Genomic DNA, 66,789 nt, shown 5'->3' with positions numbered 1-66,789 from the left:
CCACAGCTTTCTCTGGCCAGTTCCCAGGCATTGTTATCCTCGGCGAGCCTGTCTGCCGCTCCATGTGCCTGCCTGCCCATTTCCCTCCCTCCTGGTAATCCCGCCTCTACGCTGTGCCCGAGCTCAGGCCGCCCCTGCTCCTGTATCTCGGCTTTCGGCACGCCCCCGGCGCTTTCGGCACGCCCCCGGCGCTTTCGGCACGCCCCCGGCGCTTTCGGCACGCCCCCGGCGCTTTCGGCACGCCCCCGGCGCTTTCGGCACGCCCCCGGCGCTTTCGGCACGCCCCCGGCGCTTTCGGCACGCCCCCGGCGCTTTCGGCACGCCCCCGACGCTTTCGGCACGCCCCCGGCGCTTTCGGCACGCCCCCGGCGCTTTCGGCACGCCCCCGGCGCTTTCGGCACGCCCCCGGCGCTTTCGGCACGCCCCCGACGCTTTCGGCACGCCCCCGGCGCTTTAGGCACGCCCCCGGCGCTTTCGGCACGCCCCCGACGCTTTCGGCACGCCCCCGGCGCTTTCGGCACGCCCCCGACGCTTTCGGCACGCCCCCGACGCTTTCGGCACGCCCCCGACGCTTTCGGCACGCCCCCGACGCTTTCGGCACGCCCCCGACGCTTTCGGCACGCCCCCGACGCTTTCGGCACGCCCCCGACGCTTTCGGCACGCCCCCGACGCTTTCGGCACGCCCCCGACGCTTTCGGCACGCCCCCGACGCTTTCGGCACGCCCCCGACGCTTTCGGCACGCCCCCGACGCTTTCGGCACGCCCCCGACGCTTTCGGCACGCCCCCGACGCTTTCGGCACGCCCCCGACGCTTTCGGCACGCCCCCGACGCTTTCGGCACGCCCCCGACGCTTTCGGCACGCCCCCGACGCTTTCGGCACGCCCCCGACGCTTTCGGCACGCCCCCGACGCTTTCGGCACGCCCCCGACGCTTTCGGCACGCCCCCGACGCTTTCGGCACGCCCCCGACGCTTTCGGCACGCCCCCGACGCTTTCGGCACGCCCCCGACGCTTTCGGCACGCCCCCGACGCTTTCGGCACGCCCCCGACGCTTTCGGCACGCCCCCGACGCTTTCGGCACGCCCCCGACGCTTTCGGCACGCCCCCGACGCTTTCGGCACGCCCCCGACGCTTTCGGCACGCCCCCGACGCTTTCGGCACGCCCCCGACGCTTTCGGCACGCCCCCGACGCTTTCGGCACGCCCCCGACGCTTTCGGCGCGCGCCGACGTGAGGGGCGGAGCTTTCGCCTGAGGCGAAGGGCGGGAACGGCGCGCGCAGCAGTGAGGCGCCGCGCGGCCGCCTGAGAGGAGCGGGAGCGGCGCCCCCGGAAAAGGCTGCTCGGCGATCGGCGCCGCCTCGGCGGGGACCTCATCGGCTCGGCTCGGCTCGGGGCGGGCGGGGGTGGACCCGAGTCGCCTGTGGGGGGGCGAGCGCCATTGTCTGAGGGGCTCAGGAGAGTCCTGGACCCGCCAGGCGCGGCAAGGTGCCTGGAGCAGACGAGTGCCCGGCGCGGTCGTCCCTGCAGGAAGTGCTGGAGCACCGGCTCTGGTGAGAAAAGCGGATCTGTGAGTTTTTTTCAGGGGGGAAGGGGGGGTTGGAGGGCGGCCGGGGTTCGGGTGGTGCTGTGGGCACTTCTCGCCGGGGACAGGCGTCCTTCTCAGACCTGACGGCACACTACTGCCCTTGCAGCAGCTGGTGGCGGAGAAGGGAGAGATGTCCACTGCGTGTGGAAGGACCTGCGAGGCAAGAGCGAGCGGGAGGAGCAGCGGAGGAAGTCTGGGCAGCAAGAGGAAAGAGAAGGGCGCTCTGAACAAAGCGCCGCTGTGAGGGGCGGAGCGGTCGCCTGAGGGGGACCTGCCCGGGGAAGGGGCGAGCAGGAGTCGAACCTGCCTGGGGAAGTACCGGATCGACTTGGGAACGGGGGGGGGGGGGACGGGACGGGAGCCGCCTTGGAGAGGGGGTCGGTGTCGTCGCCTCGGCGGGGGAGGGGGGGGGAGCAGTGTCGTCGCCTCGGCGGGGGAGGGGGGGTGGAGCAGTGTCGTCGCCTCGGCGGGGGGGGGGGGTGGAGCAGTGTCGTCGCCTCGGCGCGGGGGAGGGGGGGGAGCAGTGTCGTCGCCTCGGCGGGGGAGGGGGGGGAGCAGTGTCGTCGCCTCGGCGGGGGAGGGGGGGGAGCAGTGTCGTCGCCTCTGTGTCTGTGTGTGGGGGGGGAGCAGTGTCGTCGCCTGGTGGGGGGAAGTGGGGTGGTGTCATCACCTGGGGGGGGGAGTGTCGTCAACGGCGGGGGGTGGGGGAGCGGAGCTTCCTCAGGACCGGTGAGAGGGGCCTGGAGCTGCCTGAGGAGGGACGGCCATCGCCTCAGGGGCGGTGGAGGGTCCAAGCCTCGCTGAACGCGGCCAGGAGCCCGGAGGAGAAAAGCGCCCGTCGTAGACATCCCTGCAGGAAGTGCTGGAGCATGGACTGGGTGAGGAAAGCCAATCTGTGAGTTTTTTTCGCAAGGAGGGGGGATGGTGGTGGTGGTGGTGGGAGGGCGGCCGGGGTTCGGGTGGTGCTGTGGCCAGCTCTCGCCGGGGACCAGCATCGCTCTCGGACCTGACGGCATCCTCCTGCCCTTGCAGCAGGCGGCGGAGCGGCGTGGAGGTCTCCGTCCTGTACCGCTGCAGGCCAAGAGGGAGTGGGACAAGGCGCGGAGGAAGTCTGGGCAGCAAGAGGAGGAAGGAGAAGGGCGCTCTGGGCAAAGGGACCTCCCCGTCACCGGGGCTGTGGTCGCACCAGCGTGTCGCCAGGACGTTTGGTGCCCTGACCGGCTTTGTGCCGGGTGACCCCCCTGTAAGCAGGGCTCGGGTCTTTGGGTTTTTGCTGGCCTTTTGCCACGTCACCCCGTGGTCAGGCTGCCGGGCAGGTGGCAACCCTTCAAGGGGGGTGAGCGGCGCCGTCTCTGCGGCCGGGGCGGGAAGCGGAGCTCCTGAAGCGCGCCGTGGTGGGGAGCCGCAGCCAGGCCGGCCGGCCTGTAACTTGGGTGCGGGGGGGGCCTGGCAGCGGGGCCGGGGCCTCTGCTCTGTCCTCCGGGTGGGGGAGCTGGCGCCTGGCTGCGCCTTCCTTCCGAGCACCAGCTCCTCGAGAAGCAAGACAAGGCATCGTGAAGGAGCTGCGAGGCCAGAGCGAGGGAGAGGAGGAGCGGCGGGCTGAAGAGAGGGCTGGGGGGAGAGGCGGGAGCTCAGGGCAAAGGGGCCTCCCCACGGCACCGTTGCCGGCACCTTTGGTGTCCTGGCCGGCGCTGCGCCAGGTGACCTCCCTGTAAGCAGGGCTCGGGTCTCTGGCCTTTTGCCCCCTTGCCCCGACGGTTTGGCTGCCCGGAGAGAGGGGCGACCCTGTAAGGAGAGAGCGGCACCGTCCCCGCACCGAGGGGCAAATGGGGCTCTCTGGCCCCCAAGCCCGCCCTGTAGGCAGGGGAGGGCTGTTTCCCCGGCCCTGGCGGCCTTCTGCCTGCTGGCGGCCTGGCCAGCGTGACCCCCTGGAGTCGGGGCGCGTCGCGGCACTTGTCCCTCGGTCCCCCGCGAAGGCCCGTGGCACGTTGAGTCCCTCTGGGCTCCGTGCGTCCGGGGGGACAGGTCCGAGGCTCTGCTCTCTTGCTCGCGGGAGGGGACGGCTCCCCAGACATTGGCTGCACAGAGCTCGCTCTCTCTCCTGGGAAGTTTTCTTTCCCCCTGTCCGTGTCCGTGTGCCTGCCTGTGTCCGCGTCGGTGCGAGTGAGCGAGTGAAGGAGCTTCTTGTTTAGGCCCCTGTTGAAATCGCTGCAGCGTACTTAGCTTAAACTTCCCGGGAGGGAAAGAGGGGCTCTGTGCAGCAACAGGGGGTCGGTCCCCGCTGAGCCCGCGAGCGGAGGGCGAGTCCCGGCTGGCCCCTCCTTTCCAAGGACGGAGCCAAGCCGCGCGGTCGTAGCACGGCCGACGCGTGACCCGCCCGCTCTCTGGGCCTGGGTGGCTGCCTGTCCTGCTGGCGACCTGCCAGCGTGCCGGCCCCGTACTCGGGGCGAGTGCCACGAGCCGTGGAGCCCTCTGACCCGACGGCCCTGTAAGCGGGGTTGTGCCCGTCCCCCGCCCTCGGCAGGAGGAGCGGGTAGCGAGCGGGCGTCTGCGGCCCCCGGCCTTCGAGGGCAAAGGCTCGGCAGTTGTGTCCCCTTCACCGAGAACCGCGGTAGCCTTAGAAACGCAGGGAACGGCCCTGAGCCAAGTACCTGCCCCAGAGTCCTCGAGACCCTCCCAAAAGCGCCCAGGATGCTCTTGTCCCACAGCAGCCGTGGTGACAGGGAGGGCCCTTTGCCCGCAGCCCCTTTCTCTTTCCCCGGTTTCAGCGTGCCGCTCCTCCTCTCGCTTGCCCTCGCCTCGTAGTTTCTTCCGCAGGCCACGGATGCCTCTTCCTTCTTCCTTCTCCGGGAGCTGGTGCCTGGAAGGACGGCGCGGTCGGGCGCCAGCTCCTCTGCCTGGACGACGGGGAAGCCGGCCGCCTGAGGGACCTTCCCTCAGCGTGCTCTGGCCCCCGGCCCTCCCTCCTCCCTCCTGCCCCCTGCCCCGGCCTGAGCCGCCTCAGACCCCATTTTCTCACCTGGTGGTGCCCGGCGGCCTGGGGGCTTAAAGCATAGAGGGAGAGGGGACAGGGGTACGGCAGGGCAGGGGGAGATTTAGGGGGACAGGCAGCACGGGTGGGCCTCAGCCGCCAGCCCCTTGCAACCAGCTGCTCCGCAGTGACGCGGCAGCTTCTCCCAAGCGATGAGGAACCCCCCTCGGGAAGTTCTGCTTCCCCAGCCCCCAGAACCTCTTGGGAAAGGGCCGCTGCTGCCGATTCACCTGCCTTCAGGGCAGACAGCGCCCAGCACTCTCGATAGTGCTTGGCTGGCGCCTTGCGTGGGGCGGCGGCCCTGTTAGCGGGGTGCGGGTCAGGGTGCCCCTGTAGCGGAGAGGAGGGGCCTCGTGGGCCTTTGGGACCGGGGCTGCCCTGTAAGTCGGGGCCTGGCCCGTGCCCTGCAGTCCCGGGCACTTTGCAGTCCCGGCCACTTTGCAGTCCCGGCAGCGGCTCGAGCCCCCTGTAAGCAGGGGCGCAGCCTCGGTGGCCGCCGCTTTGCATGCCCAGCTCCGTTTGCCCAGAGTGCCCGACTCCGAGCCCAGCTCCAGCGCCGGCCGCGACTCCACGTGCGGCAGCACCGGAGCACCGATTGGGTAAGAAAAGCCGATCTGTGAGGTTTCTTCGGGGGGGCGGGGGTATTGGGCTGTGTGAGGGCGGCCAGTGTTCAGGTGGTGCTGTGGCCAGCTCTCACCCAGGACCGTCGTCGCTCTCAGACCTGATGGCATTCTCCTGCTCTTGCAGCAGTTGGTCGTGGAGAAGAAGGGAGAGACATCCACCGCGTGCAGAAGGACCTGCGAGGCAAGAGCGAGCGGGAGGAGTAGCGGCAGCGGTCCGGCAAAGAGGCGAGAGAAAGCCCTCCTGGGCAGGGGATCTCCCTGTCACCTGGGCTGTGGTCGCCTCCAGCGTCCCTGCCCCTTTGGGGATGTTTTCTTTGCCTCGTGAGCAAGTACTCAATCAGATGCTTTCTCCAACTGCGTGTTCCCCATTTAGCTCCTTTTCTGCCCAACTCGGCTTTAACCGCTGCCTGCCACATGGCAGCGCGTGGGATTTTAACCTTTGGCAGCCGCTGGAATGTTTGCGGCGTGTGTTGGTCCTGGCTGCTTGCAAGGGGACTCTCGGGGTGAAGCGCTAAGGCTTGGACAATAGGGCCAAGCCAGAGTTGACTTGTAGACGAGTCCTGTGTATTTTGTAACTGTTAACCATTGTGCTAACAGGTATTTTACTAAGTGATAACCAACCACCTATTCCGCTGTAAAAAGTGGAAGTATCGAAGCCTGAACAACAGGCCCTGAGCCGAAGCTGCTCACTCAGTATGTCATCGTTAGTGAAAGAGGTGTGGAAGACGTGGCTCTCTTGAATGTACATTTATCTTTCTTTGTGTGGGGATAAAATAACCGGGTCGTGGAGACCGTAGTCTGGCCCTGTGGCCTGACGTGAGCCCTTGCACCTAGTCTGCCTGGGTAAGCAGAGGAGCTCCCTTAGCTTCTCCCCTGAGCCCTGGCCAGGCTCCGGGGGAATCTAATGTGAGATTGAAACCAGATATTTCCGCTCCAAACCAAGGTGCCAGCTCTTCTGGCTTGCCGATTTTGGGGTATAGAAGGGTGGACCCGCTCACAGCGACTTTGGAGGCCTCACCTACGGGTGGACGCACCGCGTAGGGTTTCCCACTTGCCGGGAAAGGCTCTGCAAACCCTCGCTGTAACCGGGGCTGCCTGCGGGTCTGGGTGATGGCAACGGGTGCAGGTGCTGAGGGATCTTTTTTAATCGCTGTTCCCTCTCTCTCAGGCAGTCAGGATTTGATGCATTACCCTGTATTTTCCTGTCTGTGTGAGTGCACTATTCCGTCTTTTCTTACTGTGTGTTTTCCGTATTCTTCTGTTATTATTTAGCTATTTCTAATAAAATACGCCTGCTCCTTTCACTCCGGTGTCTGAGTTGAATTGATATCCCTAATCAGCATAACAGGGGGATATGAGGTGGCGCTTTCCAGAGCCGAGGTCGGTGTCGGTTTGGCTTTGGGCTGAGCTGTAGCCGCCGCGGCGCTAGTTCCTGGCAAGGGGACGGACGGGGGAGCTGTCGGGGCCAGAGCTGCCGTAAATACAATCAGACAGCTTGCTCGGGTTCTCCAGCTCCTAGCGTACGCTCCAGAAGAGCGGCTGAATGCGGGCAGAAATGTTCCTGGATTTATCTGGGTTTTTTTTTTTAAAAAAAACTATTTCTGCTATCACCAGGATTTGAAAAACTAAATTGGATAAATGTGAGTTTAGGAAAAATATCTAACAATACGTGTGCTTTTAATAGTTACTGTACTGGTCTCCCAGGGACCGAAGTTACGCTGTTTCGTCCTTAAAACAACTCTGCGCTCCCGTGTCGCGTTGTCACAGGCTTTCCTCCCCCTTCCACCCGTCCAAAGAGCCCTGAGGCTGCTCTGACCGACACTTCGGTCACCCCGCTGAGTTCTGGGTCACAAGGCGAGACTGCGCTGCCCTGCGCTGCGGCCGTGCCGGAGCTCCTCCCTCTCCGGGGGGTTATAAGATTTGGCAGCGTTGGTCCCGTCGGCCCGCGCACCGGAGCGGTCTCGCCCAGCGGCTGCTCCCGCTGCCCGGGGAAGGTTCCCCCGGCGGGGAGAGGCGACCTGCGGCGTGCGGCTGCGCCGGGCGGCCCCCGGAGTGCGCGTGCGCGGCGGCGGCCCCGCGACCGGAGGACCGGCGGCCCATAGAGCGCGAGCTCGGAGGAGCGACGGGCATCTCCGGCGTTTATTAACGGTGCTGGTCGCTATAGTTACCGGGGGGGGGGGGGGGGGGAGCGTGGGCCGGGCCGGAGGAGCCGCAGGGGCGGGCAGGGAGGCTGCAGGCAGCGACCCCTCCCTGTCCGGGGCCGGTGCTGGAGGAGGAGCCGGTGCGAGCCGAGGCAGGAGCGGGGCCGGGCGGCTGCGGGGAAAGGTGCGGCGGGACCGGGGGCGGAGGCCGCTCCGCGTCGGGGCCGGGCGGCGGCGGCGCTGCCCGGAGCCGCGCGGGGCTGCGCTCGGCCGGGCTTCCGGGTGCGCGGGCGGCGCGGCGGGAGCCGTAGTCACGTGCAGGGGGCTTCCGGTCGGCCATGTTGGCTCCCCGGGGCACGCCGGGAGCTGCAGTTTCTGCGCTCTCGGTTCCCCGCAGCTGCGGCGCTGGCGGGCGCGCGCGGCACGGCACAGCCCTCGGTACCGGCGCGGCCCCGCGGCGCGGCCCGAGGGGCGGTTTTGTGGCGGTTTCCCGCGGGCTGCCCGCGGCTCCCCGAGACGCGGTGTGCCCCCCGGCCCGGGGGTGCGCATGCGCGGCCGCGGCGTCTCCCGGGAGTGCGCGTGCGCGGCGGAGGTGAGTGTTGGGGCTGCGGCCGGGCCGGTCCGCGGCAATAAGGGTCCCTGCCGCCTCCGTGCCCCCTCCCGAGGCCGCGCTGGGGCCGCGCGTGTCCGTTCCTGCCCCGGGGATGCCGCCGGCTGCGCCCAGCTCGGGCTGGCGTGGGGTGTCTCTGCCCGGCCTGGCGCTCCTCACGGCTCGGGGGCCAGAAGGGACGGGCGGAGCCGAGCCTTCCCGGCCGTGGGCAGCGGGGCGGGAGCCGCCGCGGCTGGAGCTGGAGGGGCCGGAGAAAGGGAAGGAAGGAGAACGTCAAGGGCATGTGGGCAGCAGCCGCCTCGCCCTGCAGGAGGAAAGCGCCTGCCTCTCCGGGTGAGCGAGGAGCCCTCTGCACAGTCCGCAGCGGGCCGGACCCAGGCGCGGAACGGCCGCGGAGCGAGCGAGCGAGCGAGGCTGCGTGTGTCGGAAGCCACGTCTTGTAAGAGCCGAGAGACACCCGCGTATTCTTTTAGGGGGAGGTCAGCCGGGCGAGTGGAGTTTCAGAAGAAGAGGAGGGGCAGGAGGAAGGAAGGAGAAAGAAGCATCTGACCTGTCCAGTTCTCCCGGCAGTGCCGGGACGAGAGCCGCGGTGAGTCCCGGGCCCTCGGGGCCCTGTCGCCCCCCTTGTATGTCCCAGTCCCTTCCCGCCCTTCTCTTTCCCATGCTGTGATTTTTTTTTTCTTCTTCTCTATATCTTTTCTTTCTTTTCTTCTGCCTTGCTCCCCCTTCCTCTCTCACTTTCTCTCTCTTGTCTTGCTGCTCCCTTTTCTTTTTCTGTCTGCACTTCTGACTGCTTGTTCTGTACCTTTTGCATCACTCCTCAGTCCATTTCTCTCTCGATCCTTCCGTTCTGCTCCTCACTTCTCGGTTTCTCTCTCTTTGCTCTGTCCTACTCCTGCACGTAGTGTGTGATTGAATGAGGTTCTGTGTCTAGCAGGCCTCATCTCGTAAGAGCTGTGAGACACCTACATCTTCTCATAAGTGGAGGACAGCCAGGCACCTGGAGCTGTAGAAGAGGAAGGGAGAAGGCAAACAGAAGGAGGAGTCTGACCTGTCAAATTCTCCTGGCAGCGCGGAGAACTGCAGTAAGTCCCGAGCTCTTGGGCCCCTCTCATCCCTCTTGTGTGGCCTGGTCCCTCCCTGTCTTTCTCCTAGACTCCTCTCTTTCTGGTGCTGCTCAACCTTTTTTGCTCACCTGTATCTTCCGTCTTGCTTGGAGCATCTCCCTGTCCCCATCTTGTAGGTCTTCCCTTTCTCTGCCCTGTACCCTGCCGCTCTTGTTGCCTTTCTCCATCCCTCTCTGTCCAGCTCCCTGTTCCTATTGATGCCCCTTTCTTCTTCCTGCACCCGCTGCTATTCCCTGCGATCTCCATCTCTCTCTTTCCTGCTCCCTGTCCCCCGTTTTTCATTCCTACCTCCGTCCCTCATAGACTGTCTGGCCTTTTTCCTCGGTGTCTTTCTCTCTGGCTGACTCCCTTCTGCTGTTTTTCGTTTCCTCCCTATCCATCTTGTTGCCCATCGCTCTTTTGTCTTCTCTCTCTCCATGTGTCGCTGTCTGTCTTCCAGTCACTGTTCTTTAATTCCTCCCTCTTCCCTGTAGCTTGCTGCTATTTTTTTTTTCCCTGTTCTCCATCATGCTCTGTCGGGTGCCCTGTCCCTGTTTATCAATTCCTCCCTCTGCCCTGCAGTCTGTCTCTTTTCACCATTTAATTTTTGCCTCGCTCTCTCTCTGTCTGGCTCCTTGTGCCGGGTTTGCGAATTCCTTCCTCTGTGCCCCGTACCCCCTGTGATCTTTGCTGCTTTGTGGCCTGTTTCTGGCTGGCGCTCTGTTACTATTCAGTAATTCCTCTCTCGATGCCTTGTAGTCTGTTGCTTTTGTCTTTTCTCCATCTCTGTGTCTCTGTTTCCCCTGTTTTAGAATACACCCCCCCACCCCCACCCCCCTTCTTTCTGTATGCATCAGGATTAGTTTTTGGCTCCAGGTCTCTTTTTTTCTGTGTCTCTGTCCCTGTTTCCTAATTCTTCCTTCTCTGCCCTGTCACATGTAGCGATGTGATTTGTTTTGTGTTCCTTCCCATGGTTTGCTGTCCTGACTCCTCATCGCTGTTACTTTTTCCTCCCTCTGTGCCCTGTTCTCTGGAGCTTTTTGGTCTTTCTTCCATCTTGCTTGGTCTAGCTCCCTGCTCCCCCCCTTTTTTTTTTTCCCCTCCATGTCTGTTGTGCCACCCATCCCAGCTTTTTTTTTTCTGCATCTCTATGCTGCTCCTCGTCCTTCTTTGTTGGTTTCTGTCCTGCTCCTCCTCCTTCTTTCTGCTGCCTGTTTTCTTCTCTCCCTGCTGCTTTTTTTTCTGCATATCCACGCTGGGTTCCCTGTCCCCATCCTCTCACCGCCCCATCGCTCATCTCTTGTTTTCTCTCTACCCCTGTACTAGTCAGCTAGCTGCCACCTTTCTTCTGTCTTCTTGTGTCCTGCATCTTTCTCCTCATGTTTGGCAGTTTCCAGCTCTGCCCTGCAGCTTGTTGCTCCAGGAACCGACTGACTGTTCCCGGCTGGACTGAGGAGCGTGGCTCCGGGAACAAGCGCCAAGGTGCGCCAGGGGCAGGGGCAGCATTAGGGGCCCTGAGCCCCGGAGCAGACTCACTCCCTTCTGGGACTTGTTCTGTGTGTGACTGAATAAACACTTGCTGGCTGCCGGCTGCCTTTTGTGCTTCCTTTGCCCCAGGTGAGGGGCTGGGAGGGGTGATGATGCTCTGTGGGGGTGGGTGATGGCCTCCAGCTGTGGGCTGGGGCTGGAGGGGCCCCAGGTGTGGGCAGTGAGGCTGATGGCAGCGGCCCCTCCCTGTAAAGGGCTTGCTCCGGGTGGAGGGGCGGGTGCTGCTGTTAAGAGCAAGGCAGCCGTCGGAGGGGTCGGTGTCAAGCAAGGGAGGAGCAGAGCAGTCGCTGAGCATTGCTGGGCCCCGGCTGCACCGAGGGAGAAGGTGAGTGGAGCCGTGCCATCAGCTGGCAGCTCCTGGGGAGGATGGCGGTGCCTGCAGGGTGGCAGTGTTGGAGGTGGTGGCAGGGGCTGCCCCGAGCCGGTGGTGAGGCTTCTGGGTGCACTGGTGGGGGTTCGGAGGGGTGAGCAACGGTGTTGCTGCAGGGTCAGAAAGCAGAGAAAACTGCCTCTCGCAACCCAGCGGGAGCTGTGGTCCTGGCGTGTGGGGTTTCTGGCCAGCCGCGTTGGTTCCCTGGGTCACGCTGGGATGCGGGGTCTTACAGCGCTTGGCGTGCAGGCGGCCGTGCCGCGTTGGCCAGCGTGTGCCAGGAGCTGTAGGTTCTGCAGACTCGGCTGCCAGGCAGCTGCACCGCTCGTGGGCGCCCGTAGCGCAGCGCAGTCCTCGCTACCGCCGCGGCCCCTGTGGCGCAGCACGAGGGATAGTTTTGTTGCCGCTTTCACGTGGATTCCTGGGGGCTTCCAGCTGCTCCCCACCAAGCGTCGTGCCCGTTCCTCGAGAGCGTGTGCGCAGTGACGTGCCGCTCGGCCGCCGCTCGCGCGGGGGGTGGCGCTCGCCCGCGCTCACCGCCGCTGCCTGTCAAATGCCACACGGTACTGTCGGTGGGCGACACAGAGGTGGCCCCGTGCCCCATGCTGCCACCCGCCAGCAACGTCAGTGCGATGCTCCGATGCCCGTGGGGGGGTGCGGCCACGCTCGGTGCCCCCTCCTGGTAAGGAAATGCTGCCGCCGCCCCACGTCACGCTGCCGGCGGGCGCTCGGTGCGCGAAGGGCAGGACTGCAGCGCCGGCCCTGCACAGGTGTGCGGCACCGCCAGAGCCGCCTTCCTGCTGCCGCAGCGTCCTGGGGGTGGGCGAGGGCCGAGGCCGCCGGTGAGGCCGGCCCGCCCCTTTGGCAGGTGTGGGGGGCCCCTCCTGCCCGCTGGCCACACGGCAGCGGTGGGGCAGGAAGCTTCACACCGCCTGCTGTGTCAGGCCTCGGCTCTCCTGGAGGTGATCCGGGCCGGGGGAGCCCCAGGGAGTTACCCGAGAGCTGGGACAAAGGCAGAGGGGAAGAAGATGGGTGTCCCCCGGGGGTTGGTGCCGGGTGCCTCCCCAGCTTGCCAGAGCTCCCCTTGAGCTGGCACTGGCCTCGCCCGCACCGTGTCCTGGCCCCAGGTCTCGCACCTCACCCTGAAGCCCGTCCCGTAGCCCCGGGTCACCCCCGAGCCCCGCGGGGATGGCGGCAAGCCGGCCCTTGGCGCCTCCGCAGGAGCCCCTCTGGAAGGGGGGCTCCGGCCAGGGGCGATCTACGGTAATAACGGCAGTCGCTTCACCTTCTCCCAGAGGCCTCACCGGGGCCGCGCTTGCCTGTTCCTTCCCTGGGGATGCTGTCGACTGGACCCACTTCAGAACTGTGTGGGGTTCTCTGCCTGCCCTTGTGCTCCTCGCAGCAGAGAGGTGAGAAGGGACAGGCCCCTGGGACGTTTTCTGGCTGTGGACAGGAGCTGTCACAGCTGAAGCTGGAGAGGCCTGAGAAAGGGAAAGAAGAAAATCAAGGGCATGTGGGCAGCAGCTGCCTTCCACTGCAGGAAGAGAGAGCCTGCCTCTCTGGGCGAGGCAGGAGCCCTCTGTACAGTCCGCAGCGGGCCGGACCGCCAGCGTGCGATCAGGGTCCGTGCGCGTCACCCAGAGCGCGGTACGGCCGCGCAGCGTGCGAGCGAGGCCACACGTGCAGGAAGCTGCGTTTTGTAAGAGCCGAGAGACACCCGCGTGTTCTTTGAGGTGGAGGGCAGCTGAGCGACTGCAGCTCCAGAAAAGGAAGGGAGGAGAGAAGGAGAAAGAAGGGTCTGAATTGGCAAATTTTTCCTGGCAGCGCTGAGAGCGACAGCTGCGGTGAGTTGCGGACCCTCGGGCCCTGTTGCCCCTCTTGGACGTTTTGGGCTGTCCCCTGGCCCCCTCTCTATCCCATGCTGCTATGATTTTTGTTGGTTTTTTCTTCCCTGTACTTCTGCTCTCGTTCGTTCCTGCTCCCACTCCCTCTTGTGTCTTCTTCTAGCTCTCCCTTTTTCTTTCTTCCAGATGCTTGGTCCTGCTCTCTCTCCTTCCTTTGTTTCATCCTCCCTTTCTCTCCTGTAACCTAGCGCTGTTATTTTCCTTGTTCAGTTCTTGTTTCAGATCGGCTTTGGGGTCTCTTTTTGCCCACAGCTTTCTCTGGCCAGTTCCCAGGCATTGTTATCCTCGGCGAGCCTGTCTGCCGCTCCATGTGCCTGCCTGCCCATTTCCCTCCCTCCTGGTAATCCCGCCTCTACGCTGTGCCCGAGCTCAGGCCGCCCCTGCTCCTGTATCTCGGCTTTCGGCACGCCCCCGGCGCTTTCGGCACGCCCCCGGCGCTTTCGGCACGCCCCCGGCGCTTTCGGCACGCCCCCGGCGCTTTCGGCACGCCCCCGGCGCTTTCGGCACGCCCCCGGCGCTTTCGGCACGCCCCCGGCGCTTTCGGCACGCCCCCGGCGCTTTCGGCACGCCCCCGGCGCTTTCGGCACGCCCCCGGCGCTTTCGGCACGCCCCCGGCGCTTTCGGCACGCCCCCGGCGCTTTCGGCACGCCCCCGGCGCTTTCGGCACGCCCCCGGCGCTTTCGGCACGCCCCCGGCGCTTTCGGCACGCCCCCGGCGCTTTCGGCACGCCCCCGGCGCTTTCGGCACGCCCCCGGCGCTTTCGGCACGCCCCCGGCGCTTTCGGCACGCCCCCGGCGCTTTCGGCACGCCCCCGGCGCTTTCGGCACGCCCCCGGCGCTTTCGGCACGCCCCCGGCGCTTTCGGCACGCCCCCGGCGCTTTCGGCACGCCCCCGGCGCTTTCGGCACGCCCCCGGCGCTTTCGGCACGCCCCCGGCGCTTTCGGCACGCCCCCGGCGCTTTCGGCACGCCCCCGGCGCTTTCGGCACGCCCCCGGCGCTTTCGGCACGCCCCCGGCGCTTTCGGCACGCCCCCGGCGCTTTCGGCACGCCCCCGGCGCTTTCGGCACGCCCCCGGCGCTTTCGGCACGCCCCCGGCGCTTTCGGCACGCCCCCGGCGCTTTCGGCACGCCCCCGGCGCTTTCGGCACGCCCCCGGCGCTTTCGGCACGCCCCCGGCGCTTTCGGCACGCCCCCGGCGCTTTCGGCACGCCCCCGGCGCTTTCGGCACGCCCCCGGCGCTTTCGGCACGCCCCCGGCGCTTTCGGCACGCCCCCGGCGCTTTCGGCACGCCCCCGGCGCTTTCGGCACGCCCCCGGCGCTTTCGGCACGCCCCCGGCGCTTTCGGCACGCCCCCGGCGCTTTCGGCACGCCCCCGGCGCTTTCGGCACGCCCCCGGCGCTTTCGGCACGCCCCCGGCGCTTTCGGCACGCCCCCGGCGCTTTCGGCACGCCCCCGACGCTTTCGGCACGCCCCCGACGCTTTCGGCACGCCCCCGACGCTTTCGGCACGCCCCCGACGCTTTCGGCACGCCCCCGACGCTTTCGGCACGCCCCCGACGCTTTCGGCACGCCCCCGACGCTTTCGGCACGCCCCCGACGCTTTCGGCACGCCCCCGACGCTTTCGGCACGCCCCCGACGCTTTCGGCACGCCCCCGACGCTTTCGGCACGCCCCCGACGCTTTCGGCACGCCCCCGACGCTTTCGGCACGCCCCCGACGCTTTCGGCACGCCCCCGACGCTTTCGGCACGCCCCCGACGCTTTCGGCACGCCCCCGACGCTTTCGGCACGCCCCCGACGCTTTCGGCACGCCCCCGACGCTTTCGGCACGCCCCCGACGCTTTCGGCACGCCCCCGACGCTTTCGGCACGCCCCCGACGCTTTCGGCGGGCGGGAACGGCGCGCGCCGACGTGAGGGGCGGAGCTTTCGCCTGAGGCGAAGGGCGGGAACGGCGCGCGCAGCAGTGAGGCGCCGCGCGGCCGCCTGAGAGGAGCGGGAGCGGCGCCCCCGGAAAAGGCTGCTCGGCGATCGGCGCCGCCTCGGCGGGGACCTCATCGGCTCGGCTCGGCTCGGGGCGGGCGGGGGTGGACCCGAGTCGCCTGTGGGGGGGCGAGCGCCATTGTCTGAGGGGCTCAGGAGAGTCCTGGACCCGCCAGGCGCGGCAAGGTGCCTGGAGCAGACGAGTGCCCGGCGCGGTCGTCCCTGCAGGAATTGCTGGAGCATCGACTCTGGTGAGAAAAGCGGATCTGTGAGTTTTTTTCAGGGGGGAAGGGGGGGTTGGAGGGCGGCCGGGGTTCGGGTGGTGCTGTGGGCACTTCTCGCCGGGGACCGGCGTCCTTCTCAGACCTGACGGCACACTACTGCCCTTGCAGCAGCTGGTGGCGGAGAAGGGAGAGATGTCCACTGCGTGTGGAAGGACCTGCGAGGCAAGAGCGAGCGGGAGGAGCAGCGGAGGAAGTCTGGGCAGCAAGAGGAAAGAGAAGGGCGCTCTGAACAAAGCGCCGCTGTGAGGGGCGGAGCGGTCGCCTGAGGGGGACCTGCCCGGGGAAGGGGCGAGCAGGAGTCGAACCTGCCTGGGGAAGTACCGGATCGACTTGGGAACGGGGGGGGGGGGGACGGGACGGGAGCCGCCTTGGAGAGGGGGTCGGTGTCGTCGCCTCGGCGGGGGAGGGGGGGGGAGCAGTGTCGTCGCCTCGGCGGGGGAGGGGGGGTGGAGCAGTGTCGTCGCCTCGGCGGGGGGGGGGGGTGGAGCAGTGTCGTCGCCTCGGCGCGGGGGAGGGGGGGGAGCAGTGTCGTCGCCTCGGCGGGGGAGGGGGGGGAGCAGTGTCGTCGCCTCGGCGGGGGAGGGGGGGGAGCAGTGTCGTCGCCTCTGTGTCTGTGTGTGGGGGGGGAGCAGTGTCGTCGCCTGGTGGGGGGAAGTGGGGTGGTGTCATCACCTGGGGGGGGGAGTGTCGTCAACGGCGGGGGGTGGGGGAGCGGAGCTTCCTCAGGACCGGTGAGAGGGGACTGGAGCTGCCTGAGGAGGGACGGCCATCGCCTCAGGGGCGGTGGAGGGTCCAAGCCTCGCTGAACGCGGCCAGGAGCCCGGAGGAGAAAAGCGCCCGTCGTAGACATCCCTGCAGGAAGTGCTGGAGCATGGACTGGGTGAGGAAAGCCAATCTGTGAGTTTTTTTCGCAAGGAGGGGGGATGGTGGTGGTGGTGGTGGGAGGGCGGCCGGGGTTCGGGTGGTGCTGTGGCCAGCTCTCGCCGGGGACCAGCATCGCTCTCGGACCTGACGGCATCCTCCTGCCCTTGCAGCAGGCGGCGGAGCGGCGTGGAGGTCTCCGTCCTGTACCGCTGCAGGCCAAGAGGGAGTGGGACAAGGCGCGGAGGAAGTCTGGGCAGCAAGAGGAGGAAGGAGAAGGGCGCTCTGGGCAAAGGGACCTCCCCGTCACCGGGGCTGTGGTCGCACCAGCGTGTCGCCAGGACCTTCGGTGCCCTGACCGGCTTTGTGCCGGGTGACCCCCCTGTAAGCAGGGCTCGGGTCTTTGGGTTTTTGCTGGCCTTTTGCCACGTCACCCCGTGGTCAGGCTGCCGGGCAGGTGGCAACCCTTCAAGGGGGGTGAGCGGCGCCGTCTCTGCGGCCGGGGCGGGAAGCGGAGCTCCTGAAGCGCGCCGTGGTGGGGAGCCGCAGCCAGGCCGGCCGGCCTGTAACTTGGGTGCGGGGGGGGCCTGGCAGCGGGGCCGGGGCCTCTGCTCTGTCCTCCGGGTGGGGGAGCTGGCGCCTGGCTGCGCCTTCCTTCCGAGCACCAGCTCCTCGAGAAGCAAGACAAGGCATCGTGAAGGAGCTGCGAGGCCAGAGCGAGGGAGAGGAGGAGCGGCGGGCTGAAGAGAGGGCTGGGGGGAGAGGCGGGAGCTCAGGGCAAAGGGGCCTCCCCACGGCACCGTTGCCGGCACCTTTGGTGTCCTGGCCGGCGCTGCGCCAGGTGACCTCCCTGTAAGCAGGGCTCGGGTCTCTGGCCTTTTGCCCCCTTGCCCCGACGGTTTGGCTGCCCGGAGAGAGGGGCGACCCTGTAAGGAGAGAGCGGCACCGTCCCCGCACCGAGGGGCAAATGGGGCTCTCTGGCCCCCAAGCCCGCCCTGTAGGCAGGGGAGGGCTGTTTCCCCGGCCCTGGCGGCCTTCTGCCTGCTGGCGGCCTGGCCAGCGTGACCCCCTGGAGTCGGGGCGCGTCGCGGCACTTGTCCCTCGGTCCCCCGCGAAGGCCCGTGGCACGTTGAGTCCCTCTGGGCTCCGTGCGTCCGGGGGGACAGGTCCGAGGCTCTGCTCTCTTGCTCGCGGGAGGGGACGGCTCCCCAGACATTGGCTGCACAGAGCTCGCTCTCTCTCCTGGGAAGTTTTCTTTCCCCCTGTCCGTGTCCGTGTGCCTGCCTGTGTCCGCGTCGGTGCGAGTGAGCGAGTGAAGGAGCTTCTTGTTTAGGCCCCTGTTGAAATCGCTGCAGCGTACTTAGCTTAAACTTCCCGGGAGGGAAAGAGGGGCTCTGTGCAGCAACAGGGGGTCGGTCCCCGCTGAGCCCGCGAGCGGAGGGCGAGTCCCGGCTGGCCCCTCCTTTCCAAGGACAGAGCCAAGCCGCGTGACCCTCCCGCTCTCTGGGCCTGGGTGGCTGCCTGTCCTGCTGGCGACCTGCCAGCGTGCCGGCCCCGTACTCGGGGCGAGTGCCACGAGCCGTGGAGCCCTCTGACCCGACGGCCCTGTAAGCGGGGTTGTGCCCGTCCCCCGCCCTCGGCAGGAGGAGCGGGTAGCGAGCGGGCGTCTGCGGCCCCCGGCCTTCGAGGGCAAAGGCTCGGCAGTTGTGTCCCCTTCACCGAGAACCGCGGTAGCCTCTAGAAACGCAGGGAACGGCCCTGAGCCAAGTACCTGCCCCAGAGTCCTCGAGACCCTCCCAGAGTTGCCCAGGACGCTCTTGTCCCACAGCAGCCCTGGGACAGGGAGGGCACTTTGCCCGCAGCCCCTTTCTCTTTCCCCGGTTTCAGCGTGCCGCTCCTCCTCTCGCTTGCCCTCGCCTCATAGTTTCTTCCGCAGGCCACGGATGCCTCTTCCTTCTTCCTTCTCCGGGAGCTGGTGCCTGGAAGGACGGCGCGGTCGGGCGCCAGCTCCTCTGCCTGGACGACGGGGAAGCCGGCCGCCTGAGGGACCTTCCCTCAGCGTGCTCTGGCCCCCGGCCCTCCTTCCTCCCTCCTGCCCCCTGCCCCGGCCTGAGCCGCCTCAGACCCCATTTTCTCACCTGGTGGTGCCCGGCGGCCTGGGGGCTTAAAGCATAGAGGGAGAGGGGACAGGGGTACGGCAGGGCAGGGGGAGATTTAGGGGGACAGGCAGCACGGGTGGGCCTCAGCCGCCAGCCCCTTGCAACCAGCTGCTCCGCAGTGACGCGGCAGCTTCTCCCAAGCGATGAGGAACCCCCCTCGGGAAGTTCTGCTTCCCCAGCCCCCAGAACCTCTTGGGAAAGGGCCGCTGCTGCCGATTCACCTGCCTTCAGGGCAGACAGCGCCCAGCACTCTCGATAGTGCTTGGCTGGCGCCTTGTGTGGGGCGGCGGCCCTGTTAGCGGGGTGCGGGTCAGGGTGCCCCTGTAGCGGAGAGGAGGGGCCTCGTGGGCCTTTGGGACCGGGGCTGCCCTGTAAGTCGGGGCCTGGCCCGTGCCCTGCAGTCCCGGGCACTTTGCAGTCCCGGCAGCGGCTCGAGCCCCCTGTAAGCAGGGGCGCAGCCTCGGTGGCCGCCGTTTTGCATGCCCAGCTCCATTTGCCCAGAGTACCCGACTCCGAGCCCAGCTCCAGCGCCGGCCGCGACTCCACGTGTGGCAGCACCGGAGCACCGATTGGGTAAGAAAAGCCGATCTGTGAGGTTTTTTTTTGGGGGGGGGTATAGAGGAATAGTGGTGTGGGAGGGCGGCCGGGGTTCGGGTGGTGCCGTGTCAGGCTCTCGCCGGGGACCGTCGTCCCTCTCAGGCCTGACGGCACCCTCCTGCTCTTGCAGCACTTGGTGGTGGAGAAGGGAGAGACATCCACCGCATGCGGAAGGCCGTGCAAGGCAAGGGTTAGCAGGAGGAGCAGCGAAGGAAGTCTGGGCAGCAAGCGGAAGAAAGAGAAGCGCGCTCTGGGCAAAGCGCCGCTGTGAGGGGCGGAGCGGCCGCCTGAGGGAAAGGGGAGCGCAAGTCGGCGCTGCCTCAGCAAGAAATGGATCGACTCGGGGCCGAGGGATTGGAGCCACCTTGGCAGGGGATCAAAGCTGCTGCAGGGTGGGGGGCCAGTGCCGTCGCCTAGGAGGGGCAGCAGACCTGCGTCAGGGCGCATGGGGGGGGACTGGAGCTGCATGAGGAGGGACCGCCATCACCTCAGGGGCTGAGGAGGGTCCAGGCCCTGACGGACGCTGCCAGGAGCCGCCGGACGCTGCCAGGAGCCCATTGCAGATGAGAGCCGGTCACGGTCCCTGCACGAAGCACTGGAGCACCGACTGGGTGAGGAAAGCCGATCTGCGAGGTTTTTTCGCGGGGTGGGTGGTGGGAGGGCGGCCGGGGTTCGGGTGGTGCTGTGGCCAGCTCTCGCCGGGGACCAGCATCGCTCTCGGACCTGACGGCATCCTCCTGCCCTTGCAGCAGGCGGCGGAGCGGCGTGGAGGTCTCCGTCCTGTACCGCTGCAGGTCAAGAGCGGAGGAAGTCTGGGCAGCAAGAGGAGGCAGGAGAAGGGCGCTCTGGGCAAAGGGACCTCCCCGTCACCGGGGCTGTGGTCGCACCAGCGTGTCGCCAGGACCTTCGGTGCCCTGACCGGCTTTGTGCCGGGTGACCCCCCTGTAAGCAGGGCTCGGGTCTTTGGGTTTTTGCCGGCCTTTTGCCACGTCACCCCGTGGTCAGGCTGCCGGGCAGGTGGCAACCCTCTAAGGGGGGTGAGCGGCGCCGTCTCTGCGGCCGGGGCGGGAAGCGGAGCTCCTGAAGCGCGCCGTGGTGGGGAGCCGCAGCCAGGCCGGCCGGCCTGTAACTTGGGCGCGGGGGGGGGCCTGGCAGCGGGGCCGGGGCCTCTGCTCTGTCCTCCGGGTGGGGGAGCTGGCGCCTGGCTGCACCTTCCTTCCGAGCACCAGCTCCTCGAGAAGCAAGACAAGGCATCGTGAAGGAGCTGCGAGGCCAGAGCGAGGGAGAGGAGGAGCGGCGGGCTGAAGAGAGGGCTGGGGGGAGAGGCGGGAGCTCAGGGCAAAGGGGCCTCCCCACGGCACCGTTGCCGGCACCTTTGGTGTCCTGGCCGGCGCTGCGCCGGGTGACCTCCCTGTAAGCAGGGCTCGGGTCTCTGGCCTTTTGCCCCCTTGCCCCGACGGTTTGGCTGCCCGGAGAGAGGGGCGACCCTGTAAGGAGAGAGCGGCACCGTCCCCGCACCGAGGGGCAAATGGGGCTCTCTGGCCCCCAAGCCCGCCCTGTAGGCAGGGGAGGGCTGTTTCCCCGGCCCTGGCGGCCTTCTGCCTGCTGGCGGCCTGGCCAGCGTGACCCCCTGGAGTCGGGGCGCGTCGCGGCACTTGTCCCTCGGTCCCCCGCGAAGGCCCGTGGCACGTTGAGTCCCTCTGGGCTCCGTGCGTCCGGGGGGACAGGTCCGAGGCTCTGCTCTCTTGCTCGCGGGAGGGGACGGCTCCCCAGACATTGGCTGCACAGAGCTCGCTCTCTCTCCTGGGAAGTTTTCTTTCCCCCTGTCCGTGTCCGTGTGCCTGCCTGTGTCCGCGTCGGTGCGAGTGAGCGAGTGAAGGAGCTTCTTGTTTAGGCCCCTGTTGAAATCGCTGCAGCGTACTTAGCTTAAACTTCCCGGGAGGGAAAGAGGGGCTCTGTGCAGCAACAGGGGGTCGGTCCCCGCTGAGCCCGCGAGCGGAGGGCGAGTCCCGGCTGGCCCCTCCTTTCCAAGGACGGAGCCAAGCCGCGCGGTCGTAGCACGGCCGACGCGTGACCCGCCCGCTCTCTGGGCCTGGGTGGCTGCCTGTCCTGCTGGCGACCTGCCAGCGTGCCGGCCCCGTACTCGGGGCGAGTGCCACGAGCCGTGGAGCCCTCTGACCCGACGGCCCTGTAAGCGGGGTTGTGCCCGTCCCCCGCCCTCGGCAGGAGGAGCGGGTAGCGAGCGGGCGTCTGCGGCCCCCGGCCTTCGAGGGCAAAGGCTCGGCAGTTGTGTCCCCTTCACCGAGAACCGCGGTAGCCTTAGAAACGCAGGGAACGGCCCTGAGCCAAGTACCTGCCCCAGAGTCCTCGAGACCCTCCCAAAAGCGCCCAGGATGCTCTTGTCCCACAGCAGCCGTGGTGACAGGGAGGGCCCTTTGCCCGCAGCCCCTTTCTCTTTCCCCGGTTTCAGCGTGCCGCTCCTCCTCTCGCTTGCCCTCGCCTCGTAGTTTCTTCCGCAGGCCACGGATGCCTCTTCCTTCTTCCTTCTCCGGGAGCTGGTGCCTGGAAGGACGGCGCGGTCGGGCGCCAGCTCCTCTGCCTGGACGACGGGGAAGCCGGCCGCCTGAGGGACCTTCCCTCAGCGTGCTCTGGCCCCCGGCCCTCCCTCCTCCCTCCTGCCCCCTGCCCCGGCCTGAGCCGCCTCAGACCCCATTTTCTCACCTGGTGGTGCCCGGCGGCCTGGGGGCTTAAAGCATAGAGGGAGAGGGGACAGGGGTACGGCAGGGCAGGGGGAGATTTAGGGGGACAGGCAGCACGGGTGGGCCTCAGCCGCCAGCCCCTTGCAACCAGCTGCTCCGCAGTGACGCGGCAGCTTCTCCCAAGCGATGAGGAACCCCCCTCGGGAAGTTCTGCTTCCCCAGCCCCCAGAACCTCTTGGGAAAGGGCCGCTGCTGCCGATTCACCTGCCTTCAGGGCAGACAGCGCCCAGCACTCTCGATAGTGCTTGGCTGGCGCCTTGCGTGGGGCGGCGGCCCTGTTAGCGGGGTGCGGGTCAGGGTGCCCCTGTAGCGGAGAGGAGGGGCCTCGTGGGCCTTTGGGACCGGGGCTGCCCTGTAAGTCGGGGCCTGGCCCGTGCCCTGCAGTCCCGGGCACTTTGCAGTCCCGGCCACTTTGCAGTCCCGGCAGTGGCTCGAGCCCCCTGTAAGCAGGGGCGCAGCCTCGGTGGCCGCCGCTTTGCATGCCCAGCTCCGTTTGCCCAGAGTGCCCGACTCCGAGCCCAGCTCCAGCGCCGGCCGCGACTCCACGTGCGGCAGCACCGGAGCACCGATTGGGTAAGAAAAGCCGATCTGTGAGGTTTCTTCGGGGGGGCGGGGGTATTGGGCTGTGTGAGGGCGGCCAGTGTTCAGGTGGTGCTGTGGCCAGCTCTCACCCAGGACCGTCGTCGCTCTCAGACCTGATGGCATTCTCCTGCTCTTGCAGCAGTTGGTCGTGGAGAAGAAGGGAGAGACATCCACCGCGTGCAGAAGGACCTGCGAGGCAAGAGCGAGCGGGAGGAGTAGCGGCAGCGGTCCGGCAAAGAGGCGAGAGAAAGCCCTCCTGGGCAGGGGATCTCCCTGTCACCTGGGCTGTGGTCGCCTCCAGCGTCCCTGCCCCTTTGGGGATGTTTTCTTTGCCTCGTGAGCAAGTACTCAATCAGATGCTTTCTCCAACTGCGTGTTCCCCATTTAGCTCCTTTTCTGCCCAACTCGGCTTTAACCGCTGCCTGCCACATGGCAGCGCGTGGGATTTTAACCTTTGGCAGCCGCTGGAATGTTTGCGGCGTGTGTTGGTCCTGGCTGCTTGCAAGGGGACTCTCGGGGTGAAGCGCTAAGGCTTGGACAATAGGGCCAAGCCAGAGTTGACTTGTAGACGAGTCCTGTGTATTTTGTAACTGTTAACCATTGTGCTAACAGGTATTTTACTAAGTGATAACCAACCACCTATTCCGCTGTAAAAAGTGGAAGTATCGAAGCCTGAACAACAGGCCCTGAGCCGAAGCTGCTCACTCAGTATGTCATCGTTAGTGAAAGAGGTGTGGAAGACGTGGCTCTCTTGAATGTACATTTATCTTTCTTTGTGTGGGGATAAAATAACCGGGTCGTGGAGACCGTAGTCTGGCCCTGTGGCCTGACGTGAGCCCTTGCACCTAGTCTGCCTGGGTAAGCAGAGGAGCTCCCTTAGCTTCTCCCCTGAGCCCTGGCCAGGCTCCGGGGGAATCTAATGTGAGATTGAAACCAGATATTTCCGCTCCAAACCAAGGTGCCAGCTCTTCTGGCTTGCCGATTTTGGGGTATAGAAGGGTGGACCCGCTCACAGCGACTTTGGAGGCCTCACCTACGGGTGGACGCACCGCGTAGGGTTTCCCACTTGCCGGGAAAGGCTCTGCAAACCCTCGCTGTAACCGGGGCTGCCTGCGGGTCTGGGTGATGGCAACGGGTGCAGGTGCTGAGGGATCTTTTTTAATCGCTGTTCCCTCTCTCTCAGGCAGTCAGGATTTGATGCATTACCCTGTATTTTCCTGTCTGTGTGAGTGCACTATTCCGTCTTTTCTTACTGTGTGTTTTCCGTATTCTTCTGTTATTATTTAGCTATTTCTAATAAAATACGCCTGCTCCTTTCACTCCGGTGTCTGAGTTGAATTGATATCCCTAATCAGCATAACAGGGGGATATGAGGTGGCGCTTTCCAGAGCCGAGGTCGGTGTCGGTTTGGCTTTGGGCTGAGCTGTAGCCGCCGCGGCGCTAGTTCCTGGCAAGGGGACGGACGGGGGAGCTGTCGGGGCCAGAGCTGCCGTAAATACAATCAGACAGCTTGCTCGGGTTCTCCAGCTCCTAGCGTACGCTCCAGAAGAGCGGCTGAATGCGGGCAGAAATGTTCCTGGATTTATCTGGGTTTTTTTTTTTAAAAAAAACTATTTCTGCTATCACCAGGATTTGAAAAACTAAATTGGATAAATGTGAGTTTAGGAAAAATATCTAACAATACGTGTGCTTTTAATAGTTACTGTACTGGTCTCCCAGGGACCGAAGTTACGCTGTTTCGTCCTTAAAACAACTCTGCGCTCCCGTGTCGCGTTGTCACAGGCTTTCCTCCCCCTTCCACCCGTCCAAAGAGCCCTGAGGCTGCTCTGACCGACACTTCGGTCACCCCGCTGAGTTCTGGGTCACAAGGCGAGACTGCGCTGCCCTGCGCTGCGGCCGTGCCGGAGCTCCTCCCTCTCCGGGGGGTTATAAGATTTGGCAGCGTTGGTTCCGTCGGCCCGCGCACCGGAGCGGTCTCGCCCAGCGGCTGCTCCCGCTGGCCGGGGAAGGTTCCCCCGGCGGGGAGAGGCGACCTGCGGCGTGCGGCTGCGCCGGGCGGCCCCCGGAGTGCGCGTGCGCGGCGGCGGCCCCGCGACCGGAGGACCGGCGGCCCATAGAGCGCGAGCTCGGAGGAGCGACGGGCATCTCCGGCGTTTATTAACGGTGCTGGTCGCTATAGTTACCGGGGGGGGGGGGGGGGGAGCGTGGGCCGGGCCGGAGGAGCCGCAGGGGCGGGCAGGGAGGCTGCAGGCAGCGACCCCTCCCTGTCCGGGGCCGGTGCTGGAGGAGGAGCCGGTGCGAGCCGAGGCAGGAGCGGGGCCGGGCGGCTGCGGGGAAAGGTGCGGCGGGACCGGGGGCGGAGGCCGCTCCGCGTCGGGGCCGGGCGGCGGCGGCGCTGCCCGGAGCCGCGCGGGGCTGCGCTCGGCCGGGCTTCCGGGTGCGCGGGCGGCGCGGCGGGAGCCGTAGTCACGTGCAGGGGGCTTCCGGTCGGCCATGTTGGCTCCCCGGGGCACGCCGGGAGCTGCAGTTTCTGCGCTCTCGGTTCCCCGCAGCTGCGGCGCTGGCGGGCGCGCGCGGCACGGCACAGCCCTCGGTACCGGCGCGGCCCCGCGGCGCGGCCCGAGGGGCGGTTTTGTGGCGGTTTCCCGCGGGCTGCCCGCGGCTCCCCGAGACGCGGTGTGCCCCCCGGCCCGGGGGTGCGCATGCGCGGCCGCGGCGTCTCCCGGGAGTGCGCGTGCGCGGCGGAGGTGAGTGTTGGGGCTGCGGCCGGGCCGGTCCGCGGCAATAAGGGTCCCTGCCGCCTCCGTGCCCCCTCCCGAGGCCGCGCTGGGGCCGCGCGTGTCCGTTCCTGCCCCGGGGATGCCGCCGGCTGCGCCCAGCTCGGGCTGGCGTGGGGTGTCTCTGCCCGGCCTGGCGCTCCTCACGGCTCGGGGGCCAGAAGGGACGGGCGGAGCCGAGCCTTCCCGGCCGTGGGCAGCGGGGCGGGAGCCGCCGCGGCTGGAGCTGGAGGGGCCGGAGAAAGGGAAGGAAGGAGAACGTCAAGGGCATGTGGGCAGCAGCCGCCTCGCCCTGCAGGAGGAAAGCGCCTGCCTCTCCGGGTGAGCGAGGAGCCCTCTGCACAGTCCGCAGCGGGCCGGACCCAGGCGCGGAACGGCCGCGGAGCGAGCGAGCGAGCGAGGCTGCGTGTGTCGGAAGCCACGTCTTGTAAGAGCCGAGAGACACCCGCGTATTCTTTTAGGGGGAGGTCAGCCGGGCGAGTGGAGTTTCAGAAGAAGAGGAGGGGCAGGAGGAAGGAAGGAGAAAGAAGCATCTGACCTGTCCAGTTCTCCCGGCAGTGCCGGGAGCGAGAGCCGCGGTGAGTCCCGGGCCCTCGGGGCCCTGTCGCCCCCCTTGTATGTCCCAGTCCCTTCCCGCCCTTCTCTTTCCCATGCTGTGATTTTTTTTTTCTTCTTCTCTATATCTTTTCTTTCTTTTCTTCTGCCTTGCTCCCCCTTCCTCTCTCACTTTCTCTCTCTTGTCTTGCTGCTCCCTTTTCTTTTTCTGTCTGCACTTCTGACTGCTTGTTCTGTACCTTTTGCATCACTCCTCAGTCCATTTCTCTCTCGATCCTTCCGTTCTGCTCCTCACTTCTCGGTTTCTCTCTCTTTGCTCTGTCCTACTCCTGCACGTAGTGTGTGATTGAATGAGGTTCTGTGTCTAGCAGGCCTCATCTCGTAAGAGCTGTGAGACACCTACATCTTCTCATAAGTGGAGGACAGCCAGGCACCTGGAGCTGTAGAAGAGGAAGGGAGAAGGCAAACAGAAGGAGGAGTCTGACCTGTCAAATTCTCCTGGCAGCGCGGAGAACTGCAGTAAGTCCCGAGCTCTTGGGCCCCTCTCATCCCTCTTGTGTGGCCTGGTCCCTCCCTGTCTTTCTCCTAGACTCCTCTCTTTCTGGTGCTGCTCAACCTTTTTTGCTCACCTGTATCTTCCGTCTTGCTTGGAGCATCTCCCTGTCCCCATCTTGTAGGTCTTCCCTTTCTCTGCCCTGTACCCTGCCGCTCTTGTTGCCTTTCTCCATCCCTCTCTGTCCAGCTCCCTGTTCCTATTGATGCCCCTTTCTTCTTCCTGCACCCGCTGCTATTCCCTGCGATCTCCATCTCTCTCTTTCCTGCTCCCTGTCCCCCGTTTTTCATTCCTACCTCCGTCCCTCATAGACTGTCTGGCCTTTTTCCTCGGTGTCTTTCTCTCTGGCTGACTCCCTTCTGCTGTTTTTCGTTTCCTCCCTATCCATCTTGTTGCCCATCGCTCTTTTGTCTTCTCTCTCTCCATGTGTCGCTGTCTGTCTTCCAGTCACTGTTCTTTAATTCCTCCCTCTTCCCTGTAGCTTGCTGCTATTTTTTTTTTCCCTGTTCTCCATCATGCTCTGTCGGGTGCCCTGTCCCTGTTTATCAATTCCTCCCTCTGCCCTGCAGTCTGTCTCTTTTCACCATTTAATTTTTGCCTCGCTCTCTCTCTGTCTGGCTCCTTGTGCCGGGTTTGCGAATTCCTTCCTCTGTGCCCCGTACCCCCTGTGATCTTTGCTGCTTTGTGGCCTGTTTCTGGCTGGCGCTCTGTTACTATTCAGTAATTCCTCTCTCGATGCCTTGTAGTCTGTTGCTTTTGTCTTTTCTCCATCTCTGTGTCTCTGTTTCCCCTGTTTTAGAATACACCCCCCCACCCCCACCCCCCTTCTTTCTGTATGCATCAGGATTAGTTTTTGGCTCCAGGTCTCTTTTTTTCTGTGTCTCTGTCCCTGTTTCCTAATTCTTCCTTCTCTGCCCTGTCACATGTAGCGATGTGATTTGTTTTGTGTTCCTTCCCATGGTTTGCTGTCCTGACTCCCCATCGCTGTTAATTTTTCCTCCCTCTGTGCCCTGTTCTCTGGAGCTTTTTGGTCTTTCTTCCATCTTGCTTGGTCTAGCTCCCTGCTCCCCCCCTTTTTTTTTTTCCCCTCCATGTCTGTTGTGCCACCCATCCCAGCTTTTTTTTTTTCTGCATCTCTATGCTGCTCCTCGTCCTTCTTTGTTGGTTTCTGTCCTGCTCCTCCTCCTTCTTTCTGCTGCCTGTTTTCTTCTCTCCCTGCTGCTTTTTTTTCTGCATATCCACGCTGGGTTCCCTGTCCCCATCCTCTCACCGCCCCATCGCTCATCTCTTGTTTTCTCTCTACCCCTGTACTAGTCAGCTAGCTGCCACCTTTCTTCTGTCTTCTTGTGTCCTGCATCTTTCTCCTCATGTTTGGCAGTTTCCAGCTCTGCCCTGCAGCTTGTTGCTCCAGGAACCGACTGACTGTTCCCGGCTGGACTGAGGAGCGTGGCTCCGGGAACAAGCGCCAAGGTGCGCCAGGGGCAGGGGCAGCATTAGGGGCCCTGAGCCCCGGAGCAGACTCACTCCCTTCTGGGACTTGTTCTGTGTGTGACTGAATAAACACTTGCTGGCTGCCGGCTGCCTTTTGTGCTTCCTTTGCCCCAGGTGAGGGGCTGGGAGGGGTGATGATGCTCTGTGGGGGTGGGTGATGGCCTCCAGCTGTGGGCTGGGGCTGGAGGGGCCCCAGGTGTGGGCAGTGAGGCTGATGGCAGCGGCCCCTCCCTGTAAAGGGCTTGCTCCGGGTGGAGGGGCGGGTGCTGCTGTTAAGAGCAAGGCAGCCGTCGGAGGGGTCGGTGTCAAGCAAGGGAGGAGCAGAGCAGTCGCTGAGCATTGCTGGGCCCCGGCTGCACCGAGGGAGAAGGTGAGTGGAGCCGTGCCATCAGCTGGCAGCTCCTGGGGAGGATGGCGGTGCCTGCAGGGTGGCAGTGTTGGAGGTGGTGGCAGGGGCTGCCCCGAGCCGGTGGTGAGGCTTCTGGGTGCACTGGTGGGGGTTCGGAGGGGTGAGCAACGGTGTTGCTGCAGGGTCAGAAAGCAGAGAAAACTGCCTCTCGCAACCCAGCGGGAGCTGTGGTCCTGGCGTGTGGGGTTTCTGGCCAGCCGCGTTGGTTCCCTGGGTCACGCTGGGATGCGGGGTCTTACAGCGCTTGGCGTGCAGGCGGCCGTGCCGCGTTGGCCAGCGTGTGCCAGGAGCTGTAGGTTCTGCAGACTCGGCTGCCAGGCAGCTGCACCGCTCGTGGGCGCCCGTAGCGCGGCGCAGTCCTCGCTACCGCCGCGGCCCCTGTGGCGCAGCACGAGGGATAGTTTTGTTGCCGCTTTCACGTGGATTCCCGGGGGCTTCCAGCTGCTCCCCACCAAGCGTCGTGCCCGTTCCTCGAGAGCGTGTGCGCAGTGACGTGCCGCTCGGCCGCCGCTCGCGCGGGGGGTGGCGCTCGCCCGCGCTCACCGCCGCTGCCTGGCAAACGCCACACGGTACTGTCGGTGGGCGACACAGAGGTGGCCCCGTGCCCCATGCTGCCACCCGCCAGCAACGTCAGTGCGATGCTCCGATGCCCGTGGGGGGGTGCGGCCACGCTCGGTGCCCCCTCCTGGTAAGGAAATGCTGCCGCCGCCCCACGTCACGCTGCCGGCGGGCGCTCGGTGCGCGAAGGGCAGGACTGCAGCGCCGGCCCTGCACAGGTGTGCGGCACCGCCAGAGCCGCCTTCCTGCTGCCGCAGCGTCCTGGGGGTGGGCGAGGGCCGAGGCCGCCGGTGAGGCCGGCCCGCCCCTTTGGCAGGTGTGGGGGGCCCCTCCTGCCCGCTGGCCACACGGCAGCGGTGGGGCAGGAAGCTTCACACCGCCTGCTGTGTCAGGCCTCGGCTCTCCTGGAGGTGATCCGGGCCGGGGGAGCCCCAGGGAGTTACCCGAGAGCTGGGACAAAGGCAGAGGGGAAGAAGATGGGTGTCCCCCGGGGGTTGGTGCCGGGTGCCTCCCCAGCTTGCCAGAGCTCCCCTTGAGCTGGCACTGGCCTCGCCCGCACCGTGTCCTGGCCCCAGGTCTCGCACCTCACCCTGAAGCCCGTCCCGTAGCCCCGGGTCACCCCCGAGCCCCGCGGGGATGGCGGCAAGCCGGCCCTTGGCGCCTCCGCAGGAGCCCCTCTGGAAGGGGGGCTCCGGCCAGGGGCGATCTACGGTAATAACGGCAGTCGCTTCACCTTCTCCCAGAGGCCTCACCGGGGCCGCGCTTGCCTGTTCCTTCCCTGGGGATGCTGTCGACTGGACCCACTTCAGAACTGTGTGGGGTTCTCTGCCTGCCCTTGTGCTCCTCGCAGCAGAGAGGTGAGAAGGGACAGGCCCCTGGGACGTTTTCTGGCTGTGGACAGGAGCTGTCACAGCTGAAGCTGGAGAGGCCTGAGAAAGGGAAAGAAGAAAATCAAGGGCATGTGGGCAGCAGCTGCCTTCCACTGCAGGAAGAGAGAGCCTGCCTCTCTGGGCGAGGCAGGAGCCCTCTGTACAGTCCGCAGCGGGCCGGACCGCCAGCGTGCGATCAGGGTCCGTGCGCGTCACCCAGAGCGCGGTACGGCCGCGCAGCGTGCGAGCGAGGCCACACGTGCAGGAAGCTGCGTTTTGTAAGAGCCGAGAGACACCCGCGTGTTCTTTGAGGTGGAGGGCAGCTGAGCGACTGCAGCTCCAGAAAAGGAAGGGAGGAGAGAAGGAGAAAGAAGGGTCTGAATTGGCAAATTTTTCCTGGCAGCGCTGAGAGCGACAGCTGCGGTGAGTTGCGGACCCTCGGGCCCTGTTGCCCCTCTTGGACGTTTTGGGCTGTCCCCTGGCCCCCTCTCTATCCCATGCTGCTATGATTTTTGTTGGTTTTTTCTTCCCTGTACTTCTGCTCTCGTTCGTTCCTGCTCCCACTCCCTCTTGTGTCTTCTTCTAGCTCTCCCTTTTTCTTTCTTCCAGATGCTTGGTCCTGCTCTCTCTCCTTCCTTTGTTTCATCCTCCCTTTCTCTCCTGTAACCTAGCGCTGTTATTTTCCTTGTTCAGTTCTTGTTTCAGATCGGCTTTGGGGTCTCTTTTTGCCCACAGCTTTCTCTGGCCAGTTCCCAGGCATTGTTATCCTCGGCGAGCCTGTCTGCCGCTCCATGTGCCTGCCTGCCCATTTCCCTCCCTCCTGGTAATCCCGCCTCTACGCTGTGCCCGAGCTCAGGCCGCCCCTGCTCCTGTATCTCGGCTTTCGGCACGCCCCCGGCGCTTTCGGCACGCCCCCGGCGCTTTCGGCACGCCCCCGGCGCTTTCGGCACGCCCCCGGCGCTTTCGGCACGCCCCCGGCGCTTTCGGCACGCCCCCGGCGCTTTCGGCACGCCCCCGGCGCTTTCGGCACGCCCCCGGCGCTTTCGGCACGCCCCCGGCGCTTTCGGCACGCCCCCGGCGCTTTCGGCACGCCCCCGGCGCTTTCGGCACGCCCCCGGCGCTTTCGGCACGCCCCCGGCGCTTTCGGCACGCCCCCGGCGCTTTCGGCACGCCCCCGGCGCTTTCGGCACGCCCCCGGCGCTTTCGGCACGCCCCCGGCGCTTTCGGCACGCCCCCGGCGCTTTCGGCACGCCCCCGGCGCTTTCGGCACGCCCCCGGCGCTTTCGGCACGCCCCCGGCGCTTTCGGCACGCCCCCGGCGCTTTCGGCACGCCCCCGGCGCTTTCGGCACGCCCCCGACGCTTTCGGCACGCCCCCGACGCTTTCGGCACGCCCCCGACGCTTTCGGCACGCCCCCGACGCTTTCGGCACGCCCCCGACGCTTTCGGCACGCCCCCGACGCTTTCGGCACGCCCCCGACGCTTTCGGCACGCCCCCGACGCTTTCGGCACGCCCCCGACGCTTTCGGCACGCCCCCGACGCTTTCGGCACGCCCCCGACGCTTTCGGCACGCCCCCGACGCTTTCGGCACGCCCCCGACGCTTTCGGCACGCCCCCGACGCTTTCGGCACGCCCCCGACGCTTTCGGCACGCCCCCGACGCTTTCGGCACGCCCCCGACGCTTTCGGCACGCCCCCGACGCTTTCGGCACGCCCCCGACGCTTTCGGCACGCCCCCGACGCTTTCGGCACGCCCCCGACGCTTTCGGCACGCCCCCGACGCTTTCGGCACGCCCCCGACGCTTTCGGCACGCCCCCGACGCTTTCGGCACGCCCCCGACGCTTTCGGCACGCCCCCGTCGCTTTCGGCACGCCCCCGACGCTTTCGGCACGCCCCCGACGCTTTCGGCACGCCCCCGACGCTTTCGGCACGCCCCCGACGCTTTCGGCACGCCCCCGACGCTTTCGGCACGCCCCCGACGCTTTCGGCACGCCCCCGACGCTTTCGGCACGCCCCCGACGCTTTCGGCACGCCCCCGACGCTTTCGGCACGCCCCCGACGCTTTCGGCACGCCCCCGACGCTTTCGGCACGCCCCCGACGCTTTCGGCACGCCCCCGACGCTTTCGGCACGCCCCCGACGCTTTCGGCACGCCCCCGACGCTTTCGGCACGCCCCCGACGCTTTCGGCACGCCCCCGACGCTTTCGGCACGCCCCCGACGCTTTCGGCACGCCCCCGACGCTTTCGGCACGCCCCCGACGCTTTCGGCACGCCCCCGACGCTTTCGGCACGCCCCCGACGCTTTCGGCACGCCCCCGACGCTTTCGGCACGCCCCCGACGCTTTCGGCACGCCCCCGACGCTTTCGGCACGCCCCCGACGCTTTCGGCACGCCCCCGACGCTTTCGGCACGCCCCCGACGCTTTCGGCACGCCCCCGACGCTTTCGGCACGCCCCCGACGCTTTCGGCGGGCGGGAACGGCGCGCGCCGACGTGAGGGGCGGAGCTTTCGCCTGAGGCGAAGGGCGGGAACGGCGCGCGCAGCAGTGAGGCGCCGCGCGGCCGCCTGAGGCGAAGGGCGGGAACGGCGCGCGCAGCAGTGAGGCGCCGCGCGGCCGCCTGAGAGGAGCGGGAGCGGCGCCCCCGGAAAAGGCTGCTCGGCGATCGGCGCCGCCTCGGCGGGGACCTCATCGGCTCGGCTCGGCTCGGGGCGGGCGGGGGTGGACCCGAGTCGCCTGTGGGGGGGCGAGCGCCATTGTCTGAGGGGCTCAGGAGAGTCCTGGACCCGCCAGGCGCGGCAAGGTGCCTGGAGCAGACGAGTGCCCGGCGCGGTCGTCCCTGCAGGAATTGCTGGAGCATCGACTCTGGTGAGAAAAGCGGATCTGTGAGTTTTTTTCAGGGGGGAAGGGGGGGTTGGAGGGCGGCCGGGGTTCGGGTGGTGCTGTGGGCACTTCTCGCCGGGGACAGGCGTCCTTCTCAGACCTGACGGCACACTACTGCCCTTGCAGCAGCTGGTGGCGGAGAAGGGAGAGATGTCCACTGCGTGTGGAAGGACCTGCGAGGCAAGAGCGAGCGGGAGGAGCAGCGGAGGAAGTCTGGGCAGCAAGAGGAAAGAGAAGGGCGCTCTGAACAAAGCGCCGCTGTGAGGGGCGGAGCGGTCGCCTGAGGGGGACCTGCCCGGGGAAGGGGCGAGCAGGAGTCGAACCTGCCTGGGGAAGTACCGGATCGACTTGGGAACGGGGGGGGGGGGGACGGGACGGGAGCCGCCTTGGAGAGGGGGTCGGTGTCGTCGCCTCGGCGGGGGAGGGGGGGGGAGCAGTGTCGTCGCCTCGGCGGGGGAGGGGGGGTGGAGCAGTGTCGTCGCCTCGGCGGGGGGGGGGGGTGGAGCAGTGTCGTCGCCTCGGCGCGGGGGAGGGGGGGGAGCAGTGTCGTCGCCTCGGCGGGGGAGGGGGGGGAGCAGTGTCGTCGCCTCGGCGGGGGAGGGGGGGGAGCAGTGTCGTCGCCTCTGTGTCTGTGTGTGGGGGGGGAGCAGTGTCGTCGCCTGGTGGGGGGAAGTGGGGTGGTGTCATCACCTGGGGGGGGGAGTGTCGTCAACGGCGGGGGGTGGGGGAGCGGAGCTTCCTCAGGACCGGTGAGAGGGGCCTGGAGCTGCCTGAGGAGGGACGGCCATCGCCTCAGGGGCGGTGGAGGGTCCAAGCCTCGCTGAACGCGGCCAGGAGCCCGGAGGAGAAAAGCGCCCGTCGTAGACATCCCTGCAGGAAGTGCTGGAGCATGGACTGGGTGAGGAAAGCCAATCTGTGAGTTTTTTTCGCAAGGAGGGGGGATGGTGGTGGTGGTGGTGGGAGGGCGGCCGGGGTTCGGGTGGTGCTGTGGCCAGCTCTCGCCGGGGACCAGCATCGCTCTCGGACCTGACGGCATCCTCCTGCCCTTGCAGCAGGCGGCGGAGCGGCGTGGAGGTCTCCGTCCTGTACCGCTGCAGGCCAAGAGGGAGTGGGACAAGGCGCGGAGGAAGTCTGGGCAGCAAGAGGAGGAAGGAGAAGGGCGCTCTGGGCAAAGGGACCTCCCCGTCACCGGGGCTGTGGTCGCACCAGCGTGTCGCCAGGACGTTTGGTGCCCTGACCGGCTTTGTGCCGGGTGACCCCCCTGTAAGCAGGGCTCGGGTCTTTGGGTTTTTGCTGGCCTTTTGCCACGTCACCCCGTGGTCAGGCTGCCGGGCAGGTGGCAACCCTTCAAGGGGGGTGAGCGGCGCCGTCTCTGCGGCCGGGGCGGGAAGCGGAGCTCCTGAAGCGCGCCGTGGTGGGGAGCCGCAGCCAGGCCGGCCGGCCTGTAACTTGGGTGCGGGGGGGGCCTGGCAGCGGGGCCGGGGCCTCTGCTCTGTCCTCCGGGTGGGGGAGCTGGCGCCTGGCTGCGCCTTCCTTCCGAGCACCAGCTCCTCGAGAAGCAAGACAAGGCATCGTGAAGGAGCTGCGAGGCCAGAGCGAGGGAGAGGAGGAGCGGCGGGCTGAAGAGAGGGCTGGGGGGAGAGGCGGGAGCTCAGGGCAAAGGGGCCTCCCCACGGCACCGTTGCCGGCACCTTTGGTGTCCTGGCCGGCGCTGCGCCGGTGACCTCCCTGTAAGCAGGGCTCGGGTCTCTGGCCTTTTGCCCCCTTGCCCCGACGGTTTGGCTGCCCGGAGAGAGGGGCGACCCTGTAAGGAGAGAGCGGCACCGTCCCCGCACCGAGGGGCAAATGGGGCTCTCTGGCCCCCAAGCCCGCCCTGTAGGCAGGGGAGGGCTGTTTCCCCGGCCCTGGCGGCCTTCTGCCTGCTGGCGGCCTGGCCAGCGTGACCCCCTGGAGTCGGGGCGCGTCGCGGCACTTGTCCCTCGGTCCCCCGCGAAGGCCCGTGGCACGTTGAGTCCCTCTGGGCTCCGTGCGTCCGGGGGGACAGGTCCGAGGCTCTGCTCTCTTGCTCGCGGGAGGGGACGGCTCCCCAGACATTGGCTGCACAGAGCTCGCTCTCTCTCCTGGGAAGTTTTCTTTCCCCCTGTCCGTGTCCGTGTGCCTGCCTGTGTCCGCGTCGGTGCGAGTGAGCGAGTGAAGGAGCTTCTTGTTTAGGCCCCTGTTGAAATCGCTGCAGCGTACTTAGCTTAAACTTCCCGGGAGGGAAAGAGGGGCTCTGTGCAGCAACAGGGGGTCGGTCCCCGCTGAGCCCGCGAGCGGAGGGCGAGTCCCGGCTGGCCCCTCCTTTCCAAGGACGGAGCCAAGCCGCGCGGTCGTAGCACGGCCGACGCGTGACCCGCCCGCTCTCTGGGCCTGGGTGGCTGCCTGTCCTGCTGGCGACCTGCCAGCGTGCCGGCCCCGTACTCGGGGCGAGTGCCACGAGCCGTGGAGCCCTCTGACCCGACGGCCCTGTAAGCGGGGTTGTGCCCGTCCCCCGCCCTCGGCAGGAGGAGCGGGTAGCGAGCGGGCGTCTGCGGCCCCCGGCCTTCGAGGGCAAAGGCTCGGCAGTTGTGTCCCCTTCACCGAGAACCGCGGTAGCCTTAGAAACGCAGGGAACGGCCCTGAGCCAAGTACCTGCCCCAGAGTCCTCGAGACCCTCCCAAAAGCGCCCAGGATGCTCTTGTCCCACAGCAGCCGTGGTGACAGGGAGGGCCCTTTGCCCGCAGCCCCTTTCTCTTTCCCCGGTTTCAGCGTGCCGCTCCTCCTCTCGCTTGCCCTCGCCTCGTAGTTTCTTCCGCAGGCCACGGATGCCTCTTCCTTCTTCCTTCTCCGGGAGCTGGTGCCTGGAAGGACGGCGCGGTCGGGCGCCAGCTCCTCTGCCTGGACGACGGGGAAGCCGGCCGCCTGAGGGACCTTCCCTCAGCGTGCTCTGGCCCCCGGCCCTCCCTCCTCCCTCCTGCCCCCTGCCCCGGCCTGAGCCGCCTCAGACCCCATTTTCTCACCTGGTGGTGCCCGGCGGCCTGGGGGCTTAAAGCATAGAGGGAGAGGGGACAGGGGTACGGCAGGGCAGGGGGAGATTTAGGGGGACAGGCAGCACGGGTGGGCCTCAGCCGCCAGCCCCTTGCAACCAGCTGCTCCGCAGTGACGCGGCAGCTTCTCCCAAGCGATGAGGAACCCCCCTCGGGAAGTTCTGCTTCCCCAGCCCCCAGAACCTCTTGGGAAAGGGCCGCTGCTGCCGATTCACCTGCCTTCAGGGCAGACAGCGCCCAGCACTCTCGATAGTGCTTGGCTGGCGCCTTGCGTGGGGCGGCGGCCCTGTTAGCGGGGTGCGGGTCAGGGTGCCCCTGTAGCGGAGAGGAGGGGCCTCGTGGGCCTTTGGGACCGGGGCTGCCCTGTAAGTCGGGGCCTGGCCCGTGCCCTGCAGTCCCGGGCACTTTGCAGTCCCGGCCACTTTGCAGTCCCGGCAGCGGCTCGAGCCCCCTGTAAGCAGGGGCGCAGCCTCGGTGGCCGCCGCTTTGCATGCCCAGCTCCGTTTGCCCAGAGTGCCCGACTCCGAGCCCAGCTCCAGCGCCGGCCGCGACTCCACGTGCGGCAGCACCGGAGCACCGATTGGGTAAGAAAAGCCGATCTGTGAGGTTTCTTCGGGGGGGCGGGGGTATTGGGCTGTGTGAGGGCGGCCAGTGTTCAGGTGGTGCTGTGGCCAGCTCTCACCCAGGACCGTCGTCGCTCTCAGACCTGATGGCATTCTCCTGCTCTTGCAGCAGTTGGTCGTGGAGAAGAAGGGAGAGACATCCACCGCGTGCAGAAGGACCTGCGAGGCAAGAGCGAGCGGGAGGAGTAGCGGCAGCGGTCCGGCAAAGAGGCGAGAGAAAGCCCTCCTGGGCAGGGGATCTCCCTGTCACCTGGGCTGTGGTCGCCTCCAGCGTCCCTGCCCCTTTGGGGATGTTTTCTTTGCCTCGTGAGCAAGTACTCAATCAGATGCTTTCTCCAACTGCGTGTTCCCCATTTAGCTCCTTTTCTGCCCAACTCGGCTTTAACCGCTGCCTGCCACATGGCAGCGCGTGGGATTTTAACCTTTGGCAGCCGCTGGAATGTTTGCGGCGTGTGTTGGTCCTGGCTGCTTGCAAGGGGACTCTCGGGGTGAAGCGCTAAGGCTTGGACAATAGGGCCAAGCCAGAGTTGACTTGTAGACGAGTCCTGTGTATTTTGTAACTGTTAACCATTGTGCTAACAGGTATTTTACTAAGTGATAACCAACCACCTATTCCGCTGTAAAAAGTGGAAGTATCGAAGCCTGAACAACAGGCCCTGAGCCGAAGCTGCTCACTCAGTATGTCATCGTTAGTGAAAGAGGTGTGGAAGACGTGGCTCTCTTGAATGTACATTTATCTTTCTTTGTGTGGGGATAAAATAACCGGGTCGTGGAGACCGTAGTCTGGCCCTGTGGCCTGACGTGAGCCCTTGCACCTAGTCTGCCTGGGTAAGCAGAGGAGCTCCCTTAGCTTCTCCCCTGAGCCCTGGCCAGGCTCCGGGGGAATCTAATGTGAGATTGAAACCAGATATTTCCGCTCCAAACCAAGGTGCCAGCTCTTCTGGCTTGCCGATTTTGGGGTATAGAAGGGTGGACCCGCTCACAGCGACTTTGGAGGCCTCACCTACGGGTGGACGCACCGCGTAGGGTTTCCCACTTGCCGGGAAAGGCTCTGCAAACCCTCGCTGTAACCGGGGCTGCCTGCGGGTCTGGGTGATGGCAACGGGTGCAGGTGCTGAGGGATCTTTTTTAATCGCTGTTCCCTCTCTCTCAGGCAGTCAGGATTTGATGCATTACCCTGTATTTTCCTGTCTGTGTGAGTGCACTATTCCGTCTTTTCTTACTGTGTGTTTTCCGTATTCTTCTGTTATTATTTAGCTATTTCTAATAAAATACGCCTGCTCCTTTCACTCCGGTGTCTGAGTTGAATTGATATCCCTAATCAGCATAACAGGGGGATATGAGGTGGCGCTTTCCAGAGCCGAGGTCGGTGTCGGTTTGGCTTTGGGCTGAGCTGTAGCCGCCGCGGCGCTAGTTCCTGGCAAGGGGACGGACGGGGGAGCTGTCGGGGCCAGAGCTGCCGTAAATACAATCAGACAGCTTGCTCGGGTTCTCCAGCTCCTAGCGTACGCTCCAGAAGAGCGGCTGAATGCGGGCAGAAATGTTCCTGGATTTATCTGGGTTTTTTTTTTTAAAAAAAACTATTTCTGCTATCACCAGGATTTGAAAAACTAAATTGGATAAATGTGAGTTTAGGAAAAATATCTAACAATACGTGTGCTTTTAATAGTTACTGTACTGGTCTCCCAGGGACCGAAGTTACGCTGTTTCGTCCTTAAAACAACTCTGCGCTCCCGTGTCGCGTTGTCACAGGCTTTCCTCCCCCTTCCACCCGTCCAAAGAGCCCTGAGGCTGCTCTGACCGACACTTCGGTCACCCCGCTGAGTTCTGGGTCACAAGGCGAGACTGCGCTGCCCTGCGCTGCGGCCGTGCCGGAGCTCCTCCCTCTCCGGGGGGTTATAAGATTTGGCAGCGTTGGTTCCGTCGGCCCGCGCACCGGAGCGGTCTCGCCCAGCGGCTGCTCCCGCTGGCCGGGGAAGGTTCCCCCGGCGGGGAGAGGCGACCTGCGGCGTGCGGCTGCGCCGGGCGGCCCCCGGAGTGCGCGTGCGCGGCGGCGGCCCCGCGACCGGAGGACCGGCGGCCCATAGAGCGCGAGCTCGGAGGAGCGACGGGCATCTCCGGCGTTTATTAACGGTGCTGGTCGCTATAGTTACCGGGGGGGGGGGGGGGGGAGCGTGGGCCGGGCCGGAGGAGCCGCAGGGGCGGGCAGGGAGGCTGCAGGCAGCGACCCCTCCCTGTCCGGGGCCGGTGCTGGAGGAGGAGCCGGTGCGAGCCGAGGCAGGAGCGGGGCCGGGCGGCTGCGGGGAAAGGTGCGGCGGGACCGGGGGCGGAGGCCGCTCCGCGTCGGGGCCGGGCGGCGGCGGCGCTGCCCGGAGCCGCGCGGGGCTGCGCTCGGCCGGGCTTCCGGGTGCGCGGGCGGCGCGGCGGGAGCCGTAGTCACGTGCAGGGGGCTTCCGGTCGGCCATGTTGGCTCCCCGGGGCACGCCGGGAGCTGCAGTTTCTGCGCTCTCGGTTCCCCGCAGCTGCGGCGCTGGCGGGCGCGCGCGGCACGGCACAGCCCTCGGTACCGGCGCGGCCCCGCGGCGCGGCCCGAGGGGCGGTTTTGTGGCGGTTTCCCGCGGGCTGCCCGCGGCTCCCCGAGACGCGGTGTGCCCCCCGGCCCGGGGGTGCGCATGCGCGGCCGCGGCGTCTCCCGGGAGTGCGCGTGCGCGGCGGAGGTGAGTGTTGGGGCTGCGGCCGGGCCGGTCCGCGGCAATAAGGGTCCCTGCCGCCTCCGTGCCCCCTCCCGAGGCCGCGCTGGGGCCGCGCGTGTCCGTTCCTGCCCCGGGGATGCCGCCGGCTGCGCCCAGCTCGGGCTGGCGTGGGGTGTCTCTGCCCGGCCTGGCGCTCCTCACGGCTCGGGGGCCAGAAGGGACGGGCGGAGCCGAGCCTTCCCGGCCGTGGGCAGCGGGGCGGGAGCCGCCGCGGCTGGAGCTGGAGGGGCCGGAGAAAGGGAAGGAAGGAGAACGTCAAGGGCATGTGGGCAGCAGCCGCCTCGCCCTGCAGGAGGAAAGCGCCTGCCTCTCCGGGTGAGCGAGGAGCCCTCTGCACAGTCCGCAGCGGGCCGGACCCAGGCGCGGAACGGCCGCGGAGCGAGCGAGCGAGCGAGGCTGCGTGTGTCGGAAGCCACGTCTTGTAAGAGCCGAGAGACACCCGCGTATTCTTTTAGGGGGAGGTCAGCCGGGCGAGTGGAGTTTCAGAAGAAGAGGAGGGGCAGGAGGAAGGAAGGAGAAAGAAGCATCTGACCTGTCCAGTTCTCCCGGCAGTGCCGGGAGCGAGAGCCGCGGTGAGTCCCGGGCCCTCGGGGCCCTGTCGCCCCCCTTGTATGTCCCAGTCCCTTCCCGCCCTTCTCTTTCCCATGCTGTGATTTTTTTTTTCTTCTTCTCTATATCTTTTCTTTCTTTTCTTCTGCCTTGCTCCCCCTTCCTCTCTCACTTTTTCTCTCTTGTCTTGCTGCTCCCTTTTCTTTTTCTGTCTGCACTTCTGACTGCTTGTTCTGTACCTTTTGCATCACTCCTCAGTCCATTTCTCTCTCGATCCTTCCGTTCTGCTCCTCACTTCTCGGTTTCTCTCTCTTTGCTCTGTCCTACTCCTGCACGTAGTGTGTGATTGAATGAGGTTCTGTGTCTAGCAGGCCTCATCTCGTAAGAGCTGTGAGACACCTACATCTTCTCATAAGTGGAGGACAGCCAGGCACCTGGAGCTGTAGAAGAGGAAGGGAGAAGGCAAACAGAAGGAGGAGTCTGACCTGTCAAATTCTCCTGGCAGCGCGGAGAACTGCAGTAAGTCCCGAGCTCTTGGGCCCCTCTCATCCCTCTTGTGTGGCCTGGTCCCTCCCTGTCTTTCTCCTAGACTCCTCTCTTTCTGGTGCTGCTCAACCTTTTTTGCTCACCTGTATCTTCCGTCTTGCTTGGAGCATCTCCCTGTCCCCATCTTGTAGGTCTTCCCTTTCTCTGCCCTGTACCCTGCCGCTCTTGTTGCCTTTCTCCATCCCTCTCTGTCCAGCTCCCTGTTCCTATTGATGCCCCTTTCTTCTTCCTGCACCCGCTGCTATTCCCTGCGATCTCCATCTCTCTCTTTCCTGCTCCCTGTCCCCCGTTTTTCATTCCTACCTCCGTCCCTCATAGACTGTCTGGCCTTTTTCCTCGGTGTCTTTCTCTCTGGCTGACTCCCTTCTGCTGTTTTTCGTTTCCTCCCTATCCATCTTGTTGCCCATCGCTCTTTTGTCTTCTCTCTCTCCATGTGTCGCTGTCTGTCTTCCAGTCACTGTTCTTTAATTCCTCCCTCTTCCCTGTAGCTTGCTGCTATTTTTTTTTTCCCTGTTCTCCATCATGCTCTGTCGGGTGCCCTGTCCCTGTTTATCAATTCCTCCCTCTGCCCTGCAGTCTGTCTCTTTTCACCATTTAATTTTTGCCTCGCTCTCTCTCTGTCTGGCTCCTTGTGCCGGGTTTGCGAATTCCTTCCTCTGTGCCCCGTACCCCCTGTGATCTTTGCTGCTTTGTGGCCTGTTTCTGGCTGGCGCTCTGTTACTATTCAGTAATTCCTCTCTCGATGCCTTGTAGTCTGTTGCTTTTGTCTTTTCTCCATCTCTGTGTCTCTGTTTCCCCTGTTTTAGAATACACCCCCCCACCCCCACCCCCCTTCTTTCTGTATGCATCAGGATTAGTTTTTGGCTCCAGGTCTCTTTTTTTCTGTGTCTCTGTCCCTGTTTCCTAATTCTTCCTTCTCTGCCCTGTCACATGTAGCGATGTGATTTGTTTTGTGTTCCTTCCCATGGTTTGCTGTCCTGACTCCTCATCGCTGTTACTTTTTCCTCCCTCTGTGCCCTGTTCTCTGGAGCTTTTTGGTCTTTCTTCCATCTTGCTTGGTCTAGCTCCCTGCTCCCCCCCTTTTTTTTTTTCCCCTCCATGTCTGTTGTGCCACCCATCCCAGCTTTTTTTTTTCTGCATCTCTATGCTGCTCCTCGTCCTTCTTTGTTGGTTTCTGTCCTGCTCCTCCTCCTTCTTTCTGCTGCCTGTTTTCTTCTCTCCCTGCTGCTTTTTTTTCTGCATATCCACGCTGGGTTCCCTGTCCCCATCCTCTCACCGCCCCATCGCTCATCTCTTGTTTTCTCTCTACCCCTGTACTAGTCAGCTAGCTGCCACCTTTCTTCTGTCTTCTTGTGTCCTGCATCTTTCTCCTCATGTTTGGCAGTTTCCAGCTCTGCCCTGCAGCTTGTTGCTCCAGGAACCGACTGACTGTTCCCGGCTGGACTGAGGAGCGTGGCTCCGGGAACAAGCGCCAAGGTGCGCCAGGGGCAGGGGCAGCATTAGGGGCCCTGAGCCCCGGAGCAGACTCACTCCCTTCTGGGACTTGTTCTGTGTGTGACTGAATAAACACTTGCTGGCTGCCGGCTGCCTTTTGTGCTTCCTTTGCCCCAGGTGAGGGGCTGGGAGGGGTGATGATGCTCTGTGGGGGTGGGTGATGGCCTCCAGCTGTGGGCTGGGGCTGGAGGGGCCCCAGGTGTGGGCAGTGAGGCTGATGGCAGCGGCCCCTCCCTGTAAAGGGCTTGCTCCGGGTGGAGGGGCGGGTGCTGCTGTTAAGAGCAAGGCAGCCGTCGGAGGGGTCGGTGTCAAGCAAGGGAGGAGCAGAGCAGTCGCTGAGCATTGCTGGGCCCCGGCTGCACCGAGGGAGAAGGTGAGTGGAGCCGTGCCATCAGCTGGCAGCTCCTGGGGAGGATGGCGGTGCCTGCAGGGTGGCAGTGTTGGAGGTGGTGGCAGGGGCTGCCCCGAGCCGGTGGTGAGGCTTCTGGGTGCACTGGTGGGGGTTCGGAGGGGTGAGCAACGGTGTTGCTGCAGGGTCAGAAAGCAGAGAAAACTGCCTCTCGCAACCCAGCGGGAGCTGTGGTCCTGGCGTGTGGGGTTTCTGGCCAGCCGCGTTGGTTCCCTGGGTCACGCTGGGATGCGGGGTCTTACAGCGCTTGGCGTGCAGGCGGCCGTGCCGCGTTGGCCAGCGTGTGCCAGGAGCTGTAGGTTCTGCAGACTCGGCTGGCAGGCAGCTGCACCGCTCGTGGGCGCCCGTAGCGCGGCGCAGTCCTCGCTACCGCCGCGGCCCCTGTGGCGCAGCACGAGGGATAGTTTTGTTGCCGCTTTCACGTGGATTCCCGGGGGCTTCCAGCTGCTCCCCACCAAGCGTCGTGCCCGTTCCTCGAGAGCGTGTGCGCAGTGACGTGCCGCTCGGCCGCCGCTCGCGCGGGGGGTGGCGCTCGCCCGCGCTCACCGCCGCTGCCTGTCAAATGCCACACGGTACTGTCGGTGGGCGACACAGAGGTGGCCCCGTGCCCCATGCTGCCACCCGCCAGCAACGTCAGTGCGATGCTCCGATGCCCGTGGGGGGGTGCGGCCACGCTCGGTGCCCCCTCCTGGTAAGGAAATGCTGCCGCCGCCCCACGTCACGCTGCCGGCGGGCGCTCGGTGCGCGAAGGGCAGGACTGCAGCGCCGGCCCTGCACAGGTGTGCGGCACCGCCAGAGCCGCCTTCCTGCTGTCGCAGCGTCCTGGGGGTGGGCGAGGGCCGAGGCCGCCGGTGAGGCCGGCCCGCCCCTTTGGCAGGTGTGGGGGGCCCCTCCTGCCCGCTGGCCACACGGCAGCGGTGGGGCAGGAAGCTTCACACCGCCTGCTGTGTCAGGCCTCGGCTCTCCTGGAGGTGATCCGGGCCGGGGGAGCCCCAGGGAGTTACCCGAGAGCTGGGACAAAGGCAGAGGGGAAGAAGATGGGTGTCCCCCGGGGGTTGGTGCCGGGTGCCTCCCCAGCTTGCCAGAGCTCCCCTTGAGCTGGCACTGGCCTCGCCCGCACCGTGTCCTGGCCCCAGGTCTCGCACCTCACCCTGAAGCCCGTCCCGTAGCCCCGGGTCACCCCCGAGCCCCGCGGGGATGGCGGCAAGCCGGCCCTTGGCGCCTCCGCAGGAGCCCCTCTGGAAGGGGGGCTCCGGCCAGGGGCGATCTATGGTAATAACGGCAGTCGCTTCACCTTCTCCCAGAGGCCTCACCGGGGCCGCGCTTGCCTGTTCCTTCCCTGGGGATGCTGTCGACTGGACCCACTTCAGAACTGTGTGGGGTTCTCTGCCTGCCCTTGTGCTCCTCGCAGCAGAGAGGTGAGAAGGGACAGGCCCCTGGGACGTTTTCTGGCTGTGGACAGGAGCTGTCACAGCTGAAGCTGGAGAGGCCTGAGAAAGGGAAAGAAGAAAATCAAGGGCATGTGGGCAGCAGCTGCCTTCCACTGCAGGAAGAGAGAGCCTGCCTCTCTGGGCGAGGCAGGAGCCCTCTGTACAGTCCGCAGCGGGCCGGACCGCCAGCGTGCGATCAGGGTCCGTGCGCGTCACCCAGAGCGCGGTACGGCCGCGCAGCGTGCGAGCGAGGCCACACGTGCAGGAAGCTGCGTTTTGTAAGAGCCGAGAGACACCCGCGTGTTCTTTGAGGTGGAGGGCAGCTGAGCGACTGCACCTCCAGAAAAGGAAGGGAGGAGAGAAGGAGAAAGAAGGGTCTGAATCGGCAAATTTTTCCTGGCAGCGCTGAGAGCGACAGCTGCGGTGAGTCGCGGACCCTCGGGCCCTGTTGCCCCTCTTGGACGTTTTGGGCTGTCCCCTGGCCCCCTCTCTATCCCATGCTGCTATGATTTTTGTTGGTTTTTTCTTCCCTGTACTTCTGCTCTCGTTCGTTCCTGCTCCCACTCCCTCTTGTGTCTTCTTCTAGCTCTCCCTTTTTCTTTCTTCCAGATGCTTGGTCCTGCTCTCTCTCCTTCCTTTGTTTCATCCTCCCTTTCTCTCCTGTAACCTAGTGCTGTTATTTTCCTTGTTCAGTTCTTGTTTCAGATCGGCTTTGGGGTCTCTTTTTGCCCACAGCTTTCTCTGGCCAGTTCCCAGGCATTGTTATCCCCTGCGAGCCTGTCTGCCGCTCCATGTGCCTGCCTGCCCATTTCCCTCCCTCCTGGTAATCCCGCCTCTACGCTGTGCCCGAGCTCAGGCCGCCCCTGCTCCTGTATCTCGGCTTTCGGCACGCCCCCGGCGCTTTCGGCACGCCCCCGGCGCTTTCGGCACGCCCCCGGCGCTTTCGGCACGCCCCCGGCGCTTTCGGCACGCCCCCGGCGCTTTCGGCACGCCCCCGGCGCTTTCGGCACGCCCCCGGCGCTTTCGGCACGCCCCCGACGCTTTCGGCACGCCCCCGACGCTTTCGGCACGCCCCCGACGCTTTCGGCACGCCCCCGACGCTTTCGGCACGCCCCCGACGCTTTCGGCACGCCCCCGACGCTTTCGGCGGGCGGGAACGGCGCGCGCCGACGTGAGGGGCGGAGCTTTCGCCTGAGGCGAAGGGCGGGAACGGCGCGCGCAGCAGTGAGGCGCCGCGCGGCCGCCTGAGGCGAAGGGCGGGAACGGCGCGCGCAGCAGTGAGGCGCCGCGCGGCCGCCTGAGAGGAGCGGGAGCGGCGCCCCCGGAAAAGGCTGCTCGGCGATCGGCGCCGCCTCGGCGGGGACCTCATCGGCTCGGCTCGGCTCGGGGCGGGCGGGGGTGGACCCGAGTCGCCTGTGGGGGGGCGAGCGCCATTGTCTGAGGGGCTCAGGAGAGTCCTGGACCCGCCAGGCGCGGCAAGGTGCCTGGAGCAGACGAGTGCCCGGCGCGGTCGTCCCTGCAGGAATTGCTGGAGCATCGACTCTGGTGAGAAAAGCGGATCTGTGAGTTTTTTTCAGGGGGGAAGGGGGGGTTGGAGGGCGGCCGGGGTTCGGGTGGTGCTGTGGGCACTTCTCGCCGGGGACAGGCGTCCTTCTCAGACCTGACGGCACACTACTGCCCTTGCAGCAGCTGGTGGCGGAGAAGGGAGAGATGTCCACTGCGTGTGGAAGGACCTGCGAGGCAAGAGCGAGCGGGAGGAGCAGCGGAGGAAGTCTGGGCAGCAAGAGGAAAGAGAAGGGCGCTCTGAACAAAGCGCCGCTGTGAGGGGCGGAGCGGTCGCCTGAGGGGGACCTGCCCGGGGAAGGGGCGAGCAGGAGTCGAACCTGCCTGGGGAAGTACCGGATCGACTTGGGAACGGGGGGGGGGGGGACGGGACGGGAGCCGCCTTGGAGAGGGGGTCGGTGTCGTCGCCTCGGCGGGGGAGGGGGGGGGAGCAGTGTCGTCGCCTCGGCGGGGGAGGGGGGGTGGAGCAGTGTCGTCGCCTCGGCGGGGGGGGGGGGTGGAGCAGTGTCGTCGCCTCGGCGCGGGGGAGGGGGGGGAGCAGTGTCGTCGCCTCGGCGGGGGAGGGGGGGGAGCAGTGTCGTCGCCTCGGCGGGGGAGGGGGGGGAGCAGTGTCGTCGCCTCTGTGTCTGTGTGTGGGGGGGGAGCAGTGTCGTCGCCTGGTGGGGGGAAGTGGGGTGGTGTCATCACCTGGGGGGGGGAGTGTCGTCAACGGCGGGGGGTGGGGGAGCGGAGCTTCCTCAGGACCGGTGAGAGGGGCCTGGAGCTGCCTGAGGAGGGACGGCCATCGCCTCAGGGGCGGTGGAGGGTCCAAGCCTCGCTGAACGCGGCCAGGAGCCCGGAGGAGAAAAGCGCCCGTCGTAGACATCCCTGCAGGAAGTGCTGGAGCATGGACTGGGTGAGGAAAGCCAATCTGTGAGTTTTTTTCGCAAGGAGGGGGGATGGTGGTGGTGGTGGTGGGAGGGCGGCCGGGGTTCGGGTGGTGCTGTGGCCAGCTCTCGCCGGGGACCAGCATCGCTCTCGGACCTGACGGCATCCTCCTGCCCTTGCAGCAGGCGGCGGAGCGGCGTGGAGGTCTCCGTCCTGTACCGCTGCAGGCCAAGAGGGAGTGGGACAAGGCGCGGAGGAAGTCTGGGCAGCAAGAGGAGGAAGGAGAAGGGCGCTCTGGGCAAAGGGACCTCCCCGTCACCGGGGCTGTGGTCGCACCAGCGTGTCGCCAGGACGTTTGGTGCCCTGACCGGCTTTGTGCCGGGTGACCCCCCTGTAAGCAGGGCTCGGGTCTTTGGGTTTTTGCTGGCCTTTTGCCACGTCACCCCGTGGTCAGGCTGCCGGGCAGGTGGCAACCCTTCAAGGGGGGTGAGCGGCGCCGTCTCTGCGGCCGGGGCGGGAAGCGGAGCTCCTGAAGCGCGCCGTGGTGGGGAGCCGCAGCCAGGCCGGCCGGCCTGTAACTTGGGTGCGGGGGGGGCCTGGCAGCGGGGCCGGGGCCTCTGCTCTGTCCTCCGGGTGGGGGAGCTGGCGCCTGGCTGCGCCTTCCTTCCGAGCACCAGCTCCTCGAGAAGCAAGACAAGGCATCGTGAAGGAGCTGCGAGGCCAGAGCGAGGGAGAGGAGGAGCGGCGGGCTGAAGAGAGGGCTGGGGGGAGAGGCGGGAGCTCAGGGCAAAGGGGCCTCCCCACGGCACCGTTGCCGGCACCTTTGGTGTCCTGGCCGGCGCTGCGCCAGGTGACCTCCCTGTAAGCAGGGCTCGGGTCTCTGGCCTTTTGCCCCCTTGCCCCGACGGTTTGGCTGCCCGGAGAGAGGGGCGACCCTGTAAGGAGAGAGTGGCACCGTCCCCGCACCGAGGGGCAAATGGGGCTCTCTGGCCCCCAAGCCCGCCCTGTAGGCAGGGGAGGGCTGTTTCCCCGGCCCTGGCGGCCTTCTGCCTGCTGGCGGCCTGGCCAGCGTGACCCCCTGGAGTCGGGGCGCGTCGCGGCACTTGTCCCTCGGTCCCCCGCGAAGGCCCGTGGCACGTTGAGTCCCTCTGGGCTCCGTGCGTCCGGGGGGACAGGTCCGAGGCTCTGCTCTCTTGCTCGCGGGAGGGGACGGCTCCCCAGACATTGGCTGCACAGAGCTCGCTCTCTCTCCTGGGAAGTTTTCTTTCCCCCTGTCCGTGTCCGTGTGCCTGCCTGTGTCCGCGTCGGTGCGAGTGAGCGAGTGAAGGAGCTTCTTGTTTAGGCCCCTGTTGAAATCGCTGCAGCGTACTTAGCTTAAACTTCCCGGGAGGGAAAGAGGGGCTCTGTGCAGCAACAGGGGGTCGGTCCCCGCTGAGCCCGCGAGCGGAGGGCGAGTCCCGGCTGGCCCCTCCTTTCCAAGGACGGAGCCAAGCCGCGCGGTCGTAGCACGGCCGACGCGTGACCCGCCCGCTCTCTGGGCCTGGGTGGCTGCCTGTCCTGCTGGCGACCTGCCAGCGTGCCGGCCCCGTACTCGGGGCGAGTGCCACGAGCCGTGGAGCCCTCTGACCCGACGGCCCTGTAAGCGGGGTTGTGCCCGTCCCCCGCCCTCGGCAGGAGGAGCGGGTAGCGAGCGGGCGTCTGCGGCCCCCGGCCTTCGAGGGCAAAGGCTCGGCAGTTGTGTCCCCTTCACCGAGAACCGCGGTAGCCTTAGAAACGCAGGGAACGGCCCTGAGCCAAGTACCTGCCCCAGAGTCCTCGAGACCCTCCCAAAAGCGCCCAGGATGCTCTTGTCCCACAGCAGCCGTGGTGACAGGGAGGGCCCTTTGCCCGCAGCCCCTTTCTCTTTCCCCGGTTTCAGCGTGCCGCTCCTCCTCTCGCTTGCCCTCGCCTCGTAGTTTCTTCCGCAGGCCACGGATGCCTCTTCCTTCTTCCTTCTCCGGGAGCTGGTGCCTGGAAGGACGGCGCGGTCGGGCGCCAGCTCCTCTGCCTGGACGACGGGGAAGCCGGCCGCCTGAGGGACCTTCCCTCAGCGTGCTCTGGCCCCCGGCCCTCCCTCCTCCCTCCTGCCCCCTGCCCCGGCCTGAGCCGCCTCAGACCCCATTTTCTCACCTGGTGGTGCCCGGCGGCCTGGGGGCTTAAAGCATAGAGGGAGAGGGGACAGGGGTACGGCAGGGCAGGGGGAGATTTAGGGGGACAGGCAGCACGGGTGGGCCTCAGCCGCCAGCCCCTTGCAACCAGCTGCTCCGCAGTGACGCGGCAGCTTCTCCCAAGCGATGAGGAACCCCCCTCGGGAAGTTCTGCTTCCCCAGCCCCCAGAACCTCTTGGGAAAGGGCCGCTGCTGCCGATTCACCTGCCTTCAGGGCAGACAGCGCCCAGCACTCTCGATAGTGCTTGGCTGGCGCCTTGCGTGGGGCGGCGGCCCTGTTAGCGGGGTGCGGGTCAGGGTGCCCCTGTAGCGGAGAGGAGGGGCCTCGTGGGCCTTTGGGACCGGGGCTGCCCTGTAAGTCGGGGCCTGGCCCGTGCCCTGCAGTCCCGGGCACTTTGCAGTCCCGGCCACTTTGCAGTCCCGGCAGCGGCTCGAGCCCCCTGTAAGCAGGGGCGCAGCCTCGGTGGCCGCCGCTTTGCATGCCCAGCTCCGTTTGCCCAGAGTGCCCGACTCCGAGCCCAGCTCCAGCGCCGGCCGCGACTCCACGTGCGGCAGCACCGGAGCACCGATTGGGTAAGAAAAGCCGATCTGTGAGGTTTCTTCGGGGGGGCGGGGGTATTGGGCTGTGTGAGGGCGGCCAGTGTTCAGGTGGTGCTGTGGCCAGCTCTCACCCAGGACCGTCGTCGCTCTCAGACCTGATGGCATTCTCCTGCTCTTGCAGCAGTTGGTCGTGGAGAAGAAGGGAGAGACATCCACCGCGTGCAGAAGGACCTGCGAGGCAAGAGCGAGCGGGAGGAGTAGCGGCAGCGGTCCGGCAAAGAGGCGAGAGAAAGCCCTCCTGGGCAGGGGATCTCCCTGTCACCTGGGCTGTGGTCGCCTCCAGCGTCCCTGCCCCTTTGGGGATGTTTTCTTTGCCTCGTGAGCAAGTACTCAATCAGATGCTTTCTCCAACTGCGTGTTCCCCATTTAGCTCCTTTTCTGCCCAACTCGGCTTTAACCGCTGCCTGCCACATGGCAGCGCGTGGGATTTTAACCTTTGGCAGCCGCTGGAATGTTTGCGGCGTGTGTTGGTCCTGGCTGCTTGCAAGGGGACTCTCGGGGTGAAGCGCTAAGGCTTGGACAATAGGGCCAAGCCAGAGTTGACTTGTAGACGAGTCCTGTGTATTTTGTAACTGTTAACCATTGTGCTAACAGGTATTTTACTAAGTGATAACCAACCACCTATTCCGCTGTAAAAAGTGGAAGTATCGAAGCCTGAACAACAGGCCCTGAGCCGAAGCTGCTCACTCAGTATGTCATCGTTAGTGAAAGAGGTGTGGAAGACGTGGCTCTCTTGAATGTACATTTATCTTTCTTTGTGTGGGGATAAAATAACCGGGTCGTGGAGACCGTAGTCTGGCCCTGTGGCCTGACGTGAGCCCTTGCACCTAGTCTGCCTGGGTAAGCAGAGGAGCTCCCTTAGCTTCTCCCCTGAGCCCTGGCCAGGCTCCGGGGGAATCTAATGTGAGATTGAAACCAGATATTTCCGCTCCAAACCAAGGTGCCAGCTCTTCTGGCTTGCCGATTTTGGGGTATAGAAGGGTGGACCCGCTCACAGCGACTTTGGAGGCCTCACCTACGGGTGGACGCACCGCGTAGGGTTTCCCACTTGCCGGGAAAGGCTCTGCAAACCCTCGCTGTAACCGGGGCTGCCTGCGGGTCTGGGTGATGGCAACGGGTGCAGGTGCTGAGGGATCTTTTTTAATCGCTGTTCCCTCTCTCTCAGGCAGTCAGGATTTGATGCATTACCCTGTATTTTCCTGTCTGTGTGAGTGCACTATTCCGTCTTTTCTTACTGTGTGTTTTCCGTATTCTTCTGTTATTATTTAGCTATTTCTAATAAAATACGCCTGCTCCTTTCACTCCGGTGTCTGAGTTGAATTGATATCCCTAATCAGCATAACAGGGGGATATGAGGTGGCGCTTTCCAGAGCCGAGGTCGGTGTCGGTTTGGCTTTGGGCTGAGCTGTAGCCGCCGCGGCGCTAGTTCCTGGCAAGGGGACGGACGGGGGAGCTGTCGGGGCCAGAGCTGCCGTAAATACAATCAGACAGCTTGCTCGGGTTCTCCAGCTCCTAGCGTACGCTCCAGAAGAGCGGCTGAATGCGGGCAGAAATGTTCCTGGATTTATCTGGGTTTTTTTTTTTAAAAAAAACTATTTCTGCTATCACCAGGATTTGAAAAACTAAATTGGATAAATGTGAGTTTAGGAAAAATATCTAACAATACGTGTGCTTTTAATAGTTACTGTACTGGTCTCCCAGGGACCGAAGTTACGCTGTTTCGTCCTTAAAACAACTCTGCGCTCCCGTGTCGCGTTGTCACAGGCTTTCCTCCCCCTTCCACCCGTCCAAAGAGCCCTGAGGCTGCTCTGACCGACACTTCGGTCACCCCGCTGAGTTCTGGGTCACAAGGCGAGACTGCGCTGCCCTGCGCTGCGGCCGTGCCGGAGCTCCTCCCTCTCCGGGGGGTTATAAGATTTGGCAGCGTTGGTCCCGTCGGCCCGCGCACCGGAGCGGTCTCGCCCAGCGGCTGCTCCCGCTGCCCGGGGAAGGTTCCCCCGGCGGGGAGAGGCGACCTGCGGCGTGCGGCTGCGCCGGGCGGCCCCCGGAGTGCGCGTGCGCGGCGGCGGCCCCGCGACCGGAGGACCGGCGGCCCATAGAGCGCGAGCTCGGAGGAGCGACGGGCATCTCCGGCGTTTATTAACGGTGCTGGTCGCTATAGTTACCGGGGGGGGGGGGGGGGGGAGCGTGGGCCGGGCCGGAGGAGCCGCAGGGGCGGGCAGGGAGGCTGCAGGCAGCGACCCCTCCCTGTCCGGGGCCGGTGCTGGAGGAGGAGCCGGTGCGAGCCGAGGCAGGAGCGGGGCCGGGCGGCTGCGGGGAAAGGTGCGGCGGGACCGGGGGCGGAGGCCGCTCCGCGTCGGGGCCGGGCGGCGGCGGCGCTGCCCGGAGCCGCGCGGGGCTGCGCTCGGCCGGGCTTCCGGGTGCGCGGGCGGCGCGGCGGGAGCCGTAGTCACGTGCAGGGGGCTTCCGGTCGGCCATGTTGGCTCCCCGGGGCACGCCGGGAGCTGCAGTTTCTGCGCTCTCGGTTCCCCGCAGCTGCGGCGCTGGCGGGCGCGCGCGGCACGGCACAGCCCTCGGTACCGGCGCGGCCCCGCGGCGCGGCCCGAGGGGCGGTTTTGTGGCGGTTTCCCGCGGGCTGCCCGCGGCTCCCCGAGACGCGGTGTGCCCCCCGGCCCGGGGGTGCGCATGCGCGGCCGCGGCGTCTCCCGGGAGTGCGCGTGCGCGGCGGAGGTGAGTGTTGGGGCTGCGGCCGGGCCGGTCCGCGGCAATAAGGGTCCCTGCCGCCTCCGTGCCCCCTCCCGAGGCCGCGCTGGGGCCGCGCGTGTCCGTTCCTGCCCCGGGGATGCCGCCGGCTGCGCCCAGCTCGGGCTGGCGTGGGGTGTCTCTGCCCGGCCTGGCGCTCCTCACGGCTCGGGGGCCAGAAGGGACGGGCGGAGCCGAGCCTTCCCGGCCGTGGGCAGCGGGGCGGGAGCCGCCGCGGCTGGAGCTGGAGGGGCCGGAGAAAGGGAAGGAAGGAGAACGTCAAGGGCATGTGGGCAGCAGCCGCCTCGCCCTGCAGGAGGAAAGCGCCTGCCTCTCCGGGTGAGCGAGGAGCCCTCTGCACAGTCCGCAGCGGGCCGGACCCAGGCGCGGAACGGCCGCGGAGCGAGCGAGCGAGCGAGGCTGCGTGTGTCGGAAGCCACGTCTTGTAAGAGCCGAGAGACACCCGCGTATTCTTTTAGGGGGAGGTCAGCCGGGCGAGTGGAGTTTCAGAAGAAGAGGAGGGGCAGGAGGAAGGAAGGAGAAAGAAGCATCTGACCTGTCCAGTTCTCCCGGCAGTGCCGGGAGCGAGAGCCGCGGTGAGTCCCGGGCCCTCGGGGCCCTGTCGCCCCCCTTGTATGTCCCAGTCCCTTCCCGCCCTTCTCTTTCCCATGCTGTGATTTTTTTTTTCTTCTTCTCTATATCTTTTCTTTCTTTTCTTCTGCCTTGCTCCCCCTTCCTCTCTCACTTTTTCTCTCTTGTCTTGCTGCTCCCTTTTCTTTTTCTGTCTGCACTTCTGACTGCTTGTTCTGTACCTTTTGCATCACTCCTCAGTCCATTTCTCTCTCGATCCTTCCGTTCTGCTCCTCACTTCTCGGTTTCTCTCTCTTTGCTCTGTCCTACTCCTGCACGTAGTGTGTGATTGAATGAGGTTCTGTGTCTAGCAGGCCTCATCTCGTAAGAGCTGTGAGACACCTACATCTTCTCATAAGTGGAGGACAGCCAGGCACCTGGAGCTGTAGAAGAGGAAGGGAGAAGGCAAACAGAAGGAGGAGTCTGACCTGTCAAATTCTCCTGGCAGCGCGGAGAACTGCAGTAAGTCCCGAGCTCTTGGGCCCCTCTCATCCCTCTTGTGTGGCCTGGTCCCTCCCTGTCTTTCTCCTAGACTCCTCTCTTTCTGGTGCTGCTCAACCTTTTTTGCTCACCTGTATCTTCCGTCTTGCTTGGAGCATCTCCCTGTCCCCATCTTGTAGGTCTTCCCTTTCTCTGCCCTGTACCCTGCCGCTCTTGTTGCCTTTCTCCATCCCTCTCTGTCCAGCTCCCTGTTCCTATTGATGCCCCTTTCTTCTTCCTGCACCCGCTGCTATTCCCTGCGATCTCCATCTCTCTCTTTCCTGCTCCCTGTCCCCCGTTTTTCATTCCTACCTCCGTCCCTCATAGACTGTCTGGCCTTTTTCCTCGGTGTCTTTCTCTCTGGCTGACTCCCTTCTGCTGTTTTTCGTTTCCTCCCTATCCATCTTGTTGCCCATCGCTCTTTTGTCTTCTCTCTCTCCATGTGTCGCTGTCTGTCTTCCAGTCACTGTTCTTTAATTCCTCCCTCTTCCCTGTAGCTTGCTGCTATTTTTTTTTTCCCTGTTCTCCATCATGCTCTGTCGGGTGCCCTGTCCCTGTTTATCAATTCCTCCCTCTGCCCTGCAGTCTGTCTCTTTTCACCATTTAATTTTTGCCTCGCTCTCTCTCTGTCTGGCTCCTTGTGCCGGGTTTGCGAATTCCTTCCTCTGTGCCCCGTACCCCCTGTGATCTTTGCTGCTTTGTGGCCTGTTTCTGGCTGGCGCTCTGTTACTATTCAGTAATTCCTCTCTCGATGCCTTGTAGTCTGTTGCTTTTGTCTTTTCTCCATCTCTGTGTCTCTGTTTCCCCTGTTTTAGAATACACCCCCCCACCCCCACCCCCCTTCTTTCTGTATGCATCAGGATTAGTTTTTGGCTCCAGGTCTCTTTTTTTCTGTGTCTCTGTCCCTGTTTCCTAATTCTTCCTTCTCTGCCCTGTCACATGTAGCGATGTGATTTGTTTTGTGTTCCTTCCCATGGTTTGCTGTCCTGACTCCTCATCGCTGTTACTTTTTCCTCCCTCTGTGCCCTGTTCTCTGGAGCTTTTTGGTCTTTCTTCCATCTTGCTTGGTCTAGCTCCCTGCTCCCCCCCTTTTTTTTTTTCCCCTCCATGTCTGTTGTGCCACCCATCCCAGCTTTTTTTTTTCTGCATCTCTATGCTGCTCCTCGTCCTTCTTTGTTGGTTTCTGTCCTGCTCCTCCTCCTTCTTTCTGCTGCCTGTTTTCTTCTCTCCCTGCTGCTTTTTTTTCTGCATATCCACGCTGGGTTCCCTGTCCCCATCCTCTCACCGCCCCATCGCTCATCTCTTGTTTTCTCTCTACCCCTGTACTAGTCAGCTAGCTGCCACCTTTCTTCTGTCTTCTTGTGTCCTGCATCTTTCTCCTCATGTTTGGCAGTTTCCAGCTCTGCCCTGCAGCTTGTTGCTCCAGGAACCGACTGACTGTTCCCGGCTGGACTGAGGAGCGTGGCTCCGGGAACAAGCGCCAAGGTGCGCCAGGGGCAGGGGCAGCATTAGGGGCCCTGAGCCCCGGAGCAGACTCACTCCCTTCTGGGACTTGTTCTGTGTGTGACTGAATAAACACTTGCTGGCTGCCGGCTGCCTTTTGTGCTTCCTTTGCCCCAGGTGAGGGGCTGGGAGGGGTGATGATGCTCTGTGGGGGTGGGTGATGGCCTCCAGCTGTGGGCTGGGGCTGGAGGGGCCCCAGGTGTGGGCAGTGAGGCTGATGGCAGCGGCCCCTCCCTGTAAAGGGCTTGCTCCGGGTGGAGGGGCGGGTGCTGCTGTTAAGAGCAAGGCAGCCGTCGGAGGGGTCGGTGTCAAGCAAGGGAGGAGCAGAGCAGTCGCTGAGCATTGCTGGGCCCCGGCTGCACCGAGGGAGAAGGTGAGTGGAGCCGTGCCATCAGCTGGCAGCTCCTGGGGAGGATGGCGGTGCCTGCAGGGTGGCAGTGTTGGAGGTGGTGGCAGGGGCTGCCCCGAGCCGGTGGTGAGGCTTCTGGGTGCACTGGTGGGGGTTCGGAGGGGTGAGCAACGGTGTTGCTGCAGGGTCAGAAAGCAGAGAAAACTGCCTCTCGCAACCCAGCGGGAGCTGTGGTCCTGGCGTGTGGGGTTTCTGGCCAGCCGCGTTGGTTCCCTGGGTCACGCTGGGATGCGGGGTCTTACAGCGCTTGGCGTGCAGGCGGCCGTGCCGCGTTGGCCAGCGTGTGCCAGGAGCTGTAGGTTCTGCAGACTCGGCTGGCAGGCAGCTGCACCGCTCGTGGGCGCCCGTAGCGCGGCGCAGTCCTCGCTACCGCCGCGGCCCCTGTGGCGCAGCACGAGGGATAGTTTTGTTGCCGCTTTCACGTGGATTCCCGGGGGCTTCCAGCTGCTCCCCACCAAGCGTCGTGCCCGTTCCTCGAGAGCGTGTGCGCAGTGACGTGCCGCTCGGCCGCCGCTCGCGCGGGGGGTGGCGCTCGCCCGCGCTCACCGCCGCTGCCTGTCAAATGCCACACGGTACTGTCGGTGGGCGACACAGAGGTGGCCCCGTGCCCCATGCTGCCACCCGCCAGCAACGTCAGTGCGATGCTCCGATGCCCGTGGGGGGGTGCGGCCACGCTCGGTGCCCCCTCCTGGTAAGGAAATGCTGCCGCCGCCCCACGTCACGCTGCCGGCGGGCGCTCGGTGCGCGAAGGGCAGGACTGCAGCGCCGGCCCTGCACAGGTGTGCGGCACCGCCAGAGCCGCCTTCCTGCTGTCGCAGCGTCCTGGGGGTGGGCGAGGGCCGAGGCCGCCGGTGAGGCCGGCCCGCCCCTTTGGCAGGTGTGGGGGGCCCCTCCTGCCCGCTGGCCACACGGCAGCGGTGGGGCAGGAAGCTTCACACCGCCTGCTGTGTCAGGCCTCGGCTCTCCTGGAGGTGATCCGGGCCGGGGGAGCCCCAGGGAGTTACCCGAGAGCTGGGACAAAGGCAGAGGGGAAGAAGATGGGTGTCCCCCGGGGGTTGGTGCCGGGTGCCTCCCCAGCTTGCCAGAGCTCCCCTTGAGCTGGCACTGGCCTCGCCCGCACCGTGTCCTGGCCCCAGGTCTCGCACCTCACCCTGAAGCCCGTCCCGTAGCCCCGGGTCACCCCCGAGCCCCGCGGGGATGGCGGCAAGCCGGCCCTTGGCGCCTCCGCAGGAGCCCCTCTGGAAGGGGGGCTCCGGCCAGGGGCGATCTATGGTAATAACGGCAGTCGCTTCACCTTCTCCCAGAGGCCTCACCGGGGCCGCGCTTGCCTGTTCCTTCCCTGGGGATGCTGTCGACTGGACCCACTTCAGAACTGTGTGGGGTTCTCTGCCTGCCCTTGTGCTCCTCGCAGCAGAGAGGTGAGAAGGGACAGGCCCCTGGGACGTTTTCTGGCTGTGGACAGGAGCTGTCACAGCTGAAGCTGGAGAGGCCTGAGAAAGGGAAAGAAGAAAATCAAGGGCATGTGGGCAGCAGCTGCCTTCCACTGCAGGAAGAGAGAGCCTGCCTCTCTGGGCGAGGCAGGAGCCCTCTGTACAGTCCGCAGCGGGCCGGACCGCCAGCGTGCGATCAGGGTCCGTGCGCGTCACCCAGAGCGCGGTACGGCCGCGCAGCGTGCGAGCGAGGCCACACGTGCAGGAAGCTGCGTTTTGTAAGAGCCGAGAGACACCCGCGTGTTCTTTGAGGTGGAGGGCAGCTGAGCGACTGCACCTCCAGAAAAGGAAGGGAGGAGAGAAGGAGAAAGAAGGGTCTGAATCGGCAAATTTTTCCTGGCAGCGCTGAGAGCGACAGCTGCGGTGAGTCGCGGACCCTCGGGCCCTGTTGCCCCTCTTGGACGTTTTGGGCTGTCCCCTGGCCCCCTCTCTATCCCATGCTGCTATGATTTTTGTTGGTTTTTTCTTCCCTGTACTTCTGCTCTCGTTCGTTCCTGCTCCCACTCCCTCTTGTGTCTTCTTCTAGCTCTCCCTTTTTCTTTCTTCCAGATGCTTGGTCCTGCTCTCTCTCCTTCCTTTGTTTCATCCTCCCTTTCTCTCCTGTAACCTAGTGCTGTTATTTTCCTTGTTCAGTTCTTGTTTCAGATCGGCTTTGGGGTCTCTTTTTGCCCACAGCTTTCTCTGGCCAGTTCCCAGGCATTGTTATCCCCTGCGAGCCTGTCTGCCGCTCCATGTGCCTGCCTGCCCATTTCCCTCCCTCCTGGTAATCCCGCCTCTACGCTGTGCCCGAGCTCAGGCCGCCCCTGCTCCTGTATCTCGGCTTTCGGCACGCCCCCGGCGCTTTCGGCACGCCCCCGGCGCTTTCGGCACGCCCCCGGCGCTTTCGGCACGCCCCCGGCGCTTTCGGCACGCCCCCGGCGCTTTCGGCACGCCCCCGGCGCTTTCGGCACGCCCCCGGCGCTTTCGGCACGCCCCCGGCGCTTTCGGCACGCCCCCGGCGCTTTCGGCACGCCCCCGGCGCTTTCGGCACGCCCCCGGCGCTTTCGGCACGCCCCCGGCGCTTTCGGCACGCCCCCGGCGCTTTCGGCACGCCCCCGGCGCTTTCGGCACGCCCCCGGCGCTTTCGGCACGCCCCCGGCGCTTTCGGCACGCCCCCGGCGCTTTCGGCACGCCCCCGGCGCTTTCGGCACGCCCCCGGCGCTTTCGGCACGCCCCCGGCGCTTTCGGCACGCCCCCGGCGCTTTCGGCACGCCCCCGGCGCTTTCGGCACGCCCCCGGCGCTTTCGGCACGCCCCCGGCGCTTTCGGCACGCCCCCGGCGCTTTCGGCACGCCCCCGGCGCTTTCGGCACGCCCCCGACGCTTTCGGCACGCCCCCGACGCTTTCGGCACGCCCCCGACGCTTTCGGCACGCCCCCGACGCTTTCGGCGGGCGGGAACGGCGCGCGCCGACGTGAGGGGCGGAGCTTTCGCCTGAGGCGAAGGGCGGGAACGGCGCGCGCAGCAGTGAGGCGCCGCGCGGCCGCCTGAGGCGAAGGGCGGGAACGGCGCGCGCAGCAGTGAGGCGCCGCGCGGCCGCCTGAGAGGAGCGGGAGCGGCGCCCCCGGAAAAGGCTGCTCGGCGATCGGCGCCGCCTCGGCGGGGACCTCATCGGCTCGGCTCGGCTCGGGGCGGGCGGGGGTGGACCCGAGTCGCCTGTGGGGGGGCGAGCGCCATTGTCTGAGGGGCTCAGGAGAGTCCTGGACCCGCCAGGCGCGGCAAGGTGCCTGGAGCAGACGAGTGCCCGGCGCGGTCGTCCCTGCAGGAATTGCTGGAGCATCGACTCTGGTGAGAAAAGCGGATCTGTGAGTTTTTTTCAGGGGGGAAGGGGGGGTTGGAGGGCGGCCGGGGTTCGGGTGGTGCTGTGGGCACTTCTCGCCGGGGACAGGCGTCCTTCTCAGACCTGACGGCACACTACTGCCCTTGCAGCAGCTGGTGGCGGAGAAGGGAGAGATGTCCACTGCGTGTGGAAGGACCTGCGAGGCAAGAGCGAGCGGGAGGAGCAGCGGAGGAAGTCTGGGCAGCAAGAGGAAAGAGAAGGGCGCTCTGAACAAAGCGCCGCTGTGAGGGGCGGAGCGGTCGCCTGAGGGGGACCTGCCCGGGGAAGGGGCGAGCAGGAGTCGAACCTGCCTGGGGAAGTACCGGATCGACTTGGGAACGGGGGGGGGGGGGACGGGACGGGAGCCGCCTTGGAGAGGGGGTCGGTGTCGTCGCCTCGGCGGGGGAGGGGGGGGGAGCAGTGTCGTCGCCTCGGCGGGGGAGGGGGGGTGGAGCAGTGTCGTCGCCTCGGCGGGGGGGGGGGGTGGAGCAGTGTCGTCGCCTCGGCGCGGGGGAGGGGGGGGAGCAGTGTCGTCGCCTCGGCGGGGGAGGGGGGGGAGCAGTGTCGTCGCCTCGGCGGGGGAGGGGGGGGAGCAGTGTCGTCGCCTCTGTGTCTGTGTGTGGGGGGGGAGCAGTGTCGTCGCCTGGTGGGGGGAAGTGGGGTGGTGTCATCACCTGGGGGGGGGAGTGTCGTCAACGGCGGGGGGTGGGGGAGCGGAGCTTCCTCAGGACCGGTGAGAGGGGCCTGGAGCTGCCTGAGGAGGGACGGCCATCGCCTCAGGGGCGGTGGAGGGTCCAAGCCTCGCTGAACGCGGCCAGGAGCCCGGAGGAGAAAAGCGCCCGTCGTAGACATCCCTGCAGGAAGTGCTGGAGCATGGACTGGGTGAGGAAAGCCAATCTGTGAGTTTTTTTCGCAAGGAGGGGGGATGGTGGTGGTGGTGGTGGGAGGGCGGCCGGGGTTCGGGTGGTGCTGTGGCCAGCTCTCGCCGGGGACCAGCATCGCTCTCGGACCTGACGGCATCCTCCTGCCCTTGCAGCAGGCGGCGGAGCGGCGTGGAGGTCTCCGTCCTGTACCGCTGCAGGCCAAGAGGGAGTGGGACAAGGCGCGGAGGAAGTCTGGGCAGCAAGAGGAGGAAGGAGAAGGGCGCTCTGGGCAAAGGGACCTCCCCGTCACCGGGGCTGTGGTCGCACCAGCGTGTCGCCAGGACGTTTGGTGCCCTGACCGGCTTTGTGCCGGGTGACCCCCCTGTAAGCAGGGCTCGGGTCTTTGGGTTTTTGCTGGCCTTTTGCCACGTCACCCCGTGGTCAGGCTGCCGGGCAGGTGGCAACCCTTCAAGGGGGGTGAGCGGCGCCGTCTCTGCGGCCGGGGCGGGAAGCGGAGCTCCTGAAGCGCGCCGTGGTGGGGAGCCGCAGCCAGGCCGGCCGGCCTGTAACTTGGGTGCGGGGGGGGCCTGGCAGCGGGGCCGGGGCCTCTGCTCTGTCCTCCGGGTGGGGGAGCTGGCGCCTGGCTGCGCCTTCCTTCCGAGCACCAGCTCCTCGAGAAGCAAGACAAGGCATCGTGAAGGAGCTGCGAGGCCAGAGCGAGGGAGAGGAGGAGCGGCGGGCTGAAGAGAGGGCTGGGGGGAGAGGCGGGAGCTCAGGGCAAAGGGGCCTCCCCACGGCACCGTTGCCGGCACCTTTGGTGTCCTGGCCGGCGCTGCGCCAGGTGACCTCCCTGTAAGCAGGGCTCGGGTCTCTGGCCTTTTGCCCCCTTGCCCCGACGGTTTGGCTGCCCGGAGAGAGGGGCGACCCTGTAAGGAGAGAGCGGCACCGTCCCCGCACCGAGGGGCAAATGGGGCTCTCTGGCCCCCAAGCCCGCCCTGTAGGCAGGGGAGGGCTGTTTCCCCGGCCCTGGCGGCCTTCTGCCTGCTGGCGGCCTGGCCAGCGTGACCCCCTGGAGTCGGGGCGCGTCGCGGCACTTGTCCCTCGGTCCCCCGCGAAGGCCCGTGGCACGTTGAGTCCCTCTGGGCTCCGTGCGTCCGGGGGGACAGGTCCGAGGCTCTGCTCTCTTGCTCGCGGGAGGGGACGGCTCCCCAGACATTGGCTGCACAGAGCTCGCTCTCTCTCCTGGGAAGTTTTCTTTCCCCCTGTCCGTGTCCGTGTGCCTGCCTGTGTCCGCGTCGGTGCGAGTGAGCGAGTGAAGGAGCTTCTTGTTTAGGCCCCTGTTGAAATCGCTGCAGCGTACTTAGCTTAAACTTCCCGGGAGGGAAAGAGGGGCTCTGTGCAGCAACAGGGGGTCGGTCCCCGCTGAGCCCGCGAGCGGAGGGCGAGTCCCGGCTGGCCCCTCCTTTCCAAGGACGGAGCCAAGCCGCGCGGTCGTAGCACGGCCGACGCGTGACCCGCCCGCTCTCTGGGCCTGGGTGGCTGCCTGTCCTGCTGGCGACCTGCCAGCGTGCCGGCCCCGTACTCGGGGCGAGTGCCACGAGCCGTGGAGCCCTCTGACCCGACGGCCCTGTAAGCGGGGTTGTGCCCGTCCCCCGCCCTCGGCAGGAGGAGCGGGTAGCGAGCGGGCGTCTGCGGCCCCCGGCCTTCGAGGGCAAAGGCTCGGCAGTTGTGTCCCCTTCACCGAGAACCGCGGTAGCCTTAGAAACGCAGGGAACGGCCCTGAGCCAAGTACCTGCCCCAGAGTCCTCGAGACCCTCCCAAAAGCGCCCAGGATGCTCTTGTCCCACAGCAGCCGTGGTGACAGGGAGGGCCCTTTGCCCGCAGCCCCTTTCTCTTTCCCCGGTTTCAGCGTGCCGCTCCTCCTCTCGCTTGCCCTCGCCTCGTAGTTTCTTCCGCAGGCCACGGATGCCTCTTCCTTCTTCCTTCTCCGGGAGCTGGTGCCTGGAAGGACGGCGCGGTCGGGCGCCAGCTCCTCTGCCTGGACGACGGGGAAGCCGGCCGCCTGAGGGACCTTCCCTCAGCGTGCTCTGGCCCCCGGCCCTCCCTCCTCCCTCCTGCCCCCTGCCCCGGCCTGAGCCGCCTCAGACCCCATTTTCTCACCTGGTGGTGCCCGGCGGCCTGGGGGCTTAAAGCATAGAGGGAGAGGGGACAGGGGTACGGCAGGGCAGGGGGAGATTTAGGGGGACAGGCAGCACGGGTGGGCCTCAGCCGCCAGCCCCTTGCAACCAGCTGCTCCGCAGTGACGCGGCAGCTTCTCCCAAGCGATGAGGAACCCCCCTCGGGAAGTTCTGCTTCCCCAGCCCCCAGAACCTCTTGGGAAAGGGCCGCTGCTGCCGATTCACCTGCCTTCAGGGCAGACAGCGCCCAGCACTCTCGATAGTGCTTGGCTGGCGCCTTGCGTGGGGCGGCGGCCCTGTTAGCGGGGTGCGGGTCAGGGTGCCCCTGTAGCGGAGAGGAGGGGCCTCGTGGGCCTTTGGGACCGGGGCTGCCCTGTAAGTCGGGGCCTGGCCCGTGCCCTGCAGTCCCGGGCACTTTGCAGTCCCGGCCACTTTGCAGTCCCGGCAGCGGCTCGAGCCCCCTGTAAGCAGGGGCGCAGCCTCGGTGGCCGCCGCTTTGCATGCCCAGCTCCGTTTGCCCAGAGTGCCCGACTCCGAGCCCAGCTCCAGCGCCGGCCGCGACTCCACGTGCGGCAGCACCGGAGCACCGATTGGGTAAGAAAAGCCGATCTGTGAGGTTTCTTCGGGGGGGCGGGGGTATTGGGCTGTGTGAGGGCGGCCAGTGTTCAGGTGGTGCTGTGGCCAGCTCTCACCCAGGACCGTCGTCGCTCTCAGACCTGATGGCATTCTCCTGCTCTTGCAGCAGTTGGTCGTGGAGAAGAAGGGAGAGACATCCACCGCGTGCAGAAGGACCTGCGAGGCAAGAGCGAGCGGGAGGAGTAGCGGCAGCGGTCCGGCAAAGAGGCGAGAGAAAGCCCTCCTGGGCAGGGGATCTCCCTGTCACCTGGGCTGTGGTCGCCTCCAGCGTCCCTGCCCCTTTGGGGATGTTTTCTTTGCCTCGTGAGCAAGTACTCAATCAGATGCTTTCTCCAACTGCGTGTTCCCCATTTAGCTCCTTTTCTGCCCAACTCGGCTTTAACCGCTGCCTGCCACATGGCAGCGCGTGGGATTTTAACCTTTGGCAGCCGCTGGAATGTTTGCGGCGTGTGTTGGTCCTGGCTGCTTGCAAGGGGACTCTCGGGGTGAAGCGCTAAGGCTTGGACAATAGGGCCAAGCCAGAGTTGACTTGTAGACGAGTCCTGTGTATTTTGTAACTGTTAACCATTGTGCTAACAGGTATTTTACTAAGTGATAACCAACCACCTATTCCGCTGTAAAAAGTGGAAGTATCGAAGCCTGAACAACAGGCCCTGAGCCGAAGCTGCTCACTCAGTATGTCATCGTTAGTGAAAGAGGTGTGGAAGACGTGGCTCTCTTGAATGTACATTTATCTTTCTTTGTGTGGGGATAAAATAACCGGGTCGTGGAGACCGTAGTCTGGCCCTGTGGCCTGACGTGAGCCCTTGCACCTAGTCTGCCTGGGTAAGCAGAGGAGCTCCCTTAGCTTCTCCCCTGAGCCCTGGCCAGGCTCCGGGGGAATCTAATGTGAGATTGAAACCAGATATTTCCGCTCCAAACCAAGGTGCCAGCTCTTCTGGCTTGCCGATTTTGGGGTATAGAAGGGTGGACCCGCTCACAGCGACTTTGGAGGCCTCACCTACGGGTGGACGCACCGCGTAGGGTTTCCCACTTGCCGGGAAAGGCTCTGCAAACCCTCGCTGTAACCGGGGCTGCCTGCGGGTCTGGGTGATGGCAACGGGTGCAGGTGCTGAGGGATCTTTTTTAATCGCTGTTCCCTCTCTCTCAGGCAGTCAGGATTTGATGCATTACCCTGTATTTTCCTGTCTGTGTGAGTGCACTATTCCGTCTTTTCTTACTGTGTGTTTTCCGTATTCTTCTGTTATTATTTAGCTATTTCTAATAAAATACGCCTGCTCCTTTCACTCCGGTGTCTGAGTTGAATTGATATCCCTAATCAGCATAACAGGGGGATATGAGGTGGCGCTTTCCAGAGCCGAGGTCGGTGTCGGTTTGGCTTTGGGCTGAGCTGTAGCCGCCGCGGCGCTAGTTCCTGGCAAGGGGACGGACGGGGGAGCTGTCGGGGCCAGAGCTGCCGTAAATACAATCAGACAGCTTGCTCGGGTTCTCCAGCTCCTAGCGTACGCTCCAGAAGAGCGGCTGAATGCGGGCAGAAATGTTCCTGGATTTATCTGGGTTTTTTTTTTTAAAAAAAACTATTTCTGCTATCACCAGGATTTGAAAAACTAAATTGGATAAATGTGAGTTTAGGAAAAATATCTAACAATACGTGTGCTTTTAATAGTTACTGTACTGGTCTCCCAGGGACCGAAGTTACGCTGTTTCGTCCTTAAAACAACTCTGCGCTCCCGTGTCGCGTTGTCACAGGCTTTCCTCCCCCTTCCACCCGTCCAAAGAGCCCTGAGGCTGCTCTGACCGACACTTCGGTCACCCCGCTGAGTTCTGGGTCACAAGGCGAGACTGCGCTGCCCTGCGCTGCGGCCGTGCCGGAGCTCCTCCCTCTCCGGGGGGTTATAAGATTTGGCAGCGTTGGTCCCGTCGGCCCGCGCACCGGAGCGGTCTCGCCCAGCGGCTGCTCCCGCTGCCCGGGGAAGGTTCCCCCGGCGGGGAGAGGCGACCTGCGGCGTGCGGCTGCGCCGGGCGGCCCCCGGAGTGCGCGTGCGCGGCGGCGGCCCCGCGACCGGAGGACCGGCGGCCCATAGAGCGCGAGCTCGGAGGAGCGACGGGCATCTCCGGCGTTTATTAACGGTGCTGGTCGCTATAGTTACCGGGGGGGGGGGGGGGGGGAGCGTGGGCCGGGCCGGAGGAGCCGCAGGGGCGGGCAGGGAGGCTGCAGGCAGCGACCCCTCCCTGTCCGGGGCCGGTGCTGGAGGAGGAGCCGGTGCGAGCCGAGGCAGGAGCGGGGCCGGGCGGCTGCGGGGAAAGGTGCGGCGGGACCGGGGGCGGAGGCCGCTCCGCGTCGGGGCCGGGCGGCGGCGGCGCTGCCCGGAGCCGCGCGGGGCTGCGCTCGGCCGGGCTTCCGGGTGCGCGGGCGGCGCGGCGGGAGCCGTAGTCACGTGCAGGGGGCTTCCGGTCGGCCATGTTGGCTCCCCGGGGCACGCCGGGAGCTGCAGTTTCTGCGCTCTCGGTTCCCCGCAGCTGCGGCGCTGGCGGGCGCGCGCGGCACGGCACAGCCCTCGGTACCGGCGCGGCCCCGCGGCGCGGCCCGAGGGGCGGTTTTGTGGCGGTTTCCCGCGGGCTGCCCGCGGCTCCCCGAGACGCGGTGTGCCCCCCGGCCCGGGGGTGCGCATGCGCGGCCGCGGCGTCTCCCGGGAGTGCGCGTGCGCGGCGGAGGTGAGTGTTGGGGCTGCGGCCGGGCCGGTCCGCGGCAATAAGGGTCCCTGCCGCCTCCGTGCCCCCTCCCGAGGCCGCGCTGGGGCCGCGCGTGTCCGTTCCTGCCCCGGGGATGCCGCCGGCTGCGCCCAGCTCGGGCTGGCGTGGGGTGTCTCTGCCCGGCCTGGCGCTCCTCACGGCTCGGGGGCCAGAAGGGACGGGCGGAGCCGAGCCTTCCCGGCCGTGGGCAGCGGGGCGGGAGCCGCCGCGGCTGGAGCTGGAGGGGCCGGAGAAAGGGAAGGAAGGAGAACGTCAAGGGCATGTGGGCAGCAGCCGCCTCGCCCTGCAGGAGGAAAGCGCCTGCCTCTCCGGGTGAGCGAGGAGCCCTCTGCACAGTCCGCAGCGGGCCGGACCCAGGCGCGGAACGGCCGCGGAGCGAGCGAGCGAGCGAGGCTGCGTGTGTCGGAAGCCACGTCTTGTAAGAGCCGAGAGACACCCGCGTATTCTTTTAGGGGGAGGTCAGCCGGGCGAGTGGAGTTTCAGAAGAAGAGGAGGGGCAGGAGGAAGGAAGGAGAAAGAAGCATCTGACCTGTCCAGTTCTCCCGGCAGTGCCGGGAGCGAGAGCCGCGGTGAGTCCCGGGCCCTCGGGGCCCTGTCGCCCCCCTTGTATGTCCCAGTCCCTTCCCGCCCTTCTCTTTCCCATGCTGTGATTTTTTTTTTCTTCTTCTCTATATCTTTTCTTTCTTTTCTTCTGCCTTGCTCCCCCTTCCTCTCTCACTTTCTCTCTCTTGTCTTGCTGCTCCCTTTTCTTTTTCTGTCTGCACTTCTGACTGCTTGTTCTGTACCTTTTGCATCACTCCTCAGTCCATTTCTCTCTCGATCCTTCCGTTCTGCTCCTCACTTCTCGGTTTCTCTCTCTTTGCTCTGTCCTACTCCTGCACGTAGTGTGTGATTGAATGAGGTTCTGTGTCTAGCAGGCCTCATCTCGTAAGAGCTGTGAGACACCTACATCTTCTCATAAGTGGAGGACAGCCAGGCACCTGGAGCTGTAGAAGAGGAAGGGAGAAGGCAAACAGAAGGAGGAGTCTGACCTGTCAAATTCTCCTGGCAGCGCGGAGAACTGCAGTAAGTCCCGAGCTCTTGGGCCCCTCTCATCCCTCTTGTGTGGCCTGGTCCCTCCCTGTCTTTCTCCTAGACTCCTCTCTTTCTGGTGCTGCTCAACCTTTTTTGCTCACCTGTATCTTCCGTCTTGCTTGGAGCATCTCCCTGTCCCCATCTTGTAGGTCTTCCCTTTCTCTGCCCTGTACCCTGCCGCTCTTGTTGCCTTTCTCCATCCCTCTCTGTCCAGCTCCCTGTTCCTATTGATGCCCCTTTCTTCTTCCTGCACCCGCTGCTATTCCCTGCGATCTCCATCTCTCTCTTTCCTGCTCCCTGTCCCCCGTTTTTCATTCCTACCTCCGTCCCTCATAGACTGTCTGGCCTTTTTCCTCGGTGTCTTTCTCTCTGGCTGACTCCCTTCTGCTGTTTTTCGTTTCCTCCCTATCCATCTTGTTGCCCATCGCTCTTTTGTCTTCTCTCTCTCCATGTGTCGCTGTCTGTCTTCCAGTCACTGTTCTTTAATTCCTCCCTCTTCCCTGTAGCTTGCTGCTATTTTTTTTTTCCCTGTTCTCCATCATGCTCTGTCGGGTGCCCTGTCCCTGTTTATCAATTCCTCCCTCTGCCCTGCAGTCTGTCTCTTTTCACCATTTAATTTTTGCCTCGCTCTCTCTCTGTCTGGCTCCTTGTGCCGGGTTTGGGAATTCCTTCCTCTGTGCCCCGTACCCCCTGTGATCTTTGCTGCTTTGTGGCCTGTTTCTGGCTGGCGCTCTGTTACTATTCAGTAATTCCTCTCTCGATGCCTTGTAGTCTGTTGCTTTTGTCTTTTCTCCATCTCTGTGTCTCTGTTTCCCCTGTTTTAGAATACACCCCCCCACCCCCACCCCCCTTCTTTCTGTATGCATCAGGATTAGTTTTTGGCTCCAGGTCTCTTTTTTTCTGTGTCTCTGTCCCTGTTTCCTAATTCTTCCTTCTCTGCCCTGTCACATGTAGCGATGTGATTTGTTTTGTGTTCCTTCCCATGGTTTGCTGTCCTGACTCCTCATCGCTGTTACTTTTTCCTCCCTCTGTGCCCTGTTCTCTGGAGCTTTTTGGTCTTTCTTCCATCTTGCTTGGTCTAGCTCCCTGCTCCCCCCCTTTTTTTTTTTCCCCTCCATGTCTGTTGTGCCACCCATCCCAGCTTTTTTTTTTCTGCATCTCTATGCTGCTCCTCGTCCTTCTTTGTTGGTTTCTGTCCTGCTCCTCCTCCTTCTTTCTGCTGCCTGTTTTCTTCTCTCCCTGCTGCTTTTTTTTCTGCATATCCACGCTGGGTTCCCTGTCCCCATCCTCTCACCGCCCCATCGCTCATCTCTTGTTTTCTCTCTACCCCTGTACTAGTCAGCTAGCTGCCACCTTTCTTCTGTCTTCTTGTGTCCTGCATCTTTCTCCTCATGTTTGGCAGTTTCCAGCTCTGCCCTGCAGCTTGTTGCTCCAGGAACCGACTGACTGTTCCCGGCTGGACTGAGGAGCGTGGCTCCGGGAACAAGCGCCAAGGTGCGCCAGGGGCAGGGGCAGCATTAGGGGCCCTGAGCCCCGGAGCAGACTCACTCCCTTCTGGGACTTGTTCTGTGTGTGACTGAATAAACACTTGCTGGCTGCCGGCTGCCTTTTGTGCTTCCTTTGCCCCAGGTGAGGGGCTGGGAGGGGTGATGATGCTCTGTGGGGGTGGGTGATGGCCTCCAGCTGTGGGCTGGGGCTGGAGGGGCCCCAGGTGTGGGCAGTGAGGCTGATGGCAGCGGCCCCTCCCTGTAAAGGGCTTGCTCCGGGTGGAGGGGCGGGTGCTGCTGTTAAGAGCAAGGCAGCCGTCGGAGGGGTCGGTGTCAAGCAAGGGAGGAGCAG

The 66,789-nt window shown here is 65.2% G+C and overlaps 4 long non-coding RNA genes across 4 annotated transcripts; all 4 read left to right on the top strand.

Annotated features, from left to right (window-relative positions):
* The first annotated feature begins 25,137 nt into the window (after window positions 1–25,137).
* Window positions 25,138–27,591, top strand: LOC141958405 (uncharacterized). Its single transcript, XR_012633269.1, has 3 exons — window positions 25,138–25,493; window positions 25,842–25,989; window positions 27,402–27,591. It is a non-coding gene; the product is annotated as an uncharacterized LOC141958405 (long non-coding RNA).
* An 11,296-nt stretch (window positions 27,592–38,887) lies between these two features.
* On the top strand, window positions 38,888–41,340 carry LOC141958404 (uncharacterized). The gene is made up of 3 exons (XR_012633268.1): window positions 38,888–39,243; window positions 39,592–39,739; window positions 41,151–41,340. It is a non-coding gene; the product is annotated as an uncharacterized LOC141958404 (long non-coding RNA).
* Window positions 41,341–51,318: 9,978 nt separating this feature from the next.
* On the top strand, window positions 51,319–53,771 carry LOC141958403 (uncharacterized). Its single transcript, XR_012633267.1, has 3 exons — window positions 51,319–51,674; window positions 52,023–52,170; window positions 53,582–53,771. It is a non-coding gene; the product is annotated as an uncharacterized LOC141958403 (long non-coding RNA).
* A 10,318-nt stretch (window positions 53,772–64,089) lies between these two features.
* Window positions 64,090–66,542, top strand: LOC141958402 (uncharacterized). The gene is made up of 3 exons (XR_012633266.1): window positions 64,090–64,445; window positions 64,794–64,941; window positions 66,353–66,542. It is a non-coding gene; the product is annotated as an uncharacterized LOC141958402 (long non-coding RNA).
* Window positions 66,543–66,789: the final 247 nt, after the last annotated feature.

Source organism: Athene noctua, chromosome 3 (genome assembly GCF_965140245.1).
Source record: "Athene noctua chromosome 3, bAthNoc1.hap1.1, whole genome shotgun sequence".
NCBI lineage: Eukaryota > Metazoa > Chordata > Aves > Strigiformes > Strigidae > Athene > Athene noctua.
This window is presented reverse-complemented; position numbering and strand designations above follow the sequence as displayed.